The sequence below is a fragment of the Pseudophryne corroboree genome, chromosome 6 (assembly GCF_028390025.1).
Source record: "Pseudophryne corroboree isolate aPseCor3 chromosome 6, aPseCor3.hap2, whole genome shotgun sequence".
NCBI classification, from domain to species: Eukaryota; Metazoa; Chordata; class Amphibia; order Anura; family Myobatrachidae; genus Pseudophryne; species Pseudophryne corroboree.
In genome coordinates, this window is record NC_086449.1 from 199,036,575 (window position 1) to 199,095,276 (window position 58,702).

General features: G+C 46.0%; 1 long non-coding RNA gene across 1 annotated transcript; it reads right to left on the reverse strand.

Annotated features, from left to right (window-relative positions):
* Positions 1-20,492: 20,492 nt before the first annotated feature.
* Positions 20,493-56,879, reverse strand: LOC134935128 (uncharacterized). The gene is made up of 2 exons (XR_010179920.1): positions 56,746-56,879; positions 20,493-21,221 (listed from the first exon to the last, which is right to left on the reverse strand). It is a non-coding gene; the product is annotated as an uncharacterized LOC134935128 (long non-coding RNA).
* Positions 56,880-58,702: the final 1,823 nt, after the last annotated feature.

Sequence of the window (58,702 nt, forward strand, 5' to 3'; positions counted from 1 at the left end):
GGTTAAAGCTTTAGCTTTCCCAGGATACATAGGGGTCTCCTCTTTAACCTCGCCTCCAGGCACTGAGAGCTCAGTTTCGAGTTGGTGCCTGCAGCAGCAGGTCACCTGACAGGAGGGCTGCACTGGGCAACCCAGAAAAGCTTTCCTAAGAAGATTTCCTTACTTCTCTGGCTGGTCTGTCAGGGCTGTATGTCAGAGTGATATTCAGCGCTGCAGCTACATCACCTCCCAAGCGGAGTTGCATATTCCCGCTGGCCTGGTTCCCGCGTACTTGCGACGGAGGTGTCACGGCTTAGGCACAGAGTCGCAGACTGCTCTCCTGGTTCGTGTGTCTGCTACGGGGAGAAGGTAAGAGGGTACCCCGGTAGGACCCGCCACTAAATCCCGTTCCATCCGCGGTCTGGGGAGACGGACCGCGGCGCTGGTGTGGACACTATCACTGGGCAGGGACCCCACTAAACCACCAGGGCATTGGAGCACAGGTCGGGTATACTAGCGCCCCATTTAATAAGGCTGAGTAGTACCTGGGGTGGAAGTCCAGCATTGGGGAGGCGTCACTTGACCTGTAGCCCCGGCCCAGGGCGCCATCTCCACGCAGATTTCCCGCCTTGGAGCTGCCTCACACTCTCCCTCACTCCCTGACTGAGACGCTGGGTGCCATCTTCACAGCATAGCTACAGCAGGTCTCCGGGATTGCAGGGCAAGGTCTCCCTTGTAAAGCCGCCTGTATACAGTGCTGAGACTTTGCAATCACTTGAGTATCCTACATGTCTTGAGACAGCGTTAGTTGAGAAAAAATGTACCTTACAGAATATATTGTACGAGTATTCTGATATATCCTCCGGTCACTGACCGCGCTGTGATATATACAAATATATTATAGTCCAGTGCAGCTTTATTGTGATAATTTCTGCATTGCCTGTGACTATGTGCCTGTATCTGCTGTGTGGTTTCACTCTCAGTGTGTCCCAAATGTACAGTAACTTTCACTATATTCTGTACCCTGGGCTAGGTGCGTCTGGGTCTTATAATATAGTTTACACAGTATTTATCTATATAAGTATATTCTACTGTGTTACAGTCACATTATGCAGGGTGGATTAACAATGGGGTGGATGGAGCTGCAGCTCCAGGCCCCCCATTGAAAATAGGCCCACAGGGTCTCTGCAGTGTAGCCAGTGTTACAAACAAAGAGGAAGGGGGGTGCAAATCCCCACCCCCAAATTCCCTTCCGCACACTGAAAATTACCTGTAACCATCCCTGAATCTATCTGGTAATAAAATTCAGAGAATTCATCACAAATGTTTGCAAACACATGTTTAGCTGCTGGCCACTTCACGGCTTCTCTGATACAGCAGTCCTAACTACTTGATAGCAGTGCCCACATTGGGCCATGTAATTTGTCACAGTACGCCTCATAATAAAGGCCATTACTAAAACAGTTCCAGACTGAGAGCTAACTTACCAGGGAGCCACCCCCAGGATCTCCCATTGGCACTACAAGGAACAGCATGCCTTCCAAATGCTGCCCCCATTCAATGCCTCATGCACACAAGCAGACAAACAATTTGGAAGCTGCTCAATCATACCTGGAGATAATTATATATCAGGTGCTGGAAGGGGGAGGGGTCACAGACAAACAAACAAAGAGGAAGGGGGGTGCAAATCCCCACCCCAAATTCCCTTCCGCACACTGAAAATTACCTGTAACCATCCCTGAATCTATCTGGTAATAAAATTTAGAGAATTCGTCACAAATGTTTGCAAACACATGTTTAGCTGCTGGCCACCTCATAATAAAGGCCATTACTAAAGATCCTGGGGGTGGCTCCCTGGTAAGTTAGCTCTCAGTCTGGAACTGTTTTAGTAATGGCCTTTATTATGAGGCGAACTGTGACAAATTACATGGCCCAATGTGGGCACTGCTATCAAGTAGTTAGGACTGCTGTATCAGAGAAGCCGTGAAGTGGCCAGCAGCTAAACGTGTTTGCAAACATTTGTGACGAATTCTCTGAATTTTATTGCCAGATAGATTCAGGGATGGTAACAGGTAATTTTCAGTGTGCGGAAGGGAATTTGGGGGTGGGGATTTGCACCCCCCTTCCTCTTTGTTTGTTTGTCTGTGACCCCTCCCCCTTCCAGCACCTGATATATAATTATCTCCAGAAGTGACGTGCAGTGGGGTGAGGCAGGTGAGGCAGAGACTTTCCTGTCATACTTACGTTTAAACCAGAATTTTGTCTGAACAAAGTATATGAAAAATACTAATAATTTGTTTGAAATATCTTCTTTGCATTATTCTAATAATTTTTATAGCCCAAACTCTGGAGTAAAAAGTCTATGGCAGGTGAGGCAGTGCCTCACCTGCTTATCTTTTCTGCACATCTCTGATCAAACCTCACCAAATTTCTAGGGGTTTATACTGCTGTACCTTTGTATAATGCCCAGATGTACCCTTCGGTTCATATATTGCATGGAATTCTGGCTCTGGGGTTAGCCAGTGCCTCCTGAGCCATTTAGCTCACCGCACGTCCCTGATCTCCAGGTATGATTGAGCAGCTTCCAAATGGTTTGTCTGCTTGTGTGCATGAGGCATTGAATGGGAGCAGCATTTGGAAGGCATGCTGTTCCTTGTAGTGCCAATGGGAGATCCTGTGGGTGGCTCCCTGGTAAGTTAGCTCTCAGTCTGGAACTGTTTTAGTAATGGCCTTTATTATGAGGCGTACTATGACAAATTACATGGCCCAATGTGGGCACTGCTATCAAGTAGTTAGGACTGCTGTATCAGAGAAGCCGTGAAGTGGCCAGCAGCTAAACATGTGTTTGCAAACATTTGTGACGAATTCTCTGAATTTTATTACCAGATAGATTCAGCGATGGTTACAGGTAATTTTCAGTGTGCGGAAGGGAATTTGGGGTGGGGATTTGCACCCCCCTTCCTCTTTGTTTGTTTGTCTGTGACCCCTCCCCCTTCCAGCACCTGATATATAATTATCTCCAGGTATGATTGAGCAGCTTCCAAATTGTTTGTCTGCTTGTGTGCATGAGGCATTGAATGGGAGCAGCATTTGGAAGGCATGCTGTTCCTTGTGTGCCAATGGGAGATCCTGGGGGTGGCTCCCTGGTAAGTTAGCTCTCAGTCTGGAACTGTTTTAGTAATGGCCTTTATTATGAAACGTACTGTGACAAATTACATGGCCCAATGTGGGCACTGCTATCAAGTAGTTAGGACTGCTGTATCAGAGAAGCCGTGAAGTGGCCAGCAGCTAAACATGTGTTTGCAAACATTTGTGACGAATTATTATTACCAGATAGATTCAGGGATGGTTACAGGTAATTTTCAGTGTGCGGAAGGGAATTTGGGGGTGGGGATTTGCACCCCCCTTCCTCTTTGTTTGTCTGTGACCCCTCCCCCTTCCAGCACCTGATATATAATTATCTACAGGTATGATTGAGCAGCTTCCAAATGGTTTGTCTGCTTGTGTGCATGAGGCATTGAATGGGAGCAGCATTTGGAAGGCATGCTGTTCCTTGTAGTGCCAATGGGAGATCCTGGGGGTGGCTCCCTGGTAAGTTAGCTCTCAGTCTGGAACTGTTTTAGTAATGGCCTTTATTATGAGGCGAACTGTGACAAATTACATGGCCCAATGTGGGCACTGCTATCAAGTAGTTATGACTGCTGTATCAGAGAAGCCGTGAAGTGGCCAGCAGCTAAACATGTGTTTGCAAACATTTGTGACGAATTCTCTGAATTTTATTACCAGATAGATTCAGGGATGGTTACAGGTAATTTTCAGTGTGCGGAAGGGAATTTGGGGGTTGGGATTTGCACCCCCCTTCCTCTTTGTTTGTTTGTCTGTGACCCCTCCCCCTTCCAGCACCTGATATATAATTATCTCCAGGTATGATTGAGCAGCTTCCAAATGGTTTGTCTGCTTGTGTGCATGAGGCATTGAATGGGAGCAGCATTTGGAAGGCATGCTGTTCCTTGTAGTGCCAATGGGAGATCCTGGGGGTGGCTCCCTGGTAAGTTAGCTCTCAGTCTGGAACTGTTTTAGTAATGGCCTTTATTATGAGGCGTACTGTGACAAATTACATGGCCCAATGTGGGCACTGCTATCAAGTAGTTAGGACTGCTGTATCAGAGAAGCCGTGAAGTGGCCAGCAGCTAAACATGTGTTTGCAAACATTTGTGACGAATTCTCTGAATTTTATTGCCAGATAGATTCAGGGATGGTTACAGGTAATTTTCAGTGTGCGGAAGGGAATTTGGGGGTGGGGATTTGCACCCCCCTTCCTCTTTGTTTGTTTGTCTGTGACCCCTCCCCCTTCCAGCACCTGATATATAATTATCTCCAGAAGTGACGTGCAGTGGGGTGAGGCAGGTGAGGCAGAGACTTTCCTGTCATACTTACGTTTAAACCAGAATTTTGTCTGAACAAAGTATATGAAAAATACTAATAATTTGTTTGAAATATCTTCTTTGCATTATTCTAATAATTTTTATAGCCCAAACTCTGGAGTAAAAAGTCTATGGCAGGTGAGGCAGTGCCTCACCTGCTTATCTTTTCTGCACATCTCTGATCAAACCTCACCAAATTTCTAGGGGTTTATACTGCTGTACCTTTGTATAATGCCCAGATGTACCCTTCGGTTCATATATTGCATGGAATTCTGGCTCTGGGGTTAGCCAGTGCCTCCTGAGCCATTTAGCTCACCGCACGTCCCTGATCTCCAGGTATGATTGAGCAGCTTCCAAATGGTTTGTCTGCTTGTGTGCATGAGGCATTGAATGGGAGCAGCATTTGGAAGGCATGCTGTTCCTTGTAGTGCCAATGGGAGATCCTGTGGGTGGCTCCCTGGTAAGTTAGCTCTCAGTCTGGAACTGTTTTAGTAATGGCCTTTATTATGAGGCGTACTATGACAAATTACATGGCCCAATGTGGGCACTGCTATCAAGTAGTTAGGACTGCTGTATCAGAGAAGCCGTGAAGTGGCCAGCAGCTAAACATGTGTTTGCAAACATTTGTGACGAATTCTCTGAATTTTATTACCAGATAGATTCAGCGATGGTTACAGGTAATTTTCAGTGTGCGGAAGGGAATTTGGGGTGGGGATTTGCACCCCCCTTCCTCTTTGTTTGTTTGTCTGTGACCCCTCCCCCTTCCAGCACCTGATATATAATTATCTCCAGGTATGATTGAGCAGCTTCCAAATTGTTTGTCTGCTTGTGTGCATGAGGCATTGAATGGGAGCAGCATTTGGAAGGCATGCTGTTCCTTGTAGTGCCAATGGGAGATCCTGGGGGTGGCTCCCTGGTAAGTTAGCTCTCAGTCTGGAACTGTTTTAGTAATGGCCTTTATTATGAAACGTACTGTGACAAATTACATGGCCCAATGTGGGCACTGCTATCAAGTAGTTAGGACTGCTGTATCAGAGAAGCCGTGAAGTGGCCAGCAGCTAAACATGTGTTTGCAAACATTTGTGACGAATTCTCTGAATTTTATTACCAGATAGATTCAGGGATGGTTCCAGGTAATTTTCAGTGTGCGGAAGAGAATTTGGGGGTGGGGATTTGCACCCCCCTTCCTCTTTGTTTGTTTGTCTGTGACCCCTCCCCCTTCCAGCACCTGATATATAATTATCTCCAGGTATGATTGAGCAGCTTCCAAATTGTTTGTCTGCTTGTGTGCATGAGGCATTGAATGGGAGCAGCATTTGGAAGGCATGCTGTTCCTTGTAGTGCCAATTGGAGATCCTGGGGGTGGCTCCCTGGTAAGTTAGCTCTCAGTCTGGAACTGTTTTAGTAATGGCCTTTATTATGAGGCGAACTGTGACAAATTACATGGCCCAATGTGGGCACTGCTATCAAGTAGTTAGGACTGCTGTATCAGAGAAGCCGTGAAGTGGCCAGCAGCTAAACATGTGTTTGCAAACATTTGTGACGAATTCTCTGAATTTTATTACCAGATAGATTCAGGGATGGTTACAGGTAATTTTCAGTGTGTGGAAGGGAATTTGGGGGTGGGGATTTGCACCCCCCTTCTTCTTTGTTTGTTTGTCTGTGACCCCTCCCCCTTCCAGCACCTGATATATAATTATCTCCAGGTATGATTGAGCAGCTTCCAAATTGTTTGTCTGTTTGTGTGCATGAGGCATTGAATGGGAGCAGCATTTGGAAGGCATGCTGTTCCTTGTAGTGCCAATGGGAGATCCTGGGGGTGGCTCCCTGGTAAGTTAGCTCTCAGTCTGGAACTGTTTTAGTAATGGCCTTTATTATGAGGCGTACTGTGACAAATTACATGGCCCAATGTGGGCACTGCTATCAAGTAGTTAGGACTGCTGTATCAGAGAAGCCGTGAAGTGGCCAGCAGCTAAACATGTGTTTGCAAACATTTGTGACGAATTATTATTACCAGATAGATTCAGGGATGGTTACAGGTAATTTTCAGTGTGCGGAAGGGAATTTAGGGGTGGGGATTTGCACCCCCCTTCCTCTTTGTTTGTTTGTCTGTGACCCCTCCCCCTTCCAGCACCTGATATATAATTATCTACAGGTATGATTGAGCAGCTTCCAAATGGTTTGTCTGCTTGTGTGCATGAGGCATTGAATGGGAGCAGCATTTGGAAGGCATGCTGTTCCTTGTAGTGCCAATGGGAGATCCTGGGGGTGGCTCCCTGGTAAGTTAGCTCTCAGTCTGGAACTGTTTTAGTAATGGCCTTTATTATGAGGCGAACTGTGACAAATTACATGGCCCAATGTGGGCACTGCTATCAAGTAGTTATGACTGCTGTATCAGAGAAGCCGTGAAGTGGCCAGCAGCTAAACATGTGTTTGCAAACATTTGTGACGAATTCTCTGAATTTTATTACCAGATAGATTCAGGGGTGGTTACAGGTAATTTTCAGTGTGCGGAAGGGAATTTGGGGGTTGGGATTTGCACCCCCGTTCCTCTTTGTTTGTTTGTCTGTGACCCCTCCCCCTTCCAGCACCTGATATATAATTATCTCCAGGTATGATTGAGCAGCTTCCAAATGGTTTGTCTGCTTGTGTGCATGAGGCATTGAATGGGAGCAGCATTTGGAAGGCATGCTGTTCCTTGTAGTGCCAATGGGAGATCCTGGGGGTGGCTCCCTGGTAAGTTAGCTCTCAGTCTGGAACTGTTTTAGTAATGGCCTTTATTATGAGGCGTACTGTGACAAATTACATGGCCCAATGTGGGCACTGCTATCAAGTAGTTAGGACTGCTGTATCAGAGAAGCCGTGAAGTGGCCAGCAGCTAAACATGTGTTTGCAAACATTTGTGACGAATTCTCTGAATTTTATTACCAGATAGATTCAGGGATGGTTCCAGGTAATTTTCAGTGTGCGGAAGAGAATTTGGGGGTGGGGATTTGCACCCCCCTTCCTCTTTGTTTGTTTGTCTGTGACCCCTCCCCCTTCCAGCACCTGATATATAGTTATCTCCAGGTATGATTGAGCAGCTTCCAAATGGTTTGTCTGCTTGTGTGCATGAGGCATTGAATGGGAGCAGCATTTGGAAGGCATGCTGTTCCTTGTAGTGCCAATGGGAGATCCTGGGGGTGGCTCCCTGGTAAGTTAGCTCTCAGTCTGGAACTGTTTTAGTAATGGCCTTTATTGTGAGCCGTACTGTGACAAATTACATGGCCCAATGTGGGCACTGCTATCAAGTAGTTAGGAGTGCTGTATCAGAGAAGCCGTGAAGTGGGCAGCAGCTAAACATGTGTTTGCAAACATTTGTGACGAATTCTCTGAATTTTATTACCAGATAGATTCAGGGATGGTTACAGGTAATTTTCAGTGTGCGGAAGGGAATTTGGGGTGGGGATTTGCACCCCCCTTCCTCTTTGTTTGTTTGTCTGTGACCCCTCCCCCTTCCAGCACCTGATATATAATTATATCCAGGTATGATTGAGCAGCTTCCAAATTGTTTGTCTGCTTGTGTGCATGAGGCATTGAATGGGAGCAGCATTTGGAAGGCATGCTGTTCCTTGTAGTGCCAATGGGAGATCCTGGGGGTGGCTCCCTGGTAAGTTAGCTCTCAGTCTGGAACTGTTTTAGTAATGGCCTTTATTATGAGGCGTACTGTGACAAATTACATGGCCCAATGTGGGCACTGCTATCAAGTAGTTAGGACTGCTGTATCAGAGAAGCCGTGAAGTGGCCAGCAGCTAAACATGTGTTTGCAAACATTTGTGACGAATTCTCTGAATTTTATTACCAGATAGATTCAGGGATGGTTACAGGTAATTTTCAGTGTGCGGAAGGGAATTTGGGGGTTGGGATTTGCACCCCCCTTCCTCTTTGTTTGTCTGTGACCCCTCCCCCTTCCAGCACCTGATATATAATTATCTACAGGTATGATTGAGCAGCTTCCAAATGGTTTGTCTGCTTGTGTGCATGAGGCATTGAATGGGAGCAGCATTTGGAAGGCATGCTGTTCCTTGTAGTGCCAATGGGAGATCCTGGGGGTGGCTCCCTGGTAAGTTAGCTCTCAGTCTGGAACTGTTTTAGTAATGGCCTTTATTATGAGGCGTACTGTGACAAATTACATGGCCCAATGTGGGCACTGCTATCAAGTAGTTAGGACTGCTGTATCAGAGAAGCCGTGAAGTGGCCAGCAGCTAAACATGTGTTTGCAAACATTTGTGACGAATTCTCTGAATTTTATTACCAGATAGATTCAGGGATGGTTACAGGTAATTTTCAGTGTGCGGAAGGGAATTTGGGGTGGGGATTTGCACCCCCCTTCCTCTTTGTTTGTTTGTCTGTGACCCCTCCCCCTTCCAGCACCTGATATATAATTATCTCCAGGTATGATTGAGCAGCTTCCAAATGGTTTGTCTGCTTGTGTGCATGAGGCATTGAATGGGAGCAGCATTTGGAAGGCATGCTGTTCCTTGTAGTGCCAATGGAAGATCCTGGGGGTGGCTCCCTGGTAAGTTAGCTCTCAGTCTGGAACTGTTTTAGTAATGGCCTTTATTATGAGGCGTACTGTGACAAATTACATGGCCCAATGTGGGCACTGCTATCAAGTAGTTAGGACTGCTGTATCAGAGAAGCTGTGAAGTGGCCAGCAGCTAAACATGTGTTTGCAAACATTTGTGACGAATTCTCTGAATTTTATTACCAGATAGATTCAGGGATGGTTACAGGTAATTTTCAGTGTGCGGAAGGGAATTTGGGGTGGGGATTTGCACCCCCCTTCCTCTTTGTTTGTTTGTCTGTGACCCCTCCCCCTTCCAGCACCTGATATATAATTATCTCCAGGTATGATTGAGCAGCTTCCAAATGGTTTGTCTGCTTGTGTGCATGAGGCATTGAATGGGAGCAGCATTTGGAAGGCATGCTGTTCCTTGTAGTGCCAATGGGAGATCCTGGGGGTGGCTCCCTGGTAAGTTAGCTCTCAGTCTGGAACTGTTTTAGTAATGGCCTTTATTATGAGGCGTACTGTGACAAATTACATGGCCCAATGTGGGCACTGCTATCAAGTAGTTAGGACTGCTGTATCAGAGAAGCCGTGAAGTGGCCAGCAGCTAAACATGTGTTTGCAAACATTTGTGACGAATTCTCTGAATTTTATTACCAGATAGATTCAGGGATGGTTCCTGGTAATTTTCAGTGTGCGGAAGGGAATTTGGGGGTGGGGATTTGCACCCCCCTTCCTCTTTGTTTGTTTGTCTGTGACCCCTCCCCCTTCCAGCACCTGATATATAATTTTCTCCAGGTATGATTGAGCAGCTTCCAAATTGTTTGTCTGCTTGTGTAGCCAGTGTTGACAGGAAAAAAATTTTTCCTGTCACCACACACAGCAGCTTACTCACTTCTCCAGGCAGCCCATTCAGCCTCACCACAAAGCAGACAATGTGCTGACCACCACACGCAGGCACGGACTGAAACTGCACTACCCGCCATCACCTGAATCTACAAAGCTCTGCCCCAGACCCATCTTAGGCCCCACCCCCTTACCAACCGAGGCTCCACTCCCTTGCCCATTCAAAATAAATTCTTATGCTTACCGTCAGTCAGTCCTCATGAAAGAGAAGGGTCTGGGGGAGGAGGCTGCTGTCTTTTAGGAGAGCTGGGTCCGTGGATGTCAGACCCAGAATGGAGGGGTCATGCAAAACCCGGTGAGTTGCAGCACACACCAGTCCCTGGGGTCTCCTCTCCTCCCATTTAAGTGATGTCTGTGTCAGTAAGTTGTGTGTGTGTGTGTGTGTGTGTGTGTGTGTGTGTGTCAATAAGTAGTGTCTGTCAGTAAGTGATATCTGTGTCAGTAAGTTTTGAGTGTGTGTGTGTGTGTGTGTTGTCGAAGTCAAAAATATTACATAGAGAGAACATACAGACTCCACACATATCAGTCGCTAAGCTTGCTAATACGTGCAGCAAGCACAGCAATATATGGTAACATACGCATTTTCACAGACATGCCACAGAGATAGATTCAACACATATTTCATACAGCACATAATTATAACATATCAAGCGCCAGACATCATAATGTTTTAAAATTATATAATATTCTTCACCCAGATGGGTTCCTCTATATTGGCTAACGCCTCTCCAGACGGGGTGCCTTGTGACGCAGGCCATGCAGCAGCCAACTGGTTTAGAGAAGAGATGAGCGGGTTCGGATGTAACGCCAGAATTAACGCCAGTTCGGTTTTATCCGAATTTTTCTTATGGGCTATCCAAACACGTGACATCCGTGAGCCAATAAGATGCCGTTTTGAGAACCGAGTAAAACCGAACCCGCTCATCTCTAGTTTAGAGCCTTCTTAACCAGTTTGTTCTTAGTTTATCCTGACACCAACTATTCTATCATCGGCCTGGAGGAAGATTTCTTTTCAGACATAAAATAAATAAGAATAGAAAAGAAACACAAGTGGCACCAATTCTCAGAACAAAATAGACAAAGTGAGTGTAGACTAAAAGAAGGACAAGATCAGGAAATACAAAACTTTTTTTTTTTAAAGTAGATTTAGCAGCTGAAGCACTACAGCGCAGTTGCCCTGTTTGTCTGTTGGCCGCCTGTAAGTAGCTGCGGTCCTGGCACCCAAGATCAGTGCGAAGTAGCATGTAGCACCTCATTCACTCACTGGAATGTTGACCTCCTCTTCAAGAGCCTAGGAGATAGGTGCGGTGCTCCTAAACTGCCCCCACCAGCAAAGTTCACTACACAACTCCACAGTAGCTAAACAAAGCTGCTGAAATTAAAAGGAAAATGAAAGTACTGACAGTCCTCAGCAAATGGTGCCCAGTGTTTGGACACAAAAACACAAACTTGGTGGGGGGCGTGGCCTGGCTGCTGTGGAGAGTAGCTGTGCATCTCCTCAGCTCCTGCAAGCACAGCTAATAAAAGCACCTTTCCACACTCCCAGCCAGTTTCTGTCAGCCCCAAGCGCCCATCTACCCTGCTGCTGCTGTTTGGGGGGACCCGCGGAGTCGGGGAGCACTTTTAAGTGCTCCTGCGGATTGCGGCCTTCCCCCCAAGGTGAAGCCCCGGCCTTGATTTGAGAGACGGCCCGGACCGGCCGCTGGAGAGAAGAGCCCTGCCGTGGATGGTTCCTCCTCGGCATACTGCCGCCCTGTTTGGACCCTCCGGACGGAGAAACGTGCCCCGCTAGGTGGGTGAGTCTGCTCCGTGATCGGAGCTTCCCTGCTGGCCGCTGCGCCCGCTGTCCCCCGGAGCTGCGGAGGCCGCCGTGCCGTCAGACGCGACCTCCCTCCCCCACCTCTTCCACCCGCCTGGTAGCCTGGGACGCGGTGGGCCGCGCGGCCGGCCGCCGGAGCCCGCTATCCTCCCGCTCCCCTCTGCAGCGGGGACGAGAAGCCTACTGACGGCTTTACACCCGGGCCGACGCACAGTTCCGGAGCGGCGGGGAGAAAGCACACATCTCTCCCCTGCCCCCTGGAGCTCTCCATCAGACCGCTATTTACGAGACCACACCTGGTCCTGAACACCCCCAAGCACTGTATCTGTGCCAGTGAGTGCCCTGCTGTGCGATCCCGAGCGGCGACGACCAGCAGCAAGCTGCTGCGGCGGTGAGGCCTACGCCGTTCACCGAAGCCGGGGCCTAGAGTTTCAGGACGACCCGGCGGGAGGCTCCGGACCGGTGCGCGACCGTGGCGGGACCGGACGGCGCCCTGCGGACACCCCTAGAGCCCTCCTGTCAACCTGAAGACCTCCCTGGGATGCTCAGGTACTTTAATATAACGGGGAAACCCCTCTAAAGCCCGCAGGCTCCACACATAAATCCACATACCTCAGCCCAGCACAGCGGCGGCCATCTTGAATGCCAAAGTCACATTACACAAGCTGCACAGAGACAGGAGCTCAGCCTGAGACCCCCCTGACATTAAACGGCGGGTCAGCTCACTGCCGGGAGGCTGAGGGAATACCTCACTCTGCTCTCACCTCTACCCCCTGAACATCCAACCGTGTTCTATAGGAGCTTTCACGAGCTGGTACTACTAGACCAGACAGCACCTTGGAACACCATTACCACTATACTGGTACTATCTAAACACCTTGCGGAGTCGTCGGCCCCCCCCTGGCAACCACACACACTACGCCGGCAGGGCCTTGGGCATCTCTAAAAGAAACCCCGGTCCCCGGTGGACCCCAAACCTGCTGGAACCTGAGAGCGTACATTCACTGCGCTGAGGCTCGACCATTACCCACAGGGCATGGCACGCCCGACTGGGCCCGTCTGACCATCCTCTCCAAAGCGCCTAGCATGTGATCTCGATATGTACTACACTTGGTCTCGTGTGTGATCCTAATGATATAGGAGCTTCCCTCATCCTTCCCAGGTGTTGACAAATAACCTACCTCACCTCCGCCACTATGCCTAAAGGGGGGAAAAAGACGAACGCCCATAACCTGGTGGGCTACTTCAAAAATCCTGCTCCATCCTCCACCCGGAGAACAACCTCACCCCCACCTACTCCAGCAATATCTGACAAAGACTCAGACGATGACTCTTCCTCCACTCCCGCCACAAAGGCTGATGTCGCCCTCCTCCTATCCGAGATGCGCAATATTAAAAAATCAATACGTGCAGAAGTACAAGAGGCTATCTCGGGTCTAAAATCGGACGTGGATAGCCTGGGCACCAGAGTAGATGCCATCGAAAGAAAACAGGAAGAGCTTATCGCCTTCCAACAAGAATCAGAACGGGAGATATCTCAAATGCGCACGGATGTTATGCTCCTAGCGGACAAACAAGAAGATTTGGACAACAGGGGGCGCCGGAACAATCTCAGAATTCGTAACGTCCCCGAGACGATAGAACAAAACCACCTCACGGACTATCTGCTCCGCCTCTTCCGTTCTCTTGCTCCCTCCGTTCCAGACGATATGCTTCTTCTGGACAGGGCTCACAGGGCTCTATGTCCTAGATCCCAAGATGCTAAAACACCAAGAGACGTAATCCTCCGCTTTCATTATTTCGCGGTCAAAGACCAAGTCTACGCCAAAACTAGGAGGATGACGACGATCCCGTTCGAAGGCTCCGATCTCTTGATCTTCCAGGACCTGTCGCCGGTCACGCTGAACAGACGGAGGGAATTAAAAGACATAACCAAAGCCCTAAGAGATCATAATATCCGATACAGATGGGGCTTCCCCTTTGCACTCCAAGTCAGAGCTGATGGCAAATTCCTCTCCGCTAGATCTCCAGATGAGGCCCTTCAGCTACTACACCAACTGAACATCTCCGGCTCTCCGGCCACCCCTCATCACTCTCTCCCAGTCAACACCTCCCCTTCTCTCACAGCTCCAGCCTCAGAATGGACCACCGTCGGATCTGCATCACACACCTCCCCAGATACATGAGCTACCATGTATAGATGCCCAGGATAGGACTTGTGACCACACGAGCCCACAACGGACTACAGGAGGTCTTTCCGCAATATGCCAAGATCCCCATACGGTGTAGAGCCTTGGGTTAAGATAATGTTTACCATTTAAGGCCTTGTTGATCCTGTTGTGGGGGGACCTGTCCGGGCCCTCGGGGCCGGGGTTCTTCGTGGCTGGCCGCGTGGGCTTCGGTCCCGGGAGGCCCGTATAGGGTGAGTTTTGTTTTTTCTTGTTCTCCTTTTCTACCTCACACAGGTCTTAATATTATTGCTGTTAATATGCGTTCAGCATGCCATGTTTACCCCCAATTCTACTAATGCTGTTACCCTCCCCCCCCCCCCCTTCCCCCCTCCCCTTTAAGCTCCCCTAGCTTATTGTTCGCATTGCGTACATTTAAATATAGTATGATCGCACACGGGACCCGGTCTCCTCTCTGAGCAGCTGGGTTCACCCACCCCCCACTCGACCTTTAGGGTCGACGTCGGACGACCTAGACCTGCGGGTCTGTCTCTCCCTTGGGTCCGACTGACGAGAACGGACTCCCTCCGCCCTTTAACCACTGATGCTAATATATGCTTGTTCTTCATCTGTTCTCCTACCCTCTCTCTTCCCTTCTTCCTGATCCTCTTTCCTTTTCCTTCCCCCCTGTCTTTCGGAACTCCGCTGGCGCGCTTCCACATGAAAAGTGCTCTGTTCTCAAACCATGGTCCTTAGGATAATCACATTGAACACGAAAGGTCTAAATAGCCCACGCAAACGCTCCCTTTTATTTCAATCCCTTAAGCAACTTAAAGGCGATATTGTTTTCCTACAGGAGACCCACTTCTCGGGTAAATCACACCCAGCACTTAAGTCCAAACACTTCCCGCACACTTTCCATGCTTGCGACCCCATACACAAGAAGAAAGGGGTCTCTATACTCTTTGCTAATCATTTAGATTTCATCCCCTCTGAAATACTGAGCGACCCTGAAGGCAGATACTTGTTGTTAGTAGGGTTGTTAAACGGGACCCCCTATACATTCCTAAATGTTTATGCTCCAAATCAGACCCAGGCTCCCTTTTTCCACTCCTTAAATAGCCTCTTAGCCCTACACAGACGCGGCAATGTGGTACTAGGGGGGGATTTTAATGTGACTCTAGACAGCGCTCTGGACAGATCTAAACCTCTGCCCAGATCCATGCGCCCCTCACACACGCGCAATGCAACTGCTTTGAACCTCCTGCTGTCACGGCACCTTCTCTTCGATGCATGGAGAGTAAAAGAGCCGACTGCCAAAGACTACACTTACTATTCCCCCATATACGATGTTTACACGAGATTAGACATGATTTTCCTGAGTTCGGAGCCTGCACAAAGTATCATTGACACCTCCATCCACCCCAACACGTGGTCAGATCACGGTCCGGTCACCGTAGATGTCGCAGGCCCACACCCACCCGCTCGCCACCCTGTATGGAGATTGAACGATAGACTCCTTCTTAATCCCCAAACGAAAGCTCACATAGCCGCCGAAATCTCCCACTACTTTAAGACAAACACATCCCCGTCTGTCCCCCCTATGTTACTTTGGGACGCTCACAAAGCGGTCATACGCGGATACATGATCAGTGCCTCCTCGTATAACAAGAAGGCCAGATCCAAACGCATCCGGGAACTCACGGACATGCTTGGCTCCCTCTCACTGAAGCACAAAAAAACAGGGTCCGAAACGGACCTCTCCGCCTTATCTGCGGTCAGAGGCGAGTTAAACATGCTCCTGACGACGAAGGTGGAGACCAGCTTGAAGTGGCTCAACCAATCCTTTTACGAAAAAGGGGATAAAGCTGACCGGTTGCTAGCCTCCAGGCTCCGGGCTAAACTCACAAGGAACAACGTTATGTCTATCCAGCATCCCTCTGGTGTGAAGACTAGGGACCCCAAACGCATCACTGAAACTTTCTCTCGCTTCTACGAGAAACTATACAACGCCCATAAGACCACTCAGACGAAACCAGACTTTATTGGGGCTATTCGTACCTTCCTATCCCAATGCCATCTCCCTCGTTTAAGCTCATCGGTCTCAGCCGAATTGAATTCGGAGATATCCGAAGAGGAAATTGCCACTGTTGTCAAATCCCTAAAGCTTAGCAAAGCTCCTGGCCCAGACGGCTTTACGGCCGCATATTACAAGACCTTTCTCCCCCAACTTACACCTCACCTCTCAGCCCTTTTCAATGCTGTCTTGCAGGGAGCTTCTTTCTCCAAAACGGCACTGGAGGCCAAGATAATAGTCATCCCTAAGGAGGGTAAGGACACATCTAGTTGCGCTAACTATAGGCCTATATCATTACTTAACTCAGATATCAAGATTTATGCCAAAATATTGGCTCTCCGTCTAAATAGAGTCTTACCCCACCTTATCCATAACGACCAGGTAGGATTTATCCCCGGCCGTCAAGCTCAAGACAACACGAGACGAATTATTAGCCTGACCCACTATATCAACCTTACACACACCCCTGCTCTCTTGCTTTCTCTGGACGCGGAGAAAGCATTTGACAGAATAGGGTGGCCCTTTATGTTTGAAACTCTGGCACATCTGGGCTTTCAGGGGGAATTCCTTACAGGGATACAAGCCTTATATTCGACCCCTTCCGCTAGGGTATCTATAAACGGAGTACAATCTGACCCTTTGGACATCTCCAACGGTACCAGACAGGGCTGCCCACTCTCACCCCTGATCTTTGCCTTAGTGATAGAACCATTAGCAGCCCGAATCCGAGCCTCGCCCGACATCGGAGGGCTAGGAGTAGGGGACTCCGTTTACAAGATTTCCTTGTTCGCAGACGACGTCCTCCTGTCACTTTCCTCACCTCACACCTCTCTGCCGAACCTTTTTACTCTCCTGTCTGAATACGGACAGTTATCGGGCTACAAAGTCAACTGGTCCAAGACGGAAGCTCTCCCCTTCCACATCTCCCCTCCCCAAATAGCCAACATGCAAAACAACTTCAAATTCACCTGGTGCACCTCTAAAATCCGATACCTGGGGGTCTATATTACGAGCCGCTATGGAGACTTGTTTAAGGAAAATTTCTCGCCTTTGCTTAAAAATCTTAAGGCCGATCTCCATAAATGGCAATCATTAATCATATCTTGGTTAGGCCGTATCATAGCTCTGAAAATGAATATTATCCCCCGCCTCCTCTATCTATTCCAAACGCTACCAGTGAAAGTGCCGGACTCGGTACTGGCACAAATTCATACGTGGTTGCTACGTTTTGTGTGGAGAAATAAAACTCCTAGGATAGGGTTCTCTACCCTCCGCAGATCAGTACAAGAAGGGGGGAGAGGATTCCCAGATATCCGCCTTTACTATCTGGCCACCCATCTCAGCCAAGCGGTTGCATGGTTCGCCCCTACGCAGTCCATACGTTGGCTCCAGTTAGAGAGGACACTTGGCCGCACTCCTCTATCATCTCTACTCCTATCCCCTCCTAAATCTAGATCTCCCCATTTGCAACTCCACCCGGTTCTGGAATTCACCTGTCAGATCTGGGACTATTGTACACGCCATTTCCACATGCTATCAGCCCCTTCGGCGCTTACTCCATTGTGGGACAACCCTTCGTTCGCCCCAGGCCATTCCATGACCCGCTCGCACTCATGGTCGACACATAACATCCGCTTCGTTCTAGATGTATTGTCCGAAGGGGCCTGTACACCATTACCGGAAATTGCGTCAAAATATGACTTCCCGGATGCGAACCCTTTTACCTATCTACAGGTGAGACACTTTGTCTCGTCCTTAACAAGCACATCCCCATTCCAACCTCTCTCCACCCTGGAGTCCTATTGCTATTACAAACCGCTCGCTCGTGGAATCATCTCCCAACTGTATTACCTTCTCCAGGTAGGGGATAGGAAAACGACCCCGGCCTTTATACTCAAGTGGGAACAGGACCTTGGCCCGATACCAGATGACTATGATTGGTCAGATGTCTTTGCGGCTGCCGCGAAATCCTCGATTTCAACCCTAGTTAAGGAAAACGCATATAAAATCTTATATAGGTGGTATCTAGTCCCCTCTAGACTTCACAAAATGTTCCCCTCCTCCCAGCCATTGTGCTGGAGAGGATGCGGCGGACACGGCTCTTTCCTCCATATATGGTGGACATGCCCTAAAATCGAGCTATTCTGGGACTCAGTCGCCCACTTGTTGAGTACAGTGCTCCAGACCTGGATATACAAAGATCCTTGGTCCTTTCTGCTAGGCCTCCCCACTGCCAATGCACCTCCGAACTCCGGTAAATTACTGACACAGATCTTGAACGCGGCTAGATGCGCAATTGCCCTAAACTGGAAAAAGAGGGAGTCCCCCCCTATGCAACAGGTCATCAACAAAATATGGTACTTCGCAAGCATGGAAAAAATCACTGCATACCTCCATAACAGATCTTTTCAGTTCCTTCAAGTATGGGAACTCTGGTTTGACTCACAGGCCCCCGCACACGGAGCTCGACCCCCCGGGAGCTCGACGGCCATACTATTATGACCCCTGTGCTCTCCTAGCCCGACAAGTAGCTCAGAGGATATCCTCAACATATCCTTTTCGTGTTCCCCGAGTAGCACTTTCCATTTAGTACTAGCGCCATGCGCGTACCAACGCAAAACGGGGGCGTACCAGCGGCATTTCCCTAACCCTGCCACCTCTCCTCCTACTCTATTCCCTCCCCATCTCCCCTGTCTCTTTTTCTCGCCTCTCAGGTTCTATCTCTTTAGTCTCTACCCTCCTACAGTCATAACTACGAACCTGTGTGTCGGTTCCCACCCATCTGAATAGTCTCTGCCTACCCTGAGACATAACTCTTTGCTGTTTCTTTGCATTGTGGGAACCACATGTTCCTTATTTTAAGGTTATATATCTGTTATCGGTAATGTTATGTTAGACAGAACAGCCCATCCCATATAAGGGGGAAGGCTGCAGTAATGTTTGTAACCTGTAAAGTTTATACCCTGAAAATTAAAATAAACAATTTAAAAAAAAAAAAAAACACAAACTTAGCACTATGACATGTATATGGGGAGGTTGCAGCCCACAAACAAGTGTCCCCTAGATTGCATGACAGAGCCAAGTGTTTTGGGTTTTTTTTAAATCAATTTCTCTATCAGCTGTAATATTTGAACAAAGGTTTCTGTCAGACTTAGGGTGCATACACACGGTGAGATTCGGACTTATCCGATTCTCACCGTGCGACAGGGGGCCGGGTCGGCACTTAGCCAGTATCGCAAGCACATAATGAGTGTGCTTGCGATGCTGGCTATGTGCGATGTCAATCCTGACTATCTCTTCTATAGAGATAGTCAGGATTGACTTGCCTGCACAGCCTATTTTTTCGGCCGATGCCGACCGCGCGGGGCCGCGCATCGGCATCGGATCGGGATCGCAAGGTGACAGTCACCTTGCGATCTGCACTATATTTTCTTCCGATTCTGACTATATAGTCAGAATCGGAAGAAAATATCGTACCGTGTGTACACACCTTTAGGATACTTCTGTTTAGCGAGTATGAGAGCTTTATAAAACATGTAATGATTTTTAGTTAAATAATGTTTCAGTAGTATGCCCATTGAAAAAGCCAAATCAAGTGGATGTTTGTTACTTTAATATCAGCCTTTATGATTCCTTGATTGATTGGTATGGACAGTGTAACGTTTTACTCTACGAGAGGTGTGTAATGAAGGGGGCGGGCAGGATGGGGTATGTGTCTCCACTTACTCAGTGGAATGCTCTTGTACAGTAAGAGGACAGGTTGGACACGCACAGTCCTGCAATAATTATGTTGGAATCTACTTGCATAGTTATTCGTTCGGCACTTGGTCCTTAGTACTCAACAAAGAGCTCTCAACAAGTTTTCCTTAACAACAGGAGAGTATTAGACTTTTTTTCCTGTTGTCAGGATATCGACATTCCCCAAATACTAGACAGTAACTGGGAATTCAAAACATTTTATTGACAGCTAATATTTAATTAGAATTTCTGCAGACATTATGGAGCAGGTGAAATAGAATATATGTTCCCTAGCATTTCGCAACCAAGCAGATTCTGCCAATTTACAGTTCAGTTTACAAAGGAAAACAAATCCATCCATCCATCCCAATTCTTATCAATCTGTTTATGAGTGCGGATATTTTCTAGAGATGGTAGATCAGAACTACTGTGGACATTTGAAGAAGTGCAATTCAAGTCTTTAAGTGCTGGAGGACACTGGAATGCCATAGGGTGGAGAGGGCACTCTTACAGGAGCAGGCACAATCTGCACACTAAATTTCTTTGTGGGCTGCCTCCTTCCTATCTACATCCCATGGTGCAAAGTACTTCAGTTTTGACTTTAAAAAGCCCATTTTTTAACTTGTGTTAACAGTAAAACTTATTATACATGTACAGAAGACCAGGTACCAGCTGTGTAGAGCTGCTCTGCAGAGACTAAATGCCTAGGAGGGAATGGACTTGCCAGCTACCATTTAGGGCCATTTGATACTGTGCCCAGCATGAACTGGACTTGTTGGAAGTAGTTTTGACCTTCATTAGACCCTTAGGACAGAAAAATAAACAAAGATAATTAGAATGCTGAAAAACATTTTATTGATGTATACATGTAGGGTATGTCACAGCGTCTGAGCCCGGCTCTTTCTTAACGGGCTGGGCGGTGCTGGGTCTCTCTGAGTGGCTGTAGCAGGTGGGTGCTGGTGTCCATTCCCCTCTGCTGTCAGTTCTCCATTCCTGGCTGTTGCAGGGGCAGCCTGCATCTCTCTCTGCTCTTGGTGCTGGTGCAGAGTGGCTCCCATAGGGATGCACATGACGCTCTGTTTAAAATCTCCTCCCTGGAGTTCTGGGCTCCATGTTCTAAGTCTGAATTTCTAGTGTGATGCTCAGTGTTTGATCCAATTTGTCTGACTCTTCTCTTCTCCTGCTCCCTTGATACCACTTCTAGTAACTTCAATGCTTTGACCTTGGCTATTCCTCTGACCTAACCACGCCTGTCTAGTTCTGTCCTATTCTATGCTCAAGATCACCCCACGGCGACCAGTCTCGCTCTCTGCTTTAGTTCCTTCATAACTTCCAGCCCATACATTGGAAACCCAGTCAGAGGGCCACAACTCTGTTTTGGGTATTCATCAAGTCCAATTGTGCCGTTCGCACCCGCAGCATCTATCAAAGACAGGGTACTGTAGCCTGGCAATGTAGGAGAGAGTCTTCTTTGGTAGTTTAATAGGAGCAGCGGAAGTTGAGAAAGTACTGTTGGCTCTGAGAATGTCCAAGTTGAGGTAAAGGTCAGGATAAATGTCACCTTCCAAGAAAGAGATAAGGGAATATAATTAGTGGCTGAAAGTGCTCAGAATGCAATTTCTTAAGTACTTAATTTAGATCTTGTGATGGAATCAGATGACAAAAGAATGATGAATAAAAGTGTAACCCTGCAAAAAAGTGAAATAAATCAAGGGTCTCAAATGTTTAGCCCTTGTATCTTTACGCAACGGGTGCTAAAGTTTTTATAATGTCCTTGTACAAGAAAGGACAGTGGTCCACCAGACACTAGTGGAGTAAACACTACTGGGTATAATTGTTGCAGATCCTGTGGACCTGCTTTCAGGCATGCAAGATAGTCTGATGGACACACTTTAAGAAAAAAAAACCACACAAAAAAGCTTGTGTCACAACATCAAGGCTGACGCAGGTATCCGATTACTGCCACAACCCAGATATAATAAACTGGAACTCTGTGACTGGAACATTAACCTGACCCCTTGAATTATAGCCAGGAAGGCAATGTCTGTAAACGCTCAGCAGGTCAGTAGTTTGGCAAACTTATTCATAAAGGTGGCACCATACTTGGTTACCGGGTCTCAGGTGACAATATTGGCTTCCCAATTCTAATTATCTTGAAAGTATATGGTAGTTAATACTGTCACTGTCCTCTCTGTCCATGTACTTTTTTTTCTGCAGCAGGGTACACAGGTTTCCACAGGGAAACATCGGGGTGTAGAGTGGATCTTGATCCAGAGGCACCAACAGGTTAAAGCTTTAGCTTTCCCAGGATACATAGGGGTCTCCTCTTTAACCTCGCCTCCAGGCACTGAGAGCTCTGTTTCGAGTTGGTGCCTGCAGCAGCAGGTCACCTGACAGGAGGGCTGCACTGGGCAACCCAGAAAAGCTTTCCTAAGAAGATTTCCTTACTTCTCTGGCTGGTCTGTCAGCGCTGTATGTCAGAGTGATATTCAGCGCTGCAGCTACATCACCTCCCAAGCGGAGTTGCATATTCCCGCTGGCCTGGTTCCCGCGTACTTGCGACGGAGGTGTCACGGCTTAGGCACAGAGTCGCAGACTGCTCTCCTGGTTCGTGTGTGTGCTACGGGGAGAAGGTAAGAGGGTACCCCGGTAGGACCCGCCACTAAATCCCGTTCCATCCGCGGCCTGGGGAGACGGACCGCGGCGCTGGTGTGGACACTATCACTGGGCAGGGACCCCACTAAACCACCAGGGCATTGGAGCACAGGTCGGGTATACTAGCGCCTCATTTAATAAGGCTCAGTAGTACCTGGGGTGGAAGTCCAGCATTGGGGAGGCGTCACTTGACCTGTAGCCCCGGCCCAGGGCGCCATCTCCACGCAGATTTCCCGCCTTGGAGCTGCCTCACACTCTCCCTCACTCCCTGACTGAGACGCTGGGTGCCATCTTCACAGCATAGCTACAGCAGGTCTCCGGGATTGCAGGGCAAGGTCTCCCTTGTAAAGCCGCCTGTATACAGTCCTGAGACTTTGCAATCACTTGAGTATCCTACATGTCTTGAGACAGCGTTAGTTGAGAAAAAATGTACCTTACAGAATATATTGTACGAGTATTCTGATATATCCTCCGGTCACTGACCGCGCTGTGATATATACAAATATATTATAGTCCAGTGCAGCTTTATTGTGATAATTTCTGCATTGCCTGTGACTATGTGCCTGTATCTGCTGTGTGGTTTCACTCTCAGTGTGTCCCAAATGTACAGTAACTTTCACTATATTCTGTACCCTGGGCTAGGTGCGTCTGGGTCTTATAATATACTTTACACAGTATTTATCTATATAAGTATATTCTACTGTGTTACAGTCACATTATACAGGGTGGATTAACAATGGGGTGGATGGAGCTGCAGCTCCAGGCCCCCCATTGAAAATAGGCCCACAGGGTCTCTGTAGTGTAGCCAGTGTTACAAACAAAGAGGAAGGGGGGTGCAAATCCCCACCCCCAAATTCCCTTCCGCACACTGAAAATTACCTGTAACCATCCCTGAATCTATCTGGTAATAAAATTCAAAGAATTCATCACAAATGTTTGCAAACACATGTTTAGCTGCTGGCCACTTCACGGCTTCTCTGATACAGCAGTCCTAACTACTTGATAGCAGTGCCCACATTGGGCCATGTCATTTGTCACAGTACGCCTCATAATAAAGGCCATTACTAAAACAGTTCCAGACTGAGAGCTAACTTACCAGGGAGCAACCCCCAGGATCTCCCATTGGCACTACAAGGAACAGCATGCCTTCCAAATGTTGCCCCCATTCAATGCCTCATGCACACAAGCAGACAAACAATTTGGAAGCTGCTCAATCATACCTGGAGATAATTAAATATCAGGTGCTGGAAGGGGGAGGGGTCACAGACAAACAAACAAAGAGGAAGGTGGGTGCAAATCCCCACCCCAAATTCCCTTCCGCACATTGAAAATTACCTGTAACCATCCCTGAATCTATCTGGTAATAAAATTTAGAGAATTCGTCACAAATGTTTGCAAACACATGTTTAGCTGCTGGCCACCTCATAATAAAGGCCATTACTAAAGATCCTGGGGGTGGCTCCCTGGTAAGTTAGCTCTCAGTCTGGAACTGTTTTAGTAATGGCCTTTATTATGAGGCGAACTGTGACAAATTACATGGCCCAATGTGGGCACTGCTATCAAGTAGTTAGGACTGCTGTATCAGAGAAGCCGTGAAGTGGCCAGCAGCTAAACGTGTTTGCAAACATTTGTGATGAATTCTCTGAATTTTATTACCAGATAGATTCAGGGATGGTTACAGATAATTTTCAGTGTGCGGAAGGGAATTTGGGGGTGGGGATTTGCACCCCCCTTCCTCTTTGTTTGTTTGTCTGTGACCCCTCCCCCTTCCAGCACCTGATATATAATTATCTCCAGGTATGATTGAGCAGCTTCCAAATGGTTTGTCTGCTTGTGTGCATGAGGCATTGAATGGGAGCAGCATTTGGAAGGCATGCTGTTCCTTGTAGTGCCAATGGGAGATCCTGTGGGTGGCTCCCTGGTAAGTTAGCTCTCAGTCTGGAACTGTTTTAGTAATGGCCTTTATTATGAGGCGAACTGTGACAAATTACATGGCCCAATGTGGGCACTGCTATCAAGTAGTTAGGACTGCTGTATCAGAGAAGCCGTGAAGTGGCCAGCAGCTAAACATGTGTTTGCAAACATTTGTGACGAATTCTCTGAATTTTATTACCAGATAGATTCAGGGATGGTTACAGGTAATTTTCAGTGTGTGGAAGGGAATTTGGGGGTGGGGATTTGCACCCCCCTTCCTCTTTGTTTGTTTGTCTGTGACCCCTCCCCCTTCCAGCACCTGATATATAATTATCTCCAGGTATGATTGAGCAGCTTCCAAATGGTTTGTCTGCTTGTGTGCATGAGGCATTGAATGGGAGCAGCATTTGGAAGGCATGCTGTTCCTTGTAGTGCCAATGGGAGATCCTGGGGGTGGCTCCCTGGTAAGTTAGCTCTCAGTCTGGAACTGTTTTAGTAATGGCCTTTATTATGAGGCGTACTGTGACAAATTACATGGCCCAATGTGGGCACTGCTATCAAGTAGTTAGGACTGCTGTATCAGAGAAGCCGTGAAGTGGCCAGCAGCTAAACATGTGTTTGCAAACATTTGTGACGAATTCTCTGAATTTTATTACCAGATAGATTCAGGGATGGTTACAGGTAATTTTCAGTGTGCGGAAGGGAATTTGGGGTGGGGATTTGCACCCCACTTCCTCTTTGTTTGTTTGTCTGTGACCCCTCCCCCTTCCAGCACCTGATATATAATTATCTCCAGGTATGATTGAGCAGCTTCCAAATGGTTTGTCTGCTTGTGTGCATGAGGCATTGAATGGGAGCAGCATTTGGAAGGCATGCTGTTCCTTGTAGTGCCAATGGGAGATCCTGGGGGTGGCTCCCTGGTAAGTTAGCTCTCAGTCTGGAACTGTTTTAGTAATGGCCTTTATTATGAGGCGAACTGTGACAAATTACATGGCCCAATGTGGGCACTGCTATCAAGTAGTTAGGACTGCTGTATCAGAGAAGCCGTGAAGTGGCCAGCAGCTAAACATGTGTTTGCAAACATTTGTGACGAATTCTCTGAATTTTATTACCAGATAGATTCAGGGATGGTTACAGGTAATTTTCAGTGTGCGGAAGGGAATTTGGGGGTGGGGATTTGCACCCCCCTTCCTCTTTGTTTGTTTGTCTGTGACCCCTCCCCCTTCCAGCACCTGATATATAATTATCTCCAGGTATGATTGAGCAGCTTCCAAATGGTTTGTCTGCTTGTGTGCATGAGGCATTGAATGGGAGCAGCATTTGGAAGGCATGCTGTTTCTTGTAGTGCCAATGGGAGATCCTGGGGGTGGCTCCCTGGTAAGTTAGCTCTCAGTCTGGAACTGTTTTAGTAATGGCCTTTATTATGAGGCGTACTGTGACAAATTACATGGCCCAATGTGGGCACTGCTATCAAGTAGTTAGGACTGCTGTATCAGAGAAGCCGTGAAGTGGCCAGCAGCTAAACATGTGTTTGCAAACATTTGTGACGAATTCTCTGAATTTTATTACCAGATAGATTCAGGGATGGTTACAGGTAATTTTCAGTGTGCGGAAGGGAATTTGGGGTGGGGATTTGCACCCCCCTTCCTCTTTGTTTGTTTGTCTGTGACCCCTCCCCCTTCCAGCACCTGATATATAATTATCTCCAGGTATGATTGAGCAGCTTCCAAATTGTTTGTCTGCTTGTGTGCATGAGGCATTGAATGGGAGCAGCATTTGGAAGGCATGCTGTTCCTTGTAGTGCCAATGGGAGATCCTGGGGGTGGCTCCCTGGTAAGTTAGCTCTCAGTCTGGAACTGTTTTAGTAATGGCCTTTATTATGAGGCGTACTGTGACAAATTACATGGCCCAATGTGGGCACTGCTATCAAGTAGTTAGGACTGCTGTATCAGAGAAGCCGTGAAGTGGCCAGCAGCTAAACATGTGTTTGCAAACATTTGTGACGAATTCTCTGAATTTTATTACCAGATAGATTCAGGGATGGTTACAGGTAATTTTCAGTGTGCGGAAGGGAATTTGGGGGTGGGGATTTGCACCCCCCTTCCTCTTTGTTTGTTTGTCTGTGACCCCTCCCCCTTCCAGCACCTGATATATAATTATCTCCAGGTATGATTGAGCAGCTTCCAAATGGTTTGTCTGCTTGTGTGCATGAGGCATTGAATGGGAGCAGCATTTGGAAGGCATGCTGTTCCTTGTAGTGCCAATGGGAGATCCTGGGGGTGGCTCCCTGGTAAGTTAGCTCTCAGTCTGGAACTGTTTTAGTAATGGCCTTTATTATGAGGCAAACTGTGACAAATTACATGGCCCAATGTGGGCACTGCTATCAAGTAGTTAGGACTGCTGTATCAGAGAAGCCGTGAAGTGGCCAGCAGCTAAACATGTGTTTGCAAACATTTGTGACGAATTCTCTGAATTTTATTACCAGATAGATTCAGGGATGGTTACAGGTAATTTTCAGTGTGCGGAAGGGAATTTGGGGGTTGGGATTTGCACCCCCCTTCCTCTTTGTTTGTTTGTCTGTGACCCCTCCCCCTTCCAGCACCTGATATATAATTATCTCCAGGTATGATTGAGCAGCTTCCAAATGGTTTGTCTGCTTGTGTGCATGAGGCATTGAATGGGAGCAGCATTTGGAAGGCATGCTGTTCCTTGTAGTGCCAATGGGAGATCCTGGGTGTGGCTCCCTGGTAAGTTAGCTCTCAGTCTGGAACTGTTTTAGTAATGGCCTTTATTATGAGGCGTACTGTGACAAATTACATGGCCCAATGTGGGCACTGCTATCAAGTAGTTAGGACTGCTGTATCAGAGAAGCCGTGAAGTGGCCAGCAGCTAAACATGTGTTTGCAAACATTTGTGACGAATTCTCTGAATTTTATTACCAGATAGATTCAGGGATGGTTACAGGTAATTTTCAGTGTGCGGAAGGGAATTTGGGGTGGGGATTTGCACCCCCCTTCCTCTTTGTTTGTTTGTCTGTGACCCCTCCCCCTTCCAGCACCTGATATATAATTATCTCCAGGTATGATTGAGCAGCTTCCAAATTGTTTGTCTGCTTGTGTGCATGAGGCATTGAATGGGAGCAGCATTTGGAAGGCATGCTGTTCCTTGTAGTGCCAATGGGAGATCCTGGGGGTGGCTCCCTGGTAAGTTAGCTCTCAGTCTGGAACTGTTTTAGTAATGGCCTTTATTATGAGGCGTACTGTGACAAATTACATGGCCCAATGTGGGCACTGCTATCAAGTAGTTAGGACTGCTGTATCAGAGAAGCCGTGAAGTGGCCAGCAGCTAAACATGTGTTTGCAAACATTTGTGACGAATTCTCTGAATTTTATTACCAGATAGATTCAGGGATGGTTACAGGTAATTTTCAGTGTGCGGAAGGGAATTTGGGGGTGGGGATTTGCACCCCCCTTCCTCTTTGTTTGTTTGTCTGTGACCCCTCCCCCTTCCAGCACCTGATATATAATTATCTCCAGGTATGATTGAGCAGCTTCCAAATGGTTTGTCTACTTGTGTGCATGAGGCATTGAATGGGAGCAGCATTTGGAAGGCATGCTGTTCCTTGTAGTGCCAATGGGAGATACTGGGGGTGGCTCCCTGGTAAGTTAGCTCTCAGTCTGGAACTGTTTTAGTAATGGCCTTTATTATGAGGCGTACTGTGACAAATTACATGGCCCAATGTGGGCACTGCTATCAAGTAGTTAGGACTGCTGTATCAGAGAAGCCGTGAAGTGGCCAGCAGCTAAACATGTGTTTGCAAACATTTGTGACGAATTCTCTGAATTTTATTACCAGATAGATTCAGGGATGGTTACAGGTAATTTTCAGTGTGCGGAAGGGAATTTGGGGGTGGGGATTTGCACCCCCCTTCCTCTTTGTTTGTTTGTCTGTGACCCCTCCCCCTTCCAGCACCTGATATATAATTATCTCCAGGTATGATTGAGCAGCTTCCAAATGGTTTGTCTGCTTGTGTGCATGAGGCATTGAATGGGAGCAGCATTTGGAAGGCATGCTGTTCCTTGTAGTGCCAATGGGAGATCCTGGGGGTGGCTCCCTGGTAAGTTAGCTCTCAGTCTGGAACTGTTTTAGTAATGGCCTTTATTATGAGGCGTACTGTGACAAATTACATGGCCCAATGTGGGCACTGCTATCAAGTAGTTAGGACTGCTGTATCAGAGAAGCCGTGAAGTGGCCAGCAGCTAAACATGTGTTTGCAAACATTTGTGACGAATTCTCTGAATTTTATTACCAGATAGATTCAGGGATGGTTACAGGTAATTTTCAGTGTGCGGAAGGGAATTTGGGGGTGGGGATTTGCACCCCCCTTCCTCTTTGTTTGTTTGTCTGTGACCCCTCCCCCTTCCAGCACCTGATATATAATTATCTCCAGGTATGATTGAGCAGCTTCCAAATTGTTTGTCTGCTTGTGTAGCCAGTGTTGACAGGAAAAAAAAATTTCCTGTCACCACACACAGCAGCTTACTCACTTCTCCAGGCAGCCCATTCAGCCTCACCACAAAGCAGACAATGTGCTGACCACCACACGCAGGCACGGACTGAAACTGCACTACCCGCCATCACCTGAATCTACAAAGCTCTGCCCCAGACCCATCTTAGGCCCCACCCCCTTACCAACCGAGGCTCCACCCCCTTGCCCATTCAAAATAAATTCTTATGCTTACCGTCAGTCAGTCCTCATGAAAGAGAAGGGTCTGGGGGAGGAGGCTGCTGTCTTTTAGGAGAGCTGGGTCCGTGGATGTCAGACCCAGAATGGAGGGGTCATGCAAAACCCGGTGAGTTGCAGCACACACCAGTCCCTGGGGTCTCCTCTCCTCCCATTTAAGTGATGTCTGTGTCAGTAAGTTGTGTGTGTGTGTGTGTGTGTGTGTGTGTGTGTGTGTGTCAATAAGTAGTGTCTGTCAGTAAGTGATATCTGTGTCAGTAAGTTTTGAGTGTGTGTGTGTGTGTTGTCGAAGTCAAAAATATTACATAGAGAGAACATACAGACTCCACACATATTAGTCGCTAAGCTTGCTAATACGTGCAGCAAGCACAGCTATATATGGTAACATACGCATTTTCACAGACATGCCACAGAGATAGATTCAACACATATTTCATACAGCACATAATTATAACATATCAAGCGCCAGACATCATAATGATTTAAAATTACATAATGGAGTAACGTCATGTATGTGTATTATTGGAACGAAGCAAGATAGACATGTCGTGTTTGGTATTACAGTAACCAGAATAATGTGTAGATTAATTTGATGCTTGTTATTAAGTTGTAGGACATTGCTATGACTAGTTATGATTAAATGTATGAAAGCTAAAGTCACTCTTATTAGAACAATGGACATTCCAAGCAGGTGGTGGACAGGAAACTCAGGCCAGCCCTTTTGATGTCTTCAAGGCTGAACCTGGTTTGCATATGAATTGACCAGTGACTCATCATGAATGAGAAAGTTCCCTCCCTTAGACTAGATGTGTGCACTCCCCCAAACTAGATAGCACATTGCTGATCAGACACACAGGAGTTGCTGTTTTGTCCCAGACGATGATGGAGGTGCTGCCAGACCAGTGCCTACATGATTTTACACAGAGAGAGAGAGTGATATGGAGGGAAGACTTTATATGAGAAATATATGGTGATGTATTTGCTGGCCTGTAACTGTATGTATTTGATTTAGTTTGTATTAACTGCTTACTGTATAAATTGTAACCATGTAACTATATGTATACTGTACATTGTGATATATTGAATACATATCCTTTTAAAAACAAATATATACATCAATGAGCTTTGGAACTCAGATAATGTGTGGGTGTATTGTTTTCTCTTAAGGGATGTAGTGTTTTGCGACGTACAGCGCACTTTTATCGTATATGGTACTAAGATGCGCCTGGCGTCCGCAGTATAAATTAGAGCGGGCATTTTAAATATTAGTTAGAAAGCAATTTGGTATTTACAGAGTCAATAAGTGGTGTCTGTCAGTAAGTGGTGTCTGTCAGTAAGTTTTGTGTGTCAGTAAGTAGTGTCTGTCAGTAAGTGGTGTCTGAGTCAGTAAGTTTTGTGTTATGAGTGTGTCTGTAAGTAGTGTCTGTCAGTAATACCCCTTTCAGGCCGCATAAGAGGGTTGCACCTAGGTCTTGTACACGGCTCCTTCCCGGGTGCAACCGGCTTGAGACCCCTCTCAGTCGGCAGCACAAACCCAGCATATATTCCCAAATTGGTGACATCAGCGGTGACACATGCGGAGGTGGTGCTTGAAATCAGATGATCTCCAAGCGCTGCTTGTTCCTATACAGCAAACGGGTCCCGGGTCACATCAACTTGGCTTACCCATTCACACTGCACAGCGACCTGGGTTGAAGCCGTATTCAACCCTGGTCACTGCTTGGGTTGAAATACCGGGTCACTCGACCCGTATTATTTCAACTGGACCCTTTCAGACTGCACAGCAACCCGTGCATCCTCGGTTATTGCTGGTGGTCTGAAAAGGTTATAAGTGGTGTCTGTGTCAGTAAGTTTATCTGTGTTGTGCATGTGTGTGTCAGTAAATAGTGTACGTCAGCAAGTGGTAACTGTTTCAGTAAGTTTGTGTTGTGTGTGTCAGTAAGTGGTGTCTGAGGCACTGTCAGTAAGTGGTATCTGTGTTGTGTGTGTCAGTAAGGGGTATCTATATCATTTAGTAGTATCGGTGTCAGTAAGGGGTGTCTGTTAGTATGTATGTGCCAATAAGTGGTGTCTGTGTCAGTAAGGGGTATCTGTCAGTAATTGGTGCCTTTGTCAGTAAGGTGTGTCAGTAAGTGGTGTCTGTGTCAATAAGGGATGTCTCAGTAAGTGATCTGTGTCAGTAAGTTGTATCTGTGTTAGTAAGGGGTGTCTGTCAGTAAGTATGTATGTTCCAATAAGTGGTGTGGTGTGTGTCAGTAAGTGGTGTGTATGTCAGTGTGTTTGTGTCAGTAAGAGGTGTCTGTGTTAGTAAGTGGTATCTGTCAGTAAATTTGTTTGTATCAGTAAGGGGTGTCTGTATCATTAAGGGGGGGGTCTGTGTCAGTAAGGTATGATTGTTGTTTGTAAGTGTGTCTGTGTCAATAAGTGTGTGTGTCAGTAAGTGTGTATTTATCAGTGTGTTTGTGTCAGTAAGTGTAATCTGTGTCAGTAAGTGGTATGTGTTAGTAAGGGGTGTCTGTGTCAGTAAGTGTGTCTGTGTAAGAGGTGTCTGTGTCCATAAGGGCTATCTGTATCCGTAAGAGGTGTCTGTGTCCGTAAGTGATAAGTGGTAAGAGTTGTCTGTCTGTGTCAGTAAGAGATGTCTGTGTCGGTAAGTGGTGTCTGTGTCAGTAATTGTGTCCCATGAGCCCTCAGTTCCCTTTCTGCTCTGTTTTACCCCATCAATGCTCCCCTTTCCCCATTTGCTCTGTATTGCCCCCATGTTTTTTTTTCTTCAAATTATTCCACACCTGCTGTATTTTGCCCCATTGTTACTCCTTTTTCCGCCTTCTTTGCATGTTGATACAGCTCTCTGTATCATATGGAGGTCACTGCAATGCTCTCTGTATCATATGGAGATCACTGATGCTCTGTATTATATGGTGGTCACAAACTTTTTCTTGTTATAGTGCCACTATTAAGTCGTTGAAGGTAGGCACTAGCTATGACCTCCATAGAGAAAGCCACACCCATGGCACAGGCCACACCGACTATTTAGACGACACCCCCACATCACAAGTCAAACCACCGCAGCGCTTGTCACACCTCCTGCTGAGGCACACAATAGGCCCTTCCTAAATTTCAGTTCCATTATACCAGGTTTTAGCCACAGGTATTGCTCTGCCTGGCGACTTAATCGTACTACAGTGTAATAGAGTTAACAACAGGTTATGGGGGAAACCGCACCAGTTTGAAATAATATAATGCATGTCAGATAAATGTCCTTTGATAATACTGATTTGGGTTAAAGAATTAGTTTCTAAATGTGGTAACCTTACACTTGAGAACCAAATCTTGTCTATAAGGTATATCTCTGGTGACCATCAGTGGTGCTCCACTGAGTCAGAGGTATCATACTCGATTCTAAAAAGGTAGAGAAGAAGAAGACTGGGGAGCACTCTAAATCAGAGGAACATTTTAATGTTCAAAGTACTGTTAAGATCATAACAATTTTAATAGAGTACCATTTAACATTAGGGAGTTCCAATATATCCAATATGCATCAGCTAACTGTAAGGCAAAAATATGAATAGAAATGAATGATTTATAGCAAAATTCTATAATTATTTGAAATGCTGGATCAAATATATTGTGGGGACTATAATGCCAAGATGTTACCCTTACGTTTTAATGTGACCATCATTAATCCTGCATGAGATCCCATAGGGAAAAAGACTGCAGGGAATTGAATCATAGGTCAAAGGCCAAAATGTTAGGTGTACTGATTTGCTCAATGATGTCCCCTGATAGTGACAGGAAGATGTGGCAAACGATAATATTTTGCAGGTGGTCACCCATCCAAGTACTATCCCGGCCCTCCACTGCTTGGTTTCCAAGATCAGATGAGATTGGGCATCTCCAGTGGGGTATGTCCGCAGTTTTAACGTTAGCCCTTATAGGCCCTCTTTCCGAGTTGATCGCTCGCTAGCTGCTTTTAGCAGCAGTGCACACGCTAGGCCGCCGCCCTCTGGGAGTGTATCTTAGCTTAGCAGAAGTGCGACCGAAAGGTTAGCAAAACTGCTCGTAAAAATTTTCATGTAGTTTCTGAGCAGCTCCAGACCTACTCCTACCTTGCGAACACTTCAGTCAGTTTAGTTCCTGCTTTGACGTCACAAACACGCCCTGCATTCGGCCAGCCACTCCCCCGTTTCCCCAGGCACGCCTGCGTTTGTACCTGACACGCCTGCGTTTTTTAGCACACTCCCAGAAAACGGCCAGTTACCACCCAGAAATACCCACTTCCTGTCAATCACTCACCGATCAGCAGAGCGACAGAAAAGCGTTGCTCGACCTTGTGTAAAACTGCATAGTTTTGTGTGAAAGTACTTCACGCGTGCATACTACTGCCTGTACGCATGCGCAGAAATTACGCTTTTTCACCTAATCGCCTTGCTGCGACCGAAAGCAACTAGCGATCAACTCAGAATGAGGGCCATAGTCACAGTGTATTGATGGGTAATTATCACTTCAATGTGCAAATGTGAGTTTTACTGGTAACAAATTACAACATAGGCCTGTCTACAGATACATTGGTAAATGCATATAATCGTACTATAATAGCCCAGTTGTTGCATATATAATAATGTCTAACAAAAAGGGCAGTAAATTTGTGGAAGCTCCTGCATCATGCAGAGCATGCTCCAGGGATTTATCAGAGGGGGAAGTGTTGTATGATGGTCTGTGCATTACTTGTCATGCACCTCCCAGTTAGTCTGCAGCTCCTGCACCTACTCAGGAGCCACCCTGGGCTGCATTCACCACCCTCCTGGGTACTCTGGTGGATTGCCTTGCGTCCCCTTTGGGACCACCTGTGCCATTACCACCACAAATTGTCCCCATGGTTAACCCGCCTTGGGAAGAAAATTTGTCTCACCAACTGCATCAACAAAATCAGTCTCTAGTTAGATAGAAATCTACCCCAGATCACTCCCGTGTCCCTGGGCCCTCTAAGCGGGCTGCTTCCTCGTCACAATCTACAAACCTCTCTGATGTTTCATCTGAAGAGGAGGGGGAGCATACAGTCCTGTCTGACACTGAATCCTGTGTTACTGATGAGGATTCTCCCTTACAAATTGATGTCCCTGCCTTGATAGTTGCTCTTAAGCATATCCTGCAAATCACTGATGAGGAGGATTCCACTGCTGTGGCAAAGAAGACTGATAAGTTTAACCAGCAGAAGATGGTTAAAACTGTATTACCCCATTCTGATCATCTAGTGGACATCAGGCGGGAACCTTTGTCTAATCCAGGGAAGAAATTCCCTATTCCTAAACTGGCCTTGGCTCGCTATCCTCTCCCTGCAGATTTGTGTAACAAATGGGAGACTCCACCGCTGGTGGATTCTCATGTCACCCGCCTTGTGGTGTCGTCCACCCTGCCTGTCACCACTGTCACCTCACTGAAGCAGCCGACAGATAAGTGTGTGGAGGGATGCCTGAAATCTATATACTCCCTTACAGGGGCTGTACATAGACCCACTATTGCTGCATCTTGGGCGGCAAAAGATATTGAGGCATGGGTTCAGGCATTAGAGGAAGAGCTGCCTGAGGATATTTCTGCCAATGCCAGACAATACCTGTCTCACATTACCACCGCATCTTATTATATTCAAGAGGCGTCCTCTGAGGTGGGAGTATTGGCAGCCAAGGTGTCGACTACGTCTGTCCTGACGAAGGACCCGAAGGTCCAAAACGCATAAAGCAGGTGGACTTTTTTGTTAATCCCAGGGGAATCTTGTTGGACACTCTCCTTCCTTGTTACATCTTAAGGACACCGACTGCTGTGGTGTATGGACCGGCTGACTTCGATCTCCATTCCTGTGAGAGTCGCCAATCCCTGTGAAGGTTTCTATGTGCCTTGTACAATTTTATTTATTGTAAGTGTAACTCTGTGAATACATTTTTATTGTTTTTAAACAATGTTGCACTAAATTCTTCTCCCTCTCGAGTTACATACACTCTAGTGGAGGAAAATATTTCAAGAAGTATCTCAGTTTGGGAGGATGATGAGCAAGCTATACACTTTACTAAACGTGAGTGTAATACTTTACGTAAAGGTGTTATATATCAGATACCAAACGTTGTTGCACTAAGGTTGTCTCTTTTCTATCTGAGGTACACTAGCTGAAGTGGATTCTAAAAAGAAAACTACCTGGCTGGAACGATATATATTGACGGGTTTCATAACAGGAAAGACTCCTGCACATTTACTAAATGATATTTGTTTTCTTCTACATGTAACTTTCTGTGCGCCACGTGGTTTCTTTCCTTTTGAGTGTAAGACAGATTTTCTCCCAACTTCTAATCCTTCTGCACAGAAGGCAAAAGGTACCACTTTTCGTTCCTTACGGCCTCAAGGGAAAGCAAGCGGTCAGCCCGTCAGCCTGCTGCAAAACATGACAAGTCTGCTGCATGACGGGGCGGGCCTCCCCCTTGGTGACCCCAGGGTGGGAGGCCGACTTCTACAGTTCGCCCAGGTCTGGTTAAACACAACTTCAGATGCATGGGTACTGGAAGTTGTCTCTCACGGGTATGCTGTCTCCTTCAAGAGATGCCCCCCTCACCAGTTCTGCGCTATGGCTCTCCCTTCAGATCCGTTAAAGGCGCAAGCTCTACAAATGGTTGTAGGTTCTCTCCTGAGTACAGGAGAGATTACTACTCGACCCTGTTTCTGGTCCCGAAACCCAGTGGGTCTTTCCGGCCTATACTCAACCTCAAATCTCTGAACAAGTTTGTGAGAGTATCCAGGTTTCGTATGGAAACACTGTGCTCAATTGTGCTGGTTATGGAACCCAGAGACTATATGGTATCCCTGGATATACAGGATGCGTATCTGCATATTCCTATTGCCATGTCACATCAGCAGTTCCTGTGGTTTGCTATTGGCAACCTTCGCTACCAATTCCAGGCTCTGCCATTTGGACTGGCTTTGGCTCCTCGGATCTTCACCAAGGTCATGGCCATGATGGCGGCCCATCTCCGTCGCCAGGGAATCAGAATACTCCCGTACTTGGACAACCTGCTGATTCTAGCAAATCACCACAAAGTCTTCCTCAGTCATTTGCACTTGACGGTGGTTTTTCTGCAAGCCTATGGATGGCTAATGAATTGGAAAGAGTCCTCGCTGGTCCCAGCTCAGAGCATGGTGCACCTAGGGGCACTCTTGGAAACACACAGTCAGAGACTGTTCCTGTCTCCAAAGTCCAGAAACTTCAGGACAGGATAAGACACTTCATTTGTCGCCCTCGAGTGTCGATACACTCGGCAATGCAAGTCCTTGGCCTGATTGTGTCGTCTTTCGACATGGTGGAGTATGCTCAATTTCATTCTCGTCCCCTACAGCGGTTGATCCTGTCAAAATGGGAAGCCCTACCTCATCGGATCAGGTACCAGATAGTCTTGTTGACTCCGGAGGTTCATCTGTCGCTGTCCTGGTAGCTCCAGGAACAGCAACTGTTCAGGGGCCGTCCTTTCTGGATCCTCAACTGGGTCCTACTGACAACGGATGCCAGTCTACGGGGATGGGGAGCGGTGTTGGAACAACATTCGTTTCAGGGTCGTTGGACCAAGGAGGAACCACTCTTCCCAATCAACATTCTGGAGCTGAGGGCAGTGTTCAACGCACTAACCCTTGTCCTGCCTCTAGTATGGAACAGGCCTGTTCAGGTACAGTCGGACAATGCCACCACGGTGGCGCACTCGAAGCCGCATGGCAATGATGGAAGTGTCAAAAATCCTTTGCTAGGCGGAACACCATCTGCCAGCCATTTCTGCAGTATTCATTCCGGGCATCCTCAACTGGGAGTCGGACTTCATCAGTCGCCAGGACATTCACTCCGGAGAATGGAGCCTTCATCCAGGAGTCTTTCAACTACTAGTGGAAAGGTGGGGCCTACCAGATGTAGACCTGATGGCGTCTTGACACAACTACAAGGTTCCGGTCTTCAGATCATGGACCAGGGATCCACAGGCAGCATTCGTGGACGCACTGGCGGTTTCCGTGGAATTTTCAGCTGCCTTACATATTCCCTTCGGTGTCACTCCTGCTCAGGTTACTGTGGAAGTTCAAACAAGAAGGAGGAATGCTAATCCTAGTCGCTCCAGCGTGGCCCAGACAGCACTGTTTCTTAGACCTGCAGGGTCTGTTGACAGGGCGTCCCCTTCTACTTCTTCAGCGTCAAGACCTCTTCGTACAGGGCCCTTGTCTTTATCCGGACCTGGTCAGACTGGCTTTGATGGTGGTGCTCTTGAAGCATCACTCCTGATGTTCATACGTTCACTCAGGGTGTTCTATGTATTCAGCCTCCCTATGTCCCTCCAGTGGCTCAGTGGGATCTGTCTGTTGTGCTGAATGCTCTGCAAGAGTCTCCCTTTGAACCTCTTGAGTCAGTGGACCTTAAATGGCGAACAGCCAAGGTCCTGTTCTTGCTGGCTATTGCCTCTGCAAGAAGGGTGTCGGATTTAGGCGCATTGTCCTGACGTCCACCCTTTCTGATCTTTCACCGTGACCGGGTAGTTCTGCAAACTCACCCCGGTTATTTACCTAAGGTGGTGTCATTATTTCACCTTAACCAAGAGATTGTGGTCCCGGACTTTTTCTCTTCGGACTTGTAAGCCAGAGAACGTTCTTTGGATGTGGTAAGGGCTCTCCATGTCTATGTGGAGAGGACTGCCTCTATTAGGCGGCCGGATGCCCTCTTTGTTCAGTTTGGTTTCCACAAGCATGGCTGGCCTGAGAACAAGCAAACCTTGGCCAGATGGATTAGAATGGTGATTGCACAAGTTTATCCACAGGCTGGACTCCCAGCTCCTGCTGCAATTAAGGCCCATTATACTCGGTCTGTTGGACCATCTTGGGCAGCCCGTCATGGTCCTCAGTGAACACCTTTCTATGCTTTTGATACCTTCGCCTCCCAGGATGTTTCCTTTGGATGCCGGATTCCCACATCCGCTAAGGCGCGTCCCCTCCCTTGAGGAACTGCTTTAGGACATCGCCGATGTTTCCCTGTGGAAACCTGTGTACCCTGTTGCAGAAAAGACATGTTGTGGTAGACTTACCATTGTTAACACTTTTTCTGCTAAGTACACAGGGTTCCACAGGGCGCCCACCCTGATGCACCTTGCTTCTTTGGGTTGTATGGCATTAGCTGCTGGTACCTTCTCCTGTCGTCAGTATGTGGTTCTATGTGACTAACATCTGCCTTCTCTCTTGTCTGCTCCTGCATTGGACTGGTTATCGAAACTGAGCTCTCAGTGCCTGGACGTGGGGTTATAGAGGAGGCCCCTATGCATCCTGGGACAGCTAAAGCTTTAGCCTGTTGGTGCCTCTGGATCAAGATCCACTCTACACCCTGATGTTTCCCTGTGGAACCCTGTGTACTTTGCAGAAAAAGTGTTAACAATGATAAGTCTACCATAACACATCTTTTTCCTACAAAACATCGGTACTACTGGGTACTGTATTGATAATTTATATATGCATTTGTAATATTATTTGACTGATTCACTAACACTTTCCCTCAAGAAGAGACAGAAAAACGGCTCTTAGCTCCATAATGTTGATGGGCAGGAATATCTCTGGAAAAATAAACAACAACACTGATTTTAAAACCTGAGATTTCAAAAAACCCTCAATTTCTGAGGGTGAATGCTTAGCAAGACAGATGAATGTGGGATTAGTCCACGCTTCTAAAGCTGTGTACACACGATGAGATCCTTGCTATGCCCGATTTTGACTATGGGATTTCCCTTGAACTCCCACAGAGCCCAGATAGTACAGATTTTGACTATCTGTACTTTCGATTTTGTCTATGTACGATTTTGACTAATTGCCAATTTGACTATATTTTTTGCACTAGATAGTACACTAGATAGTCAAGATTGACTTGCCTGCACAATCTATCTAGCTTTGCGATACCGACCCCACGGTAGTGCGCATCGGGATCGAATCGGGATTGCACGGTGGCTAACACCTTGCGATTTGCACTAACTTTCCTTGCGATTTTGATTATATTGTCGAAATCGAAAGGAGAAATCTCACCGTGTGTACACACCTTAAGAAGAATGCCCCTGAAGACGGAGCAATAGAATTGTTGCTGCTGCTGTTGTTGAGAGCATGATTTAGATTTCCTTCATGGACCGATGTTCTGAGACAGGAGCCGTCTGGAAATGCCCTGGAGTCTGCTGAGTGACTTGGAGATCCAAAGTCAAGGGCCAATAAGGTCATACGCATCTTTGGTTATAAAGAGGATTTAAAAAGCTTCAATACCCAATAGTGCTTCTCCAGCTTCTGTATACATAGGTGAATATAGGTGATTACATCTCTCTGGACGGAGCTTTGATCAACAGGTCAAGTGAGGGTGGTAATGTTGGGATCTGAGGTGAGGTGTATACCACAGGCAGCTTGGCTCACCTCAGTTGCTCAGGGGTAATGATTATACACTAGTTGGATGATTTCTTGACAGAGGTGGCTTTGCTACATATGCATTGCCAAGAGATGGCACGTACACTCAAGTGCCACAGTTAGTTTATCAACTGGCAGAAACTGAATCTGGCCCCCATTCCTAGACTGGTCTTTTTGGATCAGATATTTGATAAATGACAACACTGTGTTTCTTCCAGATGATATGACAGGCTCTTTATAAAATTTTCTATGGTAATGATAGGCTTTCAGACAGACATTAATTGGAGGTTGGTATTTGTCACTGTCAGTTTCAGGTTTGTGGTCCACAGCAGAAATAAAGCTTATGATAAATTTGCTGAAACTAACCAGGATTATAAACTCTCTAGTTCAGGATCATCTACTGTTGCAAATACAATCCATCCAGGTTCAGACAGACAATGCTGCTGCACTTGCATACATCAACCATCAGGGACATAGGCAAACGCAGGGTTTTTTTCCGGTTGCACGGAAACCCCCCTCCTCTTGGCAAGTGGCTCACATTATGACAACAATAGCAATGGTACATAATATGATTATTACTAGAACTGCTGGAAAATCATGCAGTTTAAGGGACAGAGCAGTGGTAGCAGCTTCTTCTACCAAGTTTGTTGTATGTGTGAATCTGAGTCCTCAATCACTGCACTGGACCAGACAGTAGCTATCACGAAAAAGAGACAGGAACCTTACCACGAGTTAGGAAAATGTGTGCTGTACTGGTTCTATTATATTTGTGTATTAATTAATTTATTTATTATGGTACAGTATGTTTATGCTTTTCCAGACCACTTTGTTTGATACAGCCTATACTAGAGACCATCTATAGTGATAAATATTAATACTGTACTACATACACTATCCAGAGTATAAAAACTAGACCAATGTTTATATTAATGTCCAGGGTCAGTACTAGGTTCTTCTGCTGCTCCCCCAGACTCCTGCACTTGCTCAAACGTTCTGCAGAGTGGGAGATTGACATTTGGAAACTCCCCTCTAGAAAACCTGCGTTTGCCACTGAGGGAGGCATAGAAAGCTCCCTTGCCATGAAGAAAATCTTTAGGATCATGTGCTGGGCGGAACAAGATGCAATATTGGCAGGTTATCGGCACTGCAATGGAGGGGGGGGGGGGGGGGGGGGTGAGAGGAGTATGGGGCAGGTTATACACTGATGGGCTTTGGGGAAAGGTTTCTTTGTGCTGGGCTGCTGCTGTGTGTGGTGCTGGGGGAGGCACCCAACCATAGGGGTAATTCCAAGTTGATCGCAGCAGGATTTTTTTTTAGCAGTTGGGCAAAACCATGTGCACTGCAGGGGAGGCAGATATAACATTTGCAGAGAGAGTTAGATTTGGGTGGGTTATTTTGTTTCTGTGCAGGGTAAATACTGGCTGCTTTATTTTTACACTGCAAATTAGATTGCAGATTGAACACACCCCACCCAAATCTAACTCTCTCTGCACATGTTATATCTGCCTCCCCTGCAGTGCACATGGGCCCTCATTCCGAGTTGATCGGTCGCAAGGCGAATTTAGCAGAGTTACACACGCTAAGCCGCCGCCTACTGGGAGTGAATCTTAGCTTCTTAAAATTGCGACCGATGTATTCGCAATATTGCGATTACTAACTACTTAGCAGTTTCAGAGTAGCTCCAGACTTACTCTGCCTGTGCGATCAGTTCAGTGCTTGTCGTTCCTGGTTGACGTCACAAACACACCCAGCGTTCGCCCAGGCACTCCCACCGTTTCTCCGGCCACTCCTGCGGTTTTTCCGGAAACGGTAGCGTTTTCAGCCACACGCCCCTGAAACGCCGTGTTTCCGCCCAGTAACACCCATTTCCTGTCAATCACATTACGATCGCCGGAGCGAAGAAAAAGCCGTGAATAAAAATACTTTCTTCATAGTAAAGTTACTTGGCGCAGTCGCAGTGCGAACTTTGCGCATGCGTACTAAGCGGATTTTCACTGCGATGCGATGAAAAAGAACGAGCGAACAACTCGGAATGAGGGCCCTGGTTTTGCCCAACTGCTAACAAAAATCCTGCTGCGATCAACTTGGAATTACCCCCCATATACGGTTGAGTATCCCATATCCAAATATTCAGAAATATGGAATATTCCGAAATATGGACTTTTTTGAGTGAGAGTGAGATAGTGAAACCTTTGTTTTCTGATGGCTCATTGTACACAAACTTTGTTTAATACACAAAGTTATTAAAAATATTGTATTAAATGACCTTCAGGCTGTGTGTATAATGAATTGTGTGAATGTACACACACTTTGTTTAATGCACAAAGTTATAAAAAATATTGGCTAAAATTACCTTCAGGCTGTGTGTATAAGGTGTATATGAAACATAAATATATTCTGTGCTTAGATTTAGGTCCCATCACCATGATATCTCATTATGGTATGCAATTATTCCAAAATACGGAAAAATCCCATATCCAAAATACTTCTGGTCCCAATCACTTTGGATAAGGGATACTCAACCTGTATATCTATACACTGCTCCCCCCATATATTACATATAAAGTGTGCCCTCTTGCTATTGGGTCTGGGACTTAAGGTTGACACCAATAAGGTCGACACCAGTTAGGTCGACACCAATTGGTTGACACGCCTTAGGTCGACACCTGAAATAGGTCGACGTGGACAAAATATCGACATGAACAAGGTCGACATGGAAAAAGGTTGACAATAGTTTTTATGGGTTTTTTTGTGTCGTTTTCTCCTTAATGTGACCGGGAACCCCAATTAGTGCACCGTGTCCGCTCGCATGGCTTGCTTACCATTTTAGGGCAGGCAGTTAAAAAACAAAGATGCGTCCATGGACCTCCAGGGTTAAAAACAAAAAGTTCCTTGCTAGCAGGTAACAGCTTTCTGATCTTTATCCCCCCAGCAGATCTGGAATGAGCATGCAATGCCTGTGAACTTTGAAGCTGTTGGTTATGGTTGATCAGTAATTATAACTACTCCCTACTGTTCTGTTTGGCTGTACAGGAGAACATTGCCAGGAACAGCTAAGTGTGCCTAAAATCTCTTGTGTAATGCATGCAATGTCTGCAGCTACCAAGAGATCCCACCATAGGCTTTACAATACAGTAAAACGGGTATGGGTCATTAGGTCGACAAATTTAGGTCGACAGTCATTAGGTCGACCACTATTGGTCGACATGCACTAGGTAGACATGGTCATTAGGTCGACATGGAACAAGGTCAACATGGAGAAAAAGGTCGACATGAGTTTTTTACCTTTTTTTTGTGTCGTTTTCTTCGTAAAGTGAACCCCAATTAGAGCACGTGTCCCCTTGCACGAGCGAACTTTGGGCACGGTTACCGCTCCCAATTGTAGTCCACGTGGATCGCAAAGTATGAAAAAGTAAAAAAAAAAAGAAGTGAAAAACTCATGTCGACCTTTTCCATGTCGAACTATTTCAGGTGTCGGCCTAAGGTGTGTCGACCAATTGGTGTCAACCTTATTGGTGGTGACCTAGAGTCTGGATACCCTGCTATTTTTATATATATATATATATATATATATATATATATAATATGTGGGTGTATGTGCTGCACCATGTATATATTATATATTATGTTAACATGTCTGTACTGTATATACAGGTTGAGTATCCCTTATCCAAAATGCTTGGGTCCAGAGGTATTTTGGATATCAGATTTTTTTCGTATTTTGGAATAATTGCATACCATAATGAGATATCATGGTGATGGGGCCTAAGTCTAAGCACAGAATGCATTTATGTTTCATATACACCTTATACACACAGCCTGAAGGTCATTTAATACAATATTTTTAATAACTTTGTGTATTAAACAAAGTTTGTGTACATTGAGCCATCAGAAAACAAAGGTTTCACTATCTCAGTCTCACTCAAAAAAAAATCCATATTTCGGAATATTTGGATATGGGAGACTTAACCTGTATCTTATATTAATATATTAAGTTATGGCTGACCACTGTGCCTGTATTTTGCTCAATGGAATTACTCTTTCTTCGGATCTGTCTATTGCTGCCTGTTCCTTGGACTAACTGGATCTCTAGACTCCGGGTCGGGAGGAATGGGAGGGAGAGGGGGGTTTGGATGTTCGGCGGCTGATATTGTGCTAGAAAAGAAGAGGGGGTGGCCAGTATCATTGTGCCTAGGGGCAACCTGACCCCTAAATCCAGCTCTGACTGCTCCCATTGTCAGCCTACCTCCTCTGACAGGCACGCAACTGTTGAGAGAATGCTTCACTTGCAGCTGGGAGGGGCCTGCACTGCTTTGTGTGGGATGTGACATCATGATGTCACATTGTATAATGGGAGGCGGAGCTCAAGGCAGCCACGAGAAGTTAGAACATGCTCGCAGACGCCGAAGTAAGTGCTGTGTGGCTGCGAGGTAAAAGGAGGGGGCTGAGATCCGGTGTGGAGGAGGGTTGCCTGGGAGTCTCCCCTGCAACAACGAGGACTGTGGGGCTAGTAAGCCGGGCGCCCCCATTGACCACAACTGAGCTGAGGCAAAGGAGGAGGTGAAGTGGCCACCATCCTGCCCGGCAAGACGATCATTGCGGCCGCCTTGAATTCCACTGCAGGACAGCAAGGGGAGCACAGTGCATCTAAGAAGACTGGTAAGTGATCTGCACTCTGGAGGGTAAACAGAAGGGTAGTCCCTTTGAGATCAACCTAAGGGAGCATTGTGATTCCTCTACTGTTGAGTTTACTAAAAAATCAAATACACTTGCTTTCAGGTTTATGATTTGTGTACCATTTAAACCAGACCCCACACACTTATCTGCTCTATTCCTTTCTCCTTCACCATCTTACTTTCCAACATTCTTCCTTTCCTCCTTCCTTCCTATTCCTTTTTTTATTTATTTTTCAAGTTCTCCTTCTTTCCTGTCTCCTGACAGACTACCCTCCTGTATATCCTCCTTCCCAACACATAACACATTCTTGCTTCACTCTCTACCTTAAAGTGCGTACACACATGTCACCTCACTCAGTGCATGTCGTGCAAGATGTATGCACACCTGGAGCTACCGGCCCAGTGTGATTACATCTGCACAAGGTGTGTGCGAACGGTTGCCCTGGAAGCCCAGGTAACTGATCTAGAGCAAACCGTTACGCGACTGAGGGAGATTCACAATCTCGAGCGAAGTTTAGACAGAACGGTGGAGGAGTTGCGGGAGGGGTCACTGGTAGAAGAGGATGATGATCAGGTAGCCAGCTGGGTCACAGTTAGAAGGAAGAAAAAGAGGGGGAGGCTCGACATCTCTGAACTATCAAACCCGAACAAATTTGCCCGACTGGACGAGGAATCGGAGGATGATTGTGAAGAAATGACGGTGCCGGAGGAGACTGCTCCCTCTAGCATCCAGAGGAGCAGTCCCTCTGGCGCGGTTGGGATAAAAGATAGTGAGGTACCTAGTCAGATGGTGGTGGTAGGGGATTCTATCATCAGGAAGGCAGATAGGGCAATCTGCTACCGGGACCGTGATCGCCGTACAGTCTGTTGTCTCCCGGGTGCTCGGGTACGGCACATCGCGGACCGGGTAGATAGATTGTTGGGAGGGGCTGGGAAAGACCCGGCGGTCTTGGTGCACGTTGGCACCAATGACAAAGTTAGCGGAAGGTGGGATGTCCTTAAGAAAGACTATAGGGACTTAGGAAAGAAACTGAAGGCAAGGACATCTAAGGTAATATTCTCGGAATTATTACCCATGCCACGCGCTAGTCCAGGGAGGCAGAGGGAGATTAGGGAGGTAAATGTGTGGCTTAGGGATTGGTGCAGGAAAGAGGTGTTTGTGTTCCTGGAACACTGGGCGGACTTCTCAGTCAGGCGCCATCTTTTTTGTCGTGATGGATTGCACCTGACTGAGGAGGGGGCAGCGGTGCTGGGAGGAAGGATGGTTAGAAGGTTGGAGGAGATTTTAAACTAGGAGCCTGGGGGGAGGGTTTAGCTAGAAACTACGGGTCATGCAGTGAGAATAGTGGGGATGGCGGTAGTAAACGAAATGGGGGAGAAGTTGGTGGGAGGGTAAGAGCAGGCGGTAAGGTTACTAACATGGGTACTAAAAGAGATTTTACCAAAGCACTAACCAATGACGAGTACAGGTCATCATTGCTTCATAAGGTGGAAGATGTCCCTAACGCAAGGGAAAATACTTATCTTAGTTGTATGTATGTAAACACCAGAAGCATTACTGGTAAAAAGGGTGAACTAGAAATACTTGCAGCAAGCAAACAGTATGATATTATAGGCATTACTGAAACTTGGTGGGACGAATCTCATGATTGGACAGTCAATCTAGAGGGCTATACACTGTTAAGCAGAAACAGACTAAATAAAAAGGGTGGAGGGGTGTGTCTTTACGTAAAGCCGTTTTTAAAACCTGATATACGGGAAGATATTCAGGAGGGGACTGTAGACACTGTCGAGACATTATGGGTAGAAATTGCATGCGGGGAAAAAGGAATAAAAAAGTTAGTATTGGGTGTATGCTATAGGCCGCCTGGTATCAACGCATCTGATGAGGAATTGTTACTAAAGCAAATTGAAAGAGCAGCAGGAGTAGGATACATAGCAGTGATGGGAGATTTTAACTATCCAGAGATAAACTGGAAAAACGATTCATGTGATACTGCTAGGGGCAAAATGTTTTTAAACACACTTAATGATAACTACTTAGTCCAACTAATTGAGAAACCAACTAGGTACAATGCAATCTTAGACCTGGTATTAACAAACAATGGGAATTTGGTATCAGGTATTATAGTAGGGGAACCCATAGGAAACAGCGACCACAATATGGTCACATTCAATATCAGTTTCCATAAACAGCCCTATACTGGCTCAACTAGCACTCTAAACTTTAGCAAAGCAAATTTTGATAAGATGAGGGTATTTTTCAGGGATATTGAATGGGAAGGTTTGTTTTTAGGAAAAAATACTACGGAGAAATGGGAGGTACTAAAATTCCTGCTAGCTAAAAATACACTCAAATTTATTCCTACGAGCAGCAAAAAAAGGAATAAAAATCATAAACCGATGTGGCTTAACAAAAAGATTAAGGAACTTATGGGCAAGAAAAGGCGAGCATTTAAAAAATACAAATCTGACGGGGAAGCAGAGTCATTTCAGCACTATAAGGAATGTAACAAAATATGCAAAAATGAAATAAGAGCGGCTACAGTAGAAACTGAAAAACTAGTAGCAAAGGAAAGCAAAGCGAAACCCAAAAAAATCTTTAAATACATTAATAGCAAGAGATTAAAGAAGGAGAGTATAGGCCCTTTAAAAGACAAGTTGGGAGTCTTAAGCAAAAATTATAATGACATAGCGGACACACTAAATGAGTTTTTTTCAACAGTATTTACTAGAGAGGACCCAATTCAGGGACTAACATATAATCTCAATAATCAGAATATCCCACTGATAGGTACTTATTTAAGCGAGGAAGTAGTCTGTGATCGATTAAAATATTTAAAGATTAATAAGTCACCCGATGGTATTCACCCAAGGGTTCTAATGGAGTTTCACTCTGAACTTGCAAAGCCGCTATTTTTGATCTTTAAGGATTCAGTAATATTAGGTATGGTTCCCAAAGACTGGCGTATAGCGGAAGTAGTGCCTATATTCAAAAAGGGAAGTAAAGCTGAACCAGGTAATTATAGACCAGTTAGTCTTACATCTATAGTGGGAAAGTATTGGAAGGTATTCTAAGAGATAGTGGCCCTCATTCCGAGTTGTTCGCTCGCTAGCCGCTTTTCGCAGCAGTGCACACGCTAAGCCGCCACCCTCTGGGAGTGTATCTTAGCAGAGCAGAATTGCGAACGAAAGATTAGCAAAATTGCGAATAGACACTTCTTAGCAGTTTCTGAGTAGCTCGAGACTTACTTTGCCACTGCGATCAGTTCAGTCAGTTTCGTTCCTGGTTCGACGTCACAAACACACCCAGCATTCGCCCAGACACTCCCCCGTTTCTCCAGCCACTCCCGCGTTTTTCCCAGAAACGGCAGCGTTTTTTCACACACACCCATAAAATGGCCAGTTTCCGCCCAGAAACACCCACTTCCTGTCAATCACACTCCGATCACCAGAACGAAGAAAAAGCCTCGTAATGCCGTGAGTAAAATACCAAACTTCTTAGCAAATTTACTTGACGCAGCCGCAGTGCGAACATTGCACATGCGCAGTTAGCGGAAAATCGCACCGATGCGAAGGAAAATAACGAGCGAACAACTCGGAATGAGGGCTTGTATTCAGAAGTTCCTTGAAGTCAATAAGGTCATTAAAAGGAATCAATATGGGTTTATGAAGGACAGATCCTGTCAAACCAACTTACTTGGCTTTTATGAAACAGTAAGCGCAAACCTAGATCAGGGTAAAGAGGTGGATGAAATCTTTTTAGATTTTGCCAAAGCGTTCGATACTGTACCACACATGAGAATTATCTACAAGCTACAAGAATCAGGGCTAGGAAGCACAATATGCACTTGGGTCAAAAACTGGTTAGATAATAGGGAGCGGTGCGTTGTGGTTAATGGATCTTTTTCAACTTGGACTGAAGTGCTAAGTGGTGTGCCGCAAAGCTCAGTATTAGGACCGCTATTGTTCAATATTTTCATTAACGACCTAACAGAAGGTCTAGAGAGCATGGTGTCAATTTTTGCAGATGATACCAAATTGTGTAAAGTTATAAATGCGGAGGGGGATGCTGAGTCGCTTCAGAATGACTTAGTTAAATTAGAAGCTTGGGCAGCGAAATGGAGAATGCGCTTCAATACAGACAAGTGTAAGGTAATGCACTGTGGTAACAAGAACAAAAATAACACCTACCTACTAAATGGGGTAAAATTAGGGGATTCTGTACTGGAAAAGGACTTAGTTGTCCTCATAGATAGCAAACTAAGCAGTAGTACCCAAAGTAGGACTGCAGCAAAGAAGGCTAATAAGATATTAGCATGCATAAAATGGGGAATTGATGCTAGTGACGAGAGTATTATACTCCCGTTATATAAATCACCTGTGAGGCCACACCTTTCCTCGTATTCCAGCGTCTCCATACCCTTAATTAGTTTGGGCGCCCGCCTACTGTGTACAATTCTGGGCACCTTACTACAAAAAGGATATCCTGGAGCTAGAAAAGGTTCAAAGGCGGGCGACCAAACTAATTAAGGGTATGGAGACGCTGGAATACGAGGAAAGGCTTGCAAGACTAGGCATGTTTACACTGGAAAAGAGGAGATTAAGAGGGGACATGATCAACATTTACAAATATATAAGGGGACAATATACAGATCTTGCGCAGGACCTGTTTTTGGTTAGATCAACACAGAGAACTCGTGGACACTCGCTCAGGTTAGAGGAGAGGAGATTCCACACAATACGGCGTAAAGGCTTTTTTACGGTAAGGACGATACGTGTTTGGAATTCCCTGCCTGAGGGAGTTGTAATGGCCAACTCAGTCAACACCTTTAAGAATGGATACAAATCTAAAGCAAGATAGAGTCAAAGGCTTCCTTTGGCGCATAGGGGAAACTTGAAAAATGAGGAAGTGATAGTACTTTCCTCAATCGAATGGTACGATGTTTTATTTGGCATACCCCCACTCACGCTGATATGAAGTAAATTAAGCACATCAAGGTATCTTTAATACTCTTATATCAAGATAGTCCTGGATGTCGTACCCCAACTCACACAGAAATGGGAATCTGGACTCCTATCAAGGTTTCTTTCAAATATCCTCTCACGATAATTCATAAGAATGTATCCTCAATGTGTGATGACCTCATTCACATGAAAAAAATGAGAAAAGAATATCCAATGTGTAGAAATTTCTTTACCATGTACTACATATGAAATTTGCAATTTTGGATCATTCCCGTGCCTTGATTACACCTCCAATCATTCCACCGTGTGTAATGTTCTTATGGTTTCATATGCACCACCAACACGTGGACCCTTCACCAGATTATTGATAAGGTATGCGTACCCCTCACTCACACAGAAAATAAAAGTGGAACTCCTATAATGGTATCTTTGTATAGAAGAAATATATCTCATGGGCGTACCCCAACTCACAGATGGGTATGCAGGTTGAATCCCATCAAGGTATCTTTATCTGGTCCTTATGCCACAACTTATATCAAGCAGAAAAACGCCTCTGTAGCAATTTTGTTTGGAAATGCTTGGCTCCCAAATGTAGGTCCCAAATAAAAGAGATTCAAAAAATGGATCTTACTTCCTTATATAACATGTGAGTCCCAGACACATCGGTAAAAACAATGATCCAAAAAAATTTATTGAAGAACATGAACAACTCTACAAGAAATTCATCTAAAAGATCTCTTTGCCAAAAGTACATATGAACCATCTGATATCAATTGTTCACATCAAAGACAAATATAAATTCATAGGTAAAAAAAAAAAAAAAAAAAAAAAAAAGCAATAAAAATGCAATAAAAAAATTCCGTTGGAAAAATGGCTACTCACACAGGGGTCTGTCGACGCGTTTCGGTCTCTTGGACCTTTTTCAAGACATGACCTTCTGTGTGGGAAGCCAGCTATTTATGATGCCTGTAGCCAATCATCCCCTAACCGGAAGTCAATCCACCGGAAGTGACCTCATTGAGATAATTTACATTCTCATTATAATTATACCACTGATAAAATAATCAATTTGTAATCCCCATTCTCTAACCAAGAATCTATTCCTGTTTTTGTAACATTTTATAATAAAATAAAAAGAATTTATCCTCCGCAGTCTCTTATTACACTCTTTCACAGTGGCGCAAGGAATTATAAATAATGTAGTTCCACGCAAATGTCGTTCCTCCTTATCTACCGAAAAAACTTTCTTACTGAACAATCTGACTGTCCTCCACAATATATATAAAGCAGCCAGATGATTTGTGCATGTATAACACTCTTGTTATTACCATTAGGTCTTAATTCGGATTTCGAATTAAAGTGGTTTTTATGAAAATCCCTTTTTTCTGGGCATCAGTAGTAATCCTTTGTTTTATCTTCTTGTCTCCCTATGTGATTTCCCCATTGAAATATGACCAGCCGCACAAATCTGAAAAGATATCCAGATCTCCGATTATCACTTTGAACATTACACATATCATCTAAAAAGAACTGATGACGGAGGTGGCCGATCATAATTTCCATGCCACTGCCATATTTGAATAAAGGCGATGGAATTGGAAAGGCGCATGTGCAAACTTGGAGGAAAAACTACAATTCCCAATACTGCAAATAATGGAGGAGGATGGACCTCTGGTGCCAGGCTGCGAGAGGATAAGGACGCATGCGGGAACTACGGGTGAAAGACTACAATTCCCAATACAAATGGAGGGGGAGAGGACGGACTTCCAGCTTCCGGCTTCAAAACCATGACGACGCACAAATAAACTACATTTCCCAAGATGCTTAGCAGCGGAGGATCGAGACTGCACACTTCCGGTTTCGGAAAGATAAAGAACTGTAATAACAAGAGTGTTATACATGCACAGATCATCTGGCTGCTTTATATATTGTGGAGGACAGTCAGATTGTTCATTAAGAAAGTTTTTTCGATAGATAAGGAGGAACGACATTTGCGTGGAACTACATAATCCATAATTCCTTGCGCCACCGTGAAAGAGTGTAATAAGAGACTGGGGAGGATAAATTCTTTTTATTTTATTATAAAATGTTACAAAAACAGGAATAGATTCTTGGTTAGAGAATGGGGATTACAAATTGATTATTTTATCAGTGGTATAATTATAATGAGAATGTAAATTATCTCAATGAGGACCTACATTTGGGAGCCAAGCATTTCCAAACAAAATTGCTACAGAGGCGTTTTTCTGCTTGATATAAGGACCAGATAAAGATACCTTGATGGGATTCAACCTGCATACCCATGTGTGAGTTGGGGTACGCCCATGAGATATATTTCTTCTATACAAAGATACCATTATAGGAGTTCCACTTTTATTTTCTGTGTGAGTGAGGGGTACGCATACCTTATCAATAATCTGGTGAAGGGTCCACGTGTTGGTGGTGCACATGAAACCATAAGAACATTACACACGGTGGAATGATTGGAGGTGTAATCAAGGCACGGGAATGTTCCAAAATTGCAAATTTCATATGTAGTACATGGTAAAGAAATTTCTACACATTGGATATTCTTTTCTCATTTTTTTCATGCGAATGAGGTCATCACACATTGAGGATACATTCTTATGAATTATCGTGAGAGGATATTTGAAAGAAACCTTGATAGGAGTCCAGATTCCCATTTCTGTGTGAGTTGGGGTACGACATCCAGGACTATCTTGATATAAGAGTATTAAAGATGCCTTGATGTGCTTAATTTACTTCATATCAGCGTGAGTGGGGGTACGCCAAATAAAACATCGTACCATTCGATTGAGGAAAGTACTATCACTTCCTCATTTTTCAAGTTTCCCCTATGCGCCAAAGGAAGCCTTTGACTCTATCTTGCTTTAGATTTGTATACATTTTTCTGGATTAAGGGGTGATATCCAATTCGAGTCAAAGGTTCCCATCAGGCAGCATAACCCTTGCGCCGATCCGTGGAAATTACAGAAATCTCCTTTCTGTTACCTTTAAGAATGGGTTAGATAAATTCCTAATGGATAAGGATATCCAGGGTTACGGGGCATAGTCACGCACTATGGTTATTATAAAAAAGAGGGGTTAATCGGAACGGCAGTCAGCAACTTCAGTCAAAATTTTATACAAAATAATCGTGCATAGGAGACCACAAATAGGTTGAACCCGATGGACAATGGTCTTTTTTCAACCTTAGATACTATGTTACTATGTTACAAGGTGATATTTTAAACGATATCACTCATTTTCACCCTCCTGAGCGATATCGTTTGTAATATCGCCCAGTGCGTACACTACGAACAACGAATGATACGCGCTCCCGCAGGATATTAACAAGGTCTCCTGTCCTCTATGCATGAAGCTCAGTTTAGGCTATGTCATTGACGACACAGTGCATATCTTTCAGTGTGTACGCTGCAATGAACGACCCCCCCTAAAATTCCTACCCAGTAGCTGAAAAACCCTAGTATCGATTGTCTCCGGGAAGTTCAAGGGAAATCGTTCAACAGAGCGTATTGTCTAGTGTGTAAGCATCATGGGTGCTGTGCTGCATCTTACTTTACCTGGAGTGACACATGGAGGAGCTGGCGTGTACTATGTGGATGTGGCTTTTTCAGTGTATTTTATGTGGATGTGGCTTTTAAAATGTATTTTATGTGGCTCTGGCCCTTTCAATGTATCTGGCCTGTTTAATGTATTTTATACCAGGGGCATGGCCTATCAGTTTCAAGGCCACACCCCATTTTCTCTCACGCCCAAGCTGACAGCTCTTTGACATACCCAAAGATTTCTGTTGGCTCTTTGTCGCTGACTGGTTGGTCACCCTTGCTCTAGGGTCAGTGGCGCACCCAGGGGGGGTTTCCGAGCACCCAGAAACCCCCCTCCACTAAAAAAATTTTTTTTTCTTTTTTTTTTAGCTGCATGAGTATTATTAATGGTTGTCTAGAGTCCTCTGTCTTCCTGGTGGCACTTGTAAGTGCAATAAAAGTTTACTTTATTTTAATTATAGTACATATATATCCATGTGCATACATATATACACATGTATATACATATATACACACACACACACACACACACACACACGATATATATATATACATATGTATATATATATATATATATATATATATGTGTACTGTACGTGTGTGTACATATATATATATATATATATATATATATATATGCATGTTTAATATGCTATGTATATGTGTATATGTATGTGTGTATATGTATATATATATATATATATATGTGTGTAGATATATATATATATATATATATACAGACACACTAGTTTTACGGACCCAGCATATACTGGGTCACCTCAGTCCCCACCCCCATGATTGGCTCCGCCCAGTTCTGGAAACCCCCCCATGCAAATCCTGCGTTTGCCACTGAGGGTGAAGTCATTCAAGCATGTTTGGGAACCACTGTTATAGGTCATATTTTATATAGGACAGCTACTAAACTAGTATTCAGTTTACTGAATTCTTCAGAAGAGTTGAATTAAAATTAGTATTTCTTCTTCGGGGTCCATGGTTAATCCTTAACCTTGGGGTAAGATCTGGTGGAGACCAGGACTGGCACAGAACAATAAAGCTGTGTGAGCCTCCCAGGGTGCACTGGGGTCCTCTCCCATCATACCCTGCCTGCATGCTCGGGCATTTCAATTTTTTTAGTGTCAGCATGGAGCTGATCACACCGCAGTCCAAACTTTTACTTTTTAAATGTAAAAATTGTTTTTTTCCTTTTGCGCAATTAGCGTCTGGCAGTCCAAAAGGAAGCAAGCGCTGATGCTCCAACACGTGCACCTGTCCGCGGCACAACTGGGTGTGTGATTTTGGCGGGACCCCTGGCGAAACACCTTCACTAGCAGAGGCACAGGGGTACCCAGGACTGCAACCGGAGCACTGGGAGACAGGTAAGGCATGCTCTCGGGACCCGCACTTTGCGCAGTCGATTTACCGCTTGTCTGGGGAGAGGACCAGCGGCACTGAGGTGCTCTCAGACCATTAAGTGTTCTTGTGGACACACTAGACCACCAGGGCAAGACCGTCTTAACAGCAGTGTAGGTCCCTGGGCACAGCAATGCACCTGGGCCCCTAACTATCCTCCAGCAATAGGGGTCTGGGGTGCTATCATTAGCTGCTTTGATGTCCCGCAGGCGGTAGGGGGTGTTCTAGCTTCTGCTCAGCATGTAGGACCTCAAGCAGAAATTTCTGCTAATTACTCCTTTACTGCACAGGTAGGGAGGGAGGTAGAACACTAAACTGTAGAAGGGGGCATTGGGCTGAATGAAGTGGCCAGGTACATAACTTCCAGGGGTGTAGGGGGTATTTAATACGTAGGGGATGGGTGGATAGTGAGTGGGCTTAATATTCATCATTTTGCGTTGATGGAGGGGAGGGGGGGGGGGGGCAGCTTGCTTGACTGCAGATATCTCAAGTTCCTGGAAATAGATTTCTTAGCTTTTAATGGGATAAAAAAAATGTAGAGAGTCTCTCCTTTCAGGAGGTACTAGTGACTTGCGGATCAGAGTTCAGGAGCCAGCGCAATCCACCAATGAATATATAAACCTGCACATTAGGTGCGTGGAGCTGGAGAAGGGACAGCTGCTGGAAGGCGGATATCTCTGGTTCTGGGCATAGTAGAGACAAGCTGCCAGTGTTCACTGAAAGGGGAGAGTCTCAGTTTTTGGATTATACCTGCTAAAAACTCTACATCAGACAGAACCTGAGATATCTGGCTAGGAAGAACAATTAACAGGCTCTGATGGAGACCACTGCTTTGAAGTCGGATATCTCCGGTTCCCCCAGGGCCGATTAAAAAAAAAATCTGGAACCCCTGCAAAGAGGGGACCCTCAGCTATCCCTCTGCACATTATATCTGACCCCCCTGCAGTGCACATTGGGGGTAATTCCAAGTTGATCGCAGCAGGAAATTTTTTAGCAGTTGGGCAAAACCATGTGCACTGCAGGGGAGGCAGATTTAACATGTGCAGAGAGAGTTAGATTTGGGTGTGGTGTGTTCAATCTGCAATCTAATTTGCAGTGTAAAAATAAAGCAGCCAGTATTTACCCTGCACAGAAACAAAATAACCCACCCAAATCTAACTCTTTCTGCAAATGTTATATCTGCCTCCCCTGCAGTGCACATGGTTTTGCCCAACTGCTAACAAAATTCCTGCTGCGATCAACTTGGAATTACCCCCTTTGTTTTGCCCATCTGCTAACAAATTTGCAGCTACGATCAGGTCTGAATTAGGCTCATGGTTTTGCCCAACTCCTAAGAAATTTGCTGCTGCAATCAGATCTGAATTACCCCCTATGACCCGGTTCTCTGGATCCCTAAGTTGTTAGCCTTCTTGCAGGCAGGCCTGGCCATGGGTCTTCGCCTGGCTTCTCTCAATGTTCAGGTCTCAGCTGTCCGTCGGGTACCAGAAGAGAATGGCTCTTTAACCGGATGTGTGTACCTTCCTTCCATCCGGCTACAGCCTCCATTCGTCCCTCCGATAGCACCTTGGGACCTCTCATTGGTTCTTTAAGCCTTACAACAGACTTAGCAGCTCTCTCTTGTCGCTCCTCATTTCTGATATTTCACCATGACCAGGCGGTCCTTCGGACTAAGGGGGTCATCCAGAGTTGATCGTAGCCCTGCAAAATTTTGCAGGGCTATGATCAGGAACTCAGACATGCGGGGGGATGCCCAGCACAGGGCTAGCCCACCCCGCATGTCAGGCCCGATTCCCCCCGCAGAAGTGCAAAAGCATTGCACAGCAGCAATGCTTTTGCACTTCAGGAGTAGCTCCCGGCCAGTGTTGCTTTTGCGTGCTGGCTGGGAGCTACTCGTCACTACCCGGCTCGCAGTGGCTGCGTGTGACATCACGCAGCTGCAGCGGGCCGCCCCCCCGCATGGTCCGACCACGCCTGCGCTGGCTGGACCGTGCCAACGTCCCCTCCCGCCTCTGCCTGTCAAGCAGGCAGTGGCGATCGCTATGGAACGACAGCCTTTGGTTGTCTCGTATGCGCCGGCACACCTCGGCGACGGCGCATGCGCGCTTCTTGCCTGTTCGCTGCGATGAACAGCAGCGAGCGAACAGGTCAGAATCACCCCCTAAGTGTGGATTCCTACCTAAGCTAGTGTCTTAATTTCATATCAATGAGGCAATTGTGGTATCGACCTTCCAGGAACCTGGTCTCTCACCAGAGGAAACTTCGTTGGATGTGGTCTGTGTTCTTAAATCTACATGGACCAAACTAGCTCTGCTAGAAAAACACATTCATTATTCATCCTTTATGGATTCTACAAACGGTGCTGGCCTGCCAATAATCAGACATTGGCACGTTTGTTTCATATGACCATCTCACAGGTGTACTCGCAGGCTGATATTCCTGTTCCAATTACAGTGACGGCCCATTCTACTTGCTGTGTGGGTCCTTCATGGGCAGCACGCCATGGAGCGTCTGCTGGACAATTATGTAAGGCTGTTACATGGTCTTTGATACGTTTGCCTCTCAGGAGGCAACCTTTGCCCGCCAAGTCCTATTTTCAGTTTAGGAGCGTTCCCTCCCTATAACAACTGCTTTGGGACATCCCAAGATTAAGGATTAACCCTGTGGAGACTATGGCCACCCGAAGAAGAAAAGAGTTATGGTAAAACTTACCTTCGTTAACTCTTTTTTTTTTCTTTGAGGTCGACGGGATCCACAGGATGCCCACTCTGACGCACCACACTTCAATGGGTTGCCTTTACGGTCACCAGTTCGCTTCTCTTATCTATGAGAGTTTAATTTTCTGTGTGTACCATACTTTCTTCTCTCCTTTCTCCAGCTCCTGCTTTGGGCTTGTTAACTAAAACTGAAGTGCTTAAGAATGGGGGCGGGGTATAAAAAGAGAGGACCCCAGTGCATCCTGGGAGGCTGACAAAGCTTTATTGTTTGGTGCTAGTCCTGGTCTCCACCAGATCATACCCCAAGGTTAAGGATTAACCCTGTGGATCCCATGACCTCGAAGAAAAAGTTAGTAAATTTTACCACAACTCTTGGATATACACCATAAAATTATCTGGCAGATTATCTGGCTGGTTGGAATTAAAATCTGATAATGGATGAATGAATCTGGTAATTTGGTATGCAAATGAGATGCACAGGCAGACTCTGCTGATTAAAAGGATATGCGGCATGTCTATATTCTGTTTGCAACCGCGCCTGTATCTGCATACGAAATGTTCCGTTGTTGTTTTCTAGGAAAATACTTAAGTAGCATTTCATATGCAGATACAGCCACACACAGAATATAGGCATGCTACATATCATACTAATCCGCAAAAGCTGCTTATGCGTTCTATTCGCAGCATTTTGCAAATAAGATGCATTTTAATTGAACAAGTCACACAAAAAGACATTTGGCGCTACCAAGTCATGCCCTGGCATGGCGTGAGTAGACGGGTTAAGGTGCAGGGAAGCTAGATGTATGTGGTCACATCTGTAGCTGTGCCTTACTATAGGTTCATTAAAAGCTTTTGGGTGTACTTATTATTTCCATGCATAGTGTCCATATTCTGCTAACTGTAAATATATAGTCAGGACGGAATACATACCTTTTACTGGAGGCCGGGATTCCGGCTGTCAATATCCCGGCAGTGGGATCCCACCCACCAGTATGCCGGCAGCAGGGCGAGCGCTAGAAAGCCCCTTGCGGGCTTGCCACGCTGCGGGCACAGTGGCTTGCTGTGCACGCCACAGGATCTATTCTCCCTCTATTGTGTCGTGGACACCCACAGAGGAAGAAAAGGCTGTGACACCTTTATTCTGACGGCAGAATTTCACGGCCTGTCTGGATTCTGGCAGCACCATTGTGACTGCCGTGATCCCGACAGCTGGTCTTGTGATTGCCTACCGTCAGGGCAGAATATTTGGCAATGCAACACAATAAAAGCTGTTTAGCAGTTCTTGAAACAGCAATGAAAAAATAAGATTTTACTCACCGGTAAATATATTTCTCGTAGTCCGTAGTGGATGCTGGGAACTTCGTAAGGACCATGGGGAATAGCAGCTTCGCAGGAGACTGGGCACAACTAAAGAAAGCTTTAGGCCTACCTGGTGTGCACTGGCTCCTTCCTCTATGACCCTCCTCCAGACCTCAGTTAGGATACTGTGCCCGGAAGAGCTGACACAATAAGGAAAGGATTTTGAATCCCGGGTAAGACTCATACCAGCCACACCAATCACACCGTATAACTCGTGATACTATACCCAGTTAACAGTATGATATATAACTGAGCCTCTCAACAGATGGCTCAACAAAAACCCTTTAGTTAAACAATAACTATATACAAGTATTGCAGACAATCCGCACTTGGGACGGGCGCCCAGCATCCACTACGGACTACGAGAAATAGATTTACCGGTGAGTAAAATCTTATTTTCTCTAACGTCCTAGTGGATGCTGGGAACTCCGTAAGGACCATGGGGATTATACCAAAGCTCCCAAACGGGCGGGAGAGTGCGGATGACTCTGCAGCACCGAATGAGCGAACTCTAGGTTCTCCTCAGCCAGGGTATCAAACTTGTAGAATTTACCAAATGTGTTTGACCCCGACCAAGTAGCTGCTCGGCAAAG